We start from the raw sequence: 72,089 nt of genomic DNA, 5'->3' as shown, positions 1-72,089 counted from the left end.
AAACTTCACCTCTTTTCTCTGGTTTCCACTTGACTGCTCTCCCTAATACATTCTTCCCCTCAAAAATGCCTCCTGGCTATTTTTTCTTCTCACTCATCCTACTGGGTCATCTGTCTTTGTCTTCTGCTGTTTGCCATTTCGTTTCCCCCTTTGTATGGCTGACATACATTTTATTTTAATATTCTATAATACATTTTATAATACAATGGGTACCAAGTAATTGCCTCTGGCTAATTCGAAGTCACCAGCCATTGAAAAGAAAGAGACCCAAGAAAAGCGCTTTCTTAGATGCAATTCCATGACAGCCTGAGAGTTAATTCTCGACTTCTACAAAACAAACGAAGTCTTGGTTAAATACTATGCACAGTGGAAACAAGTCAAGTTGTTCTGAGTTAAAAAAAAAAAAAATACAGTATATTACTACACTTTTAAAGCCATAGCATATTAGCAGACAGTTTGGCCACAAAGCTTTTGTTTAAAAACACCTTGTTTTCACCTGAGTTTGATACTACTAAGTTCATTTGTTTGTCCATCCACCCATCCACCCATCTACCCATCCATCCAACCAATAAATATTTATTGAAAGGGCAGCCTTATCACTTAACCACTATACCACTAGGGCTCCAACTGAAAGGGGCAGAGAGTCTAAATGAATGGTGATAAAACAATATGTGTAGAGATAGTGAGAATGGTGACACATTGTGAAGTATGTAACCGATGCCACTAAGCTGTGCATGTAGAAATTATGAACAAATGTATGTTTGGTTGTGTATATTGTTACAAAAAAAAAAAATGTGTATATATCTAGAGAGAGAGAGTACCCACTCTGTTCCAGACCCTAAGATATGTGCTGGGATATAATAGTGAGAAAAAAAAAAAGACTGTTCCCTACTTCATGGGGCTCATTGCCTGATGTGGACACAGAGAAGTAAACAAAGAATTAAAATATAGTATGATAAGTGCTAAGATGGGGGAAGAAAAAAGGACATATACAATCTTGGAGGATCCTGTCCTGACCAAAAATTTTGGTGATGGACCTTGTATGATTTATGGAGGGCCAGATGTTAAATAGACAAGCAGCCTTTGGATAATCTAATTTCATCCTTTGAATGAAATAGGATTTTCCACAACAAATGAACAAACAGCTGAAACCTGGGGAGGCTGTCCTAGAGAAGACAGTCTACAGCAGGTATTTCTTCAGTTGCCACAATCACAGAACTGCCCTTGTGTGCAGGACTTGGCTACTCGAAAGTGTCTTCTATTAGAAACAGGCAATGCTTCCCCAGTCAAAGTGATCTGGCCTAGTTCTAGCCTGATATACTTCCTAAGTCAATTCTTGAACCATGACTAGGTCTTTTATGCTTTTGTCTTCGAATATCTGCTGGGAGTGGAAGGTTGGTTTAATGTTCCTGACTAAGAAGTTCTAATTTTCCAGTCCCATTTAGCCTTGTAATTTATACTTAGCTTCTAAAAAAGAGAAAACACTTGCACATTCAACACGGTTCTATGCATAGGTTAAATCACTTCCATTCCAGTCTGCTTGTTCAGAGACCAATCAAACGTTAAAGATATAAAACAGAATACTTGATCACAAATCCCACCTCCCTGAAATAGTGTAACCCTGACATCAATCAAATCTTTCTCATGTTTGAACCTTAAACCAAAAAAAAAAAAAAAAATACTGCAATTTCAAGCTATTTGTTTAAATCAAAGCAAAATCGTCATGCAATTCAACAGGATAATACATTTGCTAATTTAGTGATAATCAGTTTACAATTCAAAACACAAACCAATGGAATTACCCTAATTTTCTACTTCCCTATTTTTCGCTTAATTCTATTTTCTGCATGTCCTTCAGCCATCAGTGAGCAAGGAAGTGTTCTTCCTTTCCTCCTGATTAGACAGTAAACTTCTTGAGTGCAAGGATAATGTCTCAAGCCTCCTTTGTGTTCTATCTGGTTTCTATACAATCCTGGAACAGGCTAGATGGCAGGTAGTATAACAGAGGGGGAATGAAAGGCACTGACTTCGGAGTCAGACATGTTCAAATGGCAATTCTGTCACGTACTACCTTGTGACTTGGGGCAAATAACTTCACACCTCTGAGCTTCAGTTCCTCATTCATAAAATGGGTGTAATAATGACCTTGAGGGACTGCTATGAAGATTAACTGAGATAATATTCAGAGATGAGTTCAGGGTTGAGCAAATGGTAAATCTCCAGCAAAGTAGCAGCCACCACTATTTGTAAAGACTTACTTAGACTTATTTAGATACAGCCTGAGGGTATTTAATGCAGTGATTCCCAAGCCCAACTAGGGAGCATATTAAGCTATACCATTTCTTGAACCCTTGTCCTCAAACTACTGAATCACCCTAAGTGAGTCTCACATAACCAGTTCAGCAATGGCCTACAAGTCACCATTTTAGGGAAACTCAAATAATGCTATGCCTGCAAAGAATTAAAAATAAAATAAAAAGGCTTACATGAACTGAGAAATTAATATAATTTAAAAATTTCAGGGAAACTCCTGAGGTAGGGCCAAGATGGTGGAGTAGTCAGATGCTTCCTGTGGTCCCTCTAACAACAAAGACCCCCTCCGGGCAAAAAAACAAGTGAATTGATCATATATGTCAATCTAGGAGCCCTGAATGTCAAAGACAAAGTCAAGGAATTTGACTGAGCAGCAGAGGGAGGGAGAGATGGTTCAAAAGCAGCAAGGAGTTGTCAGACCTGACTTGGCTGGCACCAGCACCCTGCAGGCTGGATCGGCTGGCATGCATGGCGAGACAAGCAGTGGTGCTTGGGATGCATTTACTGCCTTGGGAGAGGCTGAGTGGCAGACAGTCTGCTCAAGTCTCCAGAACCAGAGAGAAACAGTGCTCAACTGGCAGAAGATAAGTACAAGCATCTAACCTACCAGGCAGATCAAAAAAAAAAAAAACCCTTTTTGGAAGTACCTCTCTCCCATTTACCTGCCCCTTCCCCACTGTGCTCTTGGTCCACGTCTGGCTTCAGTGATTGCTGTGCTCCCTGGGCCAAAAGTAGGGCCTTTGAGCACTCTGAGCCATTCTCCTGGCTTTGAAGAGGGAACAAATTACCAAACAGACAAAAATAATCTGCCAGCTCCCCTAAGCCGGGAACTCAGAGTGGGCACAGCCCCTTTACCTAGGTGCAGGTACAAGGGGTGCACAGACTTTGAATGCCTTTCACCCCTACATAGACCTGTGTGGGCCCATTTCAACAGCATAGGCCCTCATTAGCACTGTACAACAGCGTATATACCTGAAGCCTATTTTCATTTGTATCTACTATAAGGGGAAGTGGCAGATTTGTGACATTTGACACCACCCTGTCCGTTAAGCAGAGTCCTCACCTACCCACATCAGAGGCCTAAAGACTGGAGGCTCCACCTACTCTACTGAGCCACCTGCGACAGGGGTCCAAGAATAAGTGGTGACTTCCAGTCTTTACAGCCAACAGGACTGGGTGCCCATAGTCCGGCTGCAAAACCCACCTACCTACGCGTTCTAGGGAACAGGGACATGCCTTCCACCCAGACACTCAGGAGCAGCCTTGCTCAGTGCATGACCCCCTACTGCAGCCAGATACTGTGCCTACTCCAATCACCCCTACATGTCTAGGACTGTAGGCAAGAGCCTGCACCCCATATTTGGTGACTGACGACCTGGACACCACACAAGAGAAGTAAACAGGCTCCTGGGCTCACATACCTAGTAACAGCTCTAGCCAACTGAAGACAGGATGTGAGAGATCCAAACATGTCAATAATCAAACTAGATCACATGACCAACCTATTTGATCATATCAGAACAAAACAAGAAGCTAGGACACAGTAAGCAAACATAAAATAAATAAATATAATGACTTATTGATGGCTCGGAGACAACAGTCAATATCAAATCACATAAAGAGGCAGAACTTGATGGCTTCAGCAAGCCACCAAAACAAAGAATCAAGAAACCTTCTGGAGGAAGATAAGGTCTTGGAATTACCAGAGGTAGAATTCAAAAGACTAATATACAGAACTCTTCAAGAGATCAGGAAGGAGATCAGACAAAAAGCAGAACAAGCTAAGGAACACACAGACAAAGCAATCGTGGAATTTAAGAAGGTTATACAAGAGCATAATGACAAATTTAACATGCTGCAAGAATCCATAAGGAGACAACAAACAGAAATCCAAAAGATTAACAATGAAATTTCAGAATTAGACAACTCAATAGAAAGTCATCGGAGCAGAACTGGAGATGAAGAAGCTCAGATTTGGGCACAGAACTTGCTGAGGTCCCCTAGAAGTCAGAATTAGTGAAATTGAAGATAAAGCACATGACACCAACTTACTTGATGCAAAATCAGGTAAAAGAATTAAAAAAAAAATGAAGAAATCCTAAGAATTATGTGGGACACTATCAAGAGGAATAACCTACAAGTGATTGGAGTACCAGAATGGGGCGGGGGGAGGGGCTATCAGAGAATACAGAGAGAATTGTTGAAGGTTTGTTGGCAGAAAACTTCTCTGATATCGTGAAAGATGAGAAGATATCTATCCAAGAAGCTCATTGAGCCCCACACAAGGTAAATCCCAAAAGAAAATATTATAATCCCAAAAGAAATATAATCAAACTTGCCAAAACCAAAGATAAAGAGAGAATTTTAAGAGTGGCTAGGGATAAACAAAAAGTCACCTACAAAGAAGAGTCGATAAGACTAACCTCTGACTACTCAGCAGAAACCATGCAGGCAAGAAGGCAATGGGATGACATATATAAAGCCTTGAAGGAAAAAAATTGCCAGCCAAGAATTATAGATCCAAGAAAACTGTCTCTCAAATATGATGGTAAAATTAGGGCATTTCCAAACAAACAGAAGTTTAGGAAATTCATAAAAACCAAACCAAAATTACATGAAATACTAAAGGGAGTCCTCCAGTTAGAAAATCAACAACATCAAATAACAACCCAAGACTAGAACACAAGACAGGGCAACAAGGTATCAACTTAGATAGAAAAGTCACAAAAATAAATCAAAGCTGAAACACTGAAAATAGGTAGAGACATCAACATGTAAAAGATGACAAGATTAAAACAAAAAAGGGACTAAAAAATATAGTCATATATCTTTCACATAGAGAGGAAGTCAAGGTGATATAAAGAAAAGTTTACTCTTATAGTTTTCCTAAACATCCGACATAGGCAGCAACCTCAATGGATATTAACCAAGAACAAAATCAGTACCTCCTGACTGTCTTTCAAAGCCAACTGTTTATGTTTAACTTGAATATTCTCTTCATTGTTTGACCAACAGTTTAGCCAAACGGACCTTTAGAAGGACTATCATTATCCTGTAAAGAGCAGGACAGTATTGTCTTAACCGTTACCTAAGTTATATAGGATCTCAGTGGCTGGGAATTTTACATTTGTGGAGCCCTCACCAAATGGGAAAATTGGATCCACTCTAAGAGTATACAATCATTCTCCTCTAGGCATAGAAGGAGAGAGAAACAAACCCCCTTCAGCTCTGACTCTCGGTAACTTAAAGCGTTTACAAAGAGAAGGCTACTTTGGATGCAGTTGAAAAAGCTATTAAGATTCCAAGCACCTTACAGTTATACACGTACCTTGTATTTAGGTAGCACTTTTCCTTTCAAGAAGGCCCATGCACAGACAAACAGACATTTAGCTCATGACTCCACATGTGAAGTATCAAGGCCTGAGAGAATCATATCCTGGTTGGAGATGAAGAAGCTCAGATCTGGGCACAGAACTTGCTGAGGTCCCCTGGCATGTCATCAACTGAGGAGAAAGTAACCACCACCTCCCCTTAACCAATTCTGGCTTTACCCAGGCTCCCTGTAACACTGCTTATGAAGCCCTTTCTTCTAATTTTAAGTTGTTGTCCCCCGCCTCCGACCATCCCTTCTAGCACATTGTTAATTCAATCATTTCAAAGTTCCAAAGAGCGAGGCGTAAAAAGGAAAAAAAAGCCATTTTCAGAAAATCTATTGAAAAGTATAATTTGTACCTTCTGGCTGTCCCTGGAAACCAAGTGTTTCAGTTAATGGGATTGAGGGACTCCCGGATTAGTGGAAATTATTTTAATCAGAGAGGTAAATTTCGGAGGATTACTATTACCCAGCAAGATAGCAAGATGGTTTTGCTCTCACCATATCAGCCTGGGTGTGTAGAATCTAGATGGCTGGCAATTTTCAAAAGCTTAATTTGCCTCAAATTGCTCCAGTTTAAAATGCTTAGCCTGTCTGGACTGGGTTTCCTGTACCATGTCATTATTGATAGTCTAGGGAGATCAATAATTAGCATTAAATAGAGGGAAACATTAAGCAGAACATAAAATGGGACCAAAATCCTTTCCCAGAGCCTGTGAGTCTAATCGCTCCCTTTTCTGAAATTCCACAGTATTTTATCTATTCCTCTTTTAAAGCGCTTCACACATTGTAAGGTGACCTACAGTTGTATCAGTATACATCATCTTTACTAAAATTGTATGCTTCCTGAGGTTAGGGATGAAGTTTCAGTTATCTCATCATCTCACAGCATCAGCTTTTACATCATATACACGGTAGGCACTCAATAAATGTTTTCTGAATGCATAGGAGATACAATAGCTGCACTATCCATATATTATCACATTTATTCCTATAAGATAGTGTGATAGATTGCAAAAATGGCCACAATTCTCTACTTCTCCTTGTATCCACATCTTTTTGCAATGTAACTTCACAACTCCTCCTGTAAAGACATGGAGTCTAGTTCCCCACCTGTTGGATCTGGGCTTGTCCTGTGACTTGCTTTAGCTAACAGGAAAGTGCCTAGATCAGCCTGGTGCAGCCCAGACCAGAAGAACCATCCAGCCAACCCTTAACTCAGGAGCTAAACACGTGCTTGCTGTTCCAAACTACTAAGTTTGAGGGTGGTTTGTGATACAGCTTTATTTGTGAGTAACAGACACGCATTTACAGATGAGAACGCCAAGGCTTGATGAGGTTAGGAACAAGCCTATAAAGTCACAGAGCTTGTAAGTGACAAAGTCAGGATCTCAATCCAGTCTTTCTGATTCCAAAGCACAGTCTTTCCACTAAATAAACTGACCAGATTTCAAATATACTTGTGCACCCAAAATTAAGTTTGAAGGCACTAAAGGCAAAAGGCAAAGTCGGGGGCGGGGGGCGGGGACTCCTTTCATTGTTATGAGGCACTATGGGGAACTGTCTAGTAGAATGGTCATCCCAGACTGACAGGGCTGCATTTAGGTGGTTTATTTTATCAGATGTAAGAGACACCAAAGTACAGAACTTCTTTCAAACAGTATCTAGAAGGAATGATATCCCAGCATCCACAAATACAGAGCTGAACTAATGGCAATTATTATTCAAGCTTGGTGATTTTGGTCATTCCCTCATCCAAAAATACTTTTTTTTTTTTCCATTCTCTTATCAGAAAGAAAAATACTGTTCCATGTAATCAATTTTTTGTTTATTCCTTTCCTTTGGTCATCAATCTGCCAAGATGTCTTGGTTTTCCCATCTGATGGAAACAGTCTGAATTGGTTCTCAGGTGTCACCATCTGTATCTGAAATGTAGTCCCATCTGCAGCCTTTTAGTGGCCTTGGCAACTGTGGCGCTGCAGGCCTGGGAACTTTTCACAGCGACGCGAGACCCTGATTTGGATGTGCCAGGAAGCTGTTCCTCTGTGGAAAGGGAGGGTTCTTCCTCCTCCCAGAGCTGTCAAACAGCAGCATTTCAGAAGGTCTTTCCAGTCAGCTGCAGTGAACAGGAACGACCAGTGCTACTGTGCACATGATGGATGGGGCGGTCTGTTTGCTCATGTTGTCGTGTGTGTCCGGCCGATAAGAGAATGTTCTTAAGAGTTTCTTTGCTCAGAGAAGGTGTGTAACTTCCTCATATGGAATGTGGCCATTCATTTTCAGTCAGGGATGACCAAGGTATTCAGAATTTGTTGTGGCTGGTGGAACAGGTTGGGAGAAAGAAGGAACACAATGGGTTTTGTTTTGCTGCTTCTCTCTTCAGCTCACAGTTCTGGTCCCACACTGTGATATCATCTACTAGGAGGATCCCCAGCTTCGGTGGGCCCATTTCCACAAGTCTTTTCTGCGTCCCCCATTTTTGCTGACCTACTGCCTCAAGGTCCCTATCAAGCAAGTATACCTCCAGCACAAGGGAGAAAATTTAATAATCTTGCAGTGGGAAAAGCTTTTTGAAGTTTGGCACAAAAATCTAAAAGCTATAAAAAAAAAAGAAATATGATAATTTGACTACACAAAAAAAATTTACAATAAAATTTGAAGGCAAATAACCTGAGAAGAAAAAACAATTGCAACTCAAAATAGAAAGGGCTAGCTGTCTTAATACAGAAAGTAAAAGCTCTGCTAAATTAACAAGAAAAAATACGAAGAATGCAGCCAGTAAGTGGACAAAGGATAGGAACAGATAGTTTACAGAATATGAAATATATATTTTTCTTAAATAAACGAAAACATGCTAAGATCACTAACAATATGTTGCTGTTGTTGTTAGGTGCCGTCAAGTCAGTTCTGACTCATAGCGACCCTATGTACCACAGAATGAAACACTACCACAGAACGAAACACTGCCCGGTCCTGCGCCATCCTTACAATCATTGTTATGCTTGAGAAGATCACTAACAATATAAGAAGTGTAAATTAAAATTTCAGCGAGATGTCATATTTCCCTCAATCAGATTGGAAATATGAAGAACATTTGATAACTTACTGTATTTGCAGGAATATGAGGAAACAAGGACCTTCATATTGGTAGGAGTATAAATTGTTACATTTTGGCTAGATCTATGAAAATTTAAAATGCAAATCCCTTGTGAATAGAAATTCCATTTCTCCCAATTCATCCTACAAATGTCCTCAAATGTATCAAATGACATTTTTGTAAGGTTTTCATTGCAGTATTATTGTTTATAATAAAAAAAGATTGGAAACAAACAGGAGACTGCTTAAATAAATTACAATGGAATACAAATTTTACAGTGGAATACAATGCAGCTGTTAAAAGGAATAATTAACCTCTGTACACTGATTTGGAACAATCAACAAAACATTGGTAAGTTAAAAAGAAAAAGCAAAGTAGTGATAATATGTGTCTTAGTCATCTAGTGCTGCTGTAACAGAAATATCACAAGTAGATGGCTTTACCAAAGAGAAGTTTATTTTCTCACAGTAAAGTAGGCTGAAAGTCCAAATTCAGGGTGTCAGCTCCAGGGGAAGGCTTTTTCTCTCTGTCAGCCTTCTCATCAATCTTCCCCCAGACTAGGAGCTTCTCTGCGCAGGGATGCTGGGTCCAAAGGACACACTCTGCTCCTGGCACTGTTTTCTTGGTGGTATGAGGTCCATAACTCTGCTTGCTTCCTTTTCCTTTTTTATCTCTTGGGAGATAGAAGGTGGCACAGGCCACACCCCAGGGAAACTCCCCTTACATTGGAATCAGGGATGTGACCTGGGTAAGCGTATTACAATCCCACCCTAATCCTCTTTAACATAAAATTACAATCACAAAATGGAGGATAACCACACAATACTGGAATCATGGCCCAGCCAAATGGATACACACATTTTTGGGGGGACATAATTCAACCCATGACAATATGTGTAGGAAAATATAATTTTTATTCAAATAAAAGGGTTTTTTTTTCCCCTGCTGTATAGTGTCCTCTACTTAAATCATTATTAATTAAAGACTTTTACTAGGGTATGTGTACACACACACACACACTTATATATTTATAAAATATCTACAAAAGAAATATACAAAATTTGTAGCAGTGTCTACATCTGTGGGGAGGAAATGGCTAGCTGGCTGTGGGTCAGGAATAAGACGGAGACTTAGTTTTCATTGTATATCCTTTCCTACTTTTAAAATTTCATACCACCTACAAAATGAGGGAGGTTAAAAAAAAATGATCAATTATTCCTCTTTCATATGATGAGTACTCCTCTAGAGGTATGCCCAGAGTGTTATATGACCCCAGAGGAAGAGCGCCTCAACAGTGCTGGCAAGAGGGCAACAGGGCAACAGAAGTGATACTCAAAGGTTGCCGCTGAGGGATCTTGACCTTTGAGCTGAGTCCTGAAGGATAAATAGACATTAGCCAGGTAGACAAAAGGCTTCTCTGTCTCAGAAAGCCAGAAGAATTTGGGAACTGCCAACATTTCATTATATAATCCTTCATGCTTATGTTTGCTCACTCATCTTTATATCCTCCAGAGCCAGGTACTTATCAAGTACCTAATTTTTCCTGAATCTAACTGACTGGTAGCCAGAAAGGACATGGTTCAAGAGATGCAGGACTTGGCCTAATGGTTCAAGTATTAATAAGCAGCAGCTGTGATGACAATGACAAGACGTTAACTAGCAGAGCAATTGTACAGTAACATTTCATATGTCAATTATAGTCTGCAAAGCACATTCATACACGCTATCACAAAAATTTGGTGAAATGTTATTATCCCCATTCTACTGATGACAAACCAAGGATTAGAGAGTGATGGGCCAAAAGTCATTGCTAAATACTAGGCCAACAAACACTTAAATCCATAGTTCTTTCCTGTACAGTGGCCTCTATTTAAAACATCACTAAAGCCTCTGATGTGTGCAAATATTTCTTCTCACTAAACACAAATACCCTGAGCAGAAGTCTGCGTGACATAAATAATCTATAGCATGGCTCTTCGTTCCAACCTCTGGCATTTAATGTATCACATAGTACTTACGTTATAGAGACTGTTTGACATATACAAGGATTGTGTTTTTTAAAAAGTTCACAGAACAAAACAAAAAAAAGCATTGAAAGAAATTCTCCCAAAAATTATAATGGTAAAATACAAGGTCAAGGAATTTTAGTCACAATGGACAGACATGACTACTTTCATTCTTCTTTCCTAAGGTCATATCATGTTCTCCGTGGTGAAATGTAAAATGTGAAACATGAGTGGTGGAGTTGGTCAAGCAAGAAAAGCAATCAGAGGTGAGAAGGGTCATCACATGTTGTCACAACCAGGTTGGCAATGGTAGACTAGCTCCCCCAACACTGTTAAAGGTTGATAACTACTGATAATTCCTCTTAGGATGTTCCTTTTTTTGTTACAAAAACACACAAAGGCCTTACCTTCTTCACCTTAAAGAAACTCAAAGCATTAACTCCTGATGTCTGTGAACTTCCCCACATAACAGGTCTCAATGGATAGAGCAATTAAATCACAATTAATATAGTGAACGTGAAATCTGCCGCGAAGATATTTCAACCACAGTCCAAATTAGACATGAGAGACAATGGGGCCCACATGGGTGAAGAAGGGCTGCCTCTCTCTACTATTCACTGGTGATAGCTCGTTTCCTACACCACCAGGTAATACCTGTGCTGAATGCTTATCACCAGGCTCATTATTTCAGATGCACATATGGCAAACGGGCAAACTAAGAAGTGACCACATTGCCCTGATTTTGTACCATAAGACTTATCTCACTGCGTGGCACCAATATGACAACACCAAATATCTGGAAAAGGGCCGCAAACTTTGAAGAGCATTTTTAAAGAAATATTCTGAGTGGTTAAAGTAAAAAAAAATTTTTTTATTTCACAAAATCCATGCCACAGTATGCCAATCTGAAGTGAATCTAACAGTCCTTTGGAGTCCCTGAGTGGTGTAAATGGTTAACATCCTTTAAAAAAAAAAATATATATCCTTAGAGTGGTGTAAATGGTTAACATCTTCGGCTGCTAGCCAAAAGGTTGAAGGTTCAAGTCTACCCAGAGATGCCTCAAAAGAAAGGCTTGGCAATCTACTCTGAGAAACCAGCCACAGAAAGCCCTATAGGGCACGGTTTTACTTTACACATTCGGGGTTGCCATGAGTTAGAATCAATTTGATGGAAACTATTTTTTGTTTTGTTTTTTTAAACCAATCCTTTTCTAAAGACAGGGCTTTTAGTTTACACCAGGGCTTCAAACTGGTTTGAAATGAAACCGGAACAGACCCAATTTTTTACAGTTTGGGTAATCTGGAACAACACCCAGAACAGGAAAAATTACACGTTGAAGCCCTGGAATGGAGACTCAGAATAGGCGTAGTGAGCCCCTTCAGGAACCTGATCCGTGAGATTGGATTTTTGGCACAACTGTGGAGACTGACACATATTCAAAGCCGAATGGTAGGCTGCCATCTTTGAGTGGGGCACAACTGTTTCCAATTCTGCTCAAAATCATACGAGCAAGAGATTTGGTTCTATGCAACGTACTCACTCAGGGGCAGATTATCTAATAGGAAAGGTAAGCATTTTTTCACCACATCAAAGATTCTGCTTCTAGGTTCGGCTGGCATCTGTCTCTCTCCCAATCTCACAGCACCTTCCTATAGAATCAAAGCCTCTTTTGTATAAAGCCTGGGCTTATACAGGTAAGTAAGTAAGTAAGCACAAGTAAGCCCATGCTTAATTTGCTTACAGGGTCATCCACCCCTGCGTACACTGCCCTTGTTTTCTAAGAGGGAGACTAGGTTTCTAGCAGGGCTTTGACCCTGTAATTTTTCCCATTCTGGTTATTGTTCCAGTTCAACCAAATTTTAAAAATCCAGGTCTGTTCCAGTTTCACTTTCTCAGCCATGACTGAACCGGGGAGAACTGGTTCGAAGCCTTGGTTTACACATAGCTTTAACGTGCCTTTCAACTATAATAGTATATTATGTTAGAAGGATTCTGGGTACTCTATTAAAATGCCAGGAAAGTGACTTATCCCCTCCTTGCATATATATATATATTTTTTTTTTTTTAAAAGAAGAGAATTTGGCTTTTACCTTTCTTTGTGTAAACATAAGACTTCTGCTTGGGAGGATGATACATGAGGAACTAAGTTTTCAAACACACAGTTGAGCTGGGAGGGTTACCATTCAAATATTTTATCCTTGACAAAAATACAACTTCCCTTTTCAGGAAAGGAGGTTTGGGATTTTTAAGAGTAAAAAGGTTCATAATAAAACGGAAAAGTCTTCTTGGATGTCAAAAAGCTCATAAAGAAAAGATATTTAGATGAGTTTGGCACATAAATCAGAAAAATGAGAGATTCTTTTGGCTACTTGGAAACTTTCAGAAACAACATCAATACTTTCAAGGCACTCCATTCCCCCTCCTAAGGGCAAATTTGGAAACTTGCAATTTAGCTTGGTGTTGAAGAGTCAATGAATTACAGGACAGGGTGGTGTGAGGTGGGGTGAAGTAAGCCCTCCCTAGACTTTCATGTCTGAAGACCCAAATTCAAAGTGCTGCTTGGAGTTCTAGCCAAAATACCCCCCCACCTCAGCATTCTCCTCCTGGGCAAGTCTTTAAGTGTTCACATTAACAATGGAAAAGGCTGCTACTCCATCCAGCCAAAGCGCTCTGTCAAAAGACAGCTTCACGTCAAAGACACAGCTTCACCTCTAAGAGTGCAACTAAATTTTATTTCAAAAGCACAGCCCTGGTACATTTTGCAAGCTAGTGGGATCATGAGGAAGGTATATGAGAGCAGGAGATGAGAGCTAGGAGAGAAAAGACAGAGTAGAAAAATTTGAAATGCTACAAGATTGATCCTAAACTGAATAAAAGCAAGTGCTGGAGACATTAGGCATCCTGAGTGATGAGGAAGGAGAGAGGTTGGGAAGGAATGCGGAGTAGGAGCATGACAGAAAGCTCAGTCTGTTGAACTGATCCATCAACATCCACACATCCATCCTTCCATGCTGACATCACTGTAAAGCCAAAAGAGCGGGAGACATGGTGTAATTTCCAATCGCCATTTTCTACTGGACAAGATGAGGTCCAGGATCAATTGATTTACACAATGAGAGATCTAGAAACCACAACACTTGCGTAACAGTTGCAGGAAACCAGAATGTTTGGCCAAAGCAAGCGAAGGCTAGTGTGTGACTGATGGCTGCCTTCAAACATCAGAGGAGTGACACATGGAAGGGGGATTGGTCTCATCCTGTGAGGTTGCAAAGATCAGAGTTAGGACTAATGAAGAACACAATCTAACAGAGTACCTAGCCCCTAAACAGAATGAACTAATCAATAACCACCAAAAAACCAAGAGGAAATATTCATTGACAGCCCGCTATTTATTTTCAGACACTGAACTAACCATTTTTCACATGCATTTTCTTATTTTGTCCCCACAATTTCATAAGGTTATTATCATCTCCTTTATTAAGCACATTTTACAAAAGAATAAATTGAGGGTCAGAGAGATTAAATAATTTGTCCCAGTTCACATAGCTAGTATGTGGCTGACCCAGGTTTTAAAGCCGTATCTGTCTGACTCTGGAGTCCACAGGTATATACTTACATTATACTAATTAGTACAATTAATTATTTATTAGCAATTAATTACAATAGGAGTAGCTGCCCATAGCTGGCAGTGTTCAAGCAGAGATTTAGTGTCTATCTGGAAGAGATGCTGAGAAAGAGATTCTTCTGGGAACGGGCTGGATTAAATTAACTCTGAGGTCCCTTAAAACTCAGTGACAAGATAAGCACTTCATTAATTACAGAAGTAAAAAAAATTGTTTCATTTCACCATGAAAAATATAGACTCCCTTTATCCTACAGCTTCCCAGCATGGACCCTGAGAGAGCTGGGCCCTGGAACTGATTTACAATCAGATTCTCTCATTGTTTGTAAAGCACATTACCCGTAAACCATTCCCAGCTCCATTTTAATGAGGACCGATTTGTTATTTTTTTTGGAACCCCCTTATTTCCATTGTTACAGAAAAGATACAAGAAAAGAAAACCTGGGTCTTGCAGTTCAAGAATTAATGAAGGCCCTGAAACAATTATGCCTTAAATATACAGAGGTCTCGTTAATGTAAATAGACTGTATTTCACAGCAAATCCTCTTAGAACAAGGGGTCCGTTTCAGCATGACAGAGCGGGCAATGTAACAAGGCTATAGCCTGTACTCAATTTGCGATTTCACTTTGCTGATGTTGACTAATGTCAGAATAGCCTGGCTTACAGGCTCTGGGAAACACCAGGTCATAGTGTGAAATATATACTAATATAGTCCAATTTATATAGAAATATAAAAATAGAGTAATGTAAATAGCTAACTGAAGCCAGACGTTGTTGGTCCAGCCAAGTGGAGACTGAGGAACATTGATAATGCAAAGAGAATGCTGTTCTCCGTAAAACCTCTTGGAACACCGTTGTTGTTAGGTGCCATGGAGTTGGTTCTGACCCACAGCAACCCTATGTACAACAGAACGAAACACTGCAAGGTCCTGAGCCATCCTCACAATCATTGTTATGTTTGAGCCCATTGTTGCAGCCACTGTGCCAATCCATCTTGTTGAAGGTCTTCCTCTTTTACACTGCCTCTACTTTACCAAGCATGAAGTCCTTCTCCAGGGACTGGTCCGTCCTCATAATATGTCCAAAGTAAGTGAGACAAAGTCTTGCCATCCTCGCTTCTAAGGAACATTCTGGCTGTACTCCTTCCAAGATAGATTTCTTTGTTCTTCTGGCAGTTTGTGGTATATTCAATATTCTTCACCAACACCATAATTTAAAGACATCAATTCTTTGTTCTTCCTTATTCATCAACCAGCTTTCGCATGCATATGAGGCGATTGAAAATACCATGGCTTGAGTTAGATGCACCAAAGTGCTTTTTAACACTTTAAAGAGGTCTCTTGCAGCAGATTTGCCAATGCAAATACATCATTTGATTTCTTGACTGTTGCTCCGTGGGCTTTGATTGTGGATCCAAGTAAAATAAAATCCTTGACAACTTCAATATTTTCTCCATTTATAATGATGTTGCTTATTGGTCCAATTGTGAGGATTTTTGTTTTCTTTATATTAAGGTGTAAATCATACTGAAGACTGTAGTCTTTGATTTCCATCAGTAAGTGCTTCAAGTCCTCTTTGCTTTTAGCAAGCAAGGTTGTGTCATCTGCGTATCGTAGGCTGTCAATGAGTCTTCCTCTAATCCTGGTGCCTTGTTCTTCATGGGAACACTACCCTCAGGTTTTCTTTCAGGTTAAATACAATGATAAATTAAAATGGAATTTCTGTTGCTCTCTGAAAGCGTGTGTGTCTGCATTACTGATTAGAATGTGATGTGTTGAAACTATCTAAATTAAAAGTTAATATGATACAAAAAATTAACATTCCCAGTCCTCACAGATGAGGAGCCTGAGACAGAGTAGCAGGGACAAAGTGAGAGCACACGTACTGTGATGGTAAGATTGTGTGTCAACTTGGCTAGGCCATGATTCTCAGTGTTTTGGCAGCTGTATAATGTTGTGATCACTTCCCTATTGAAATCTGATGTGATCACCACCATGATGGGATCTGCTGTGAGTAGCCAGTCAGTTGAAAAGAAGTTTCCTTGGGCATGTGGTCTGCATCCAAATATAAGTGGATGTCTGGTAAGGCTCAGGGTCTTTTGCTCATTCTGGATCCTGCAGCTGGTTCCTGTTCATCTGATTTCCAGTTCTTGGGGCTTGAGCTAGCAGCTTATCTGTGGTCTTGCCTACCGATCTTGGGATTCGTCAGGCTTCACAGCCTGTCAGCAAGAGCCCTGCTCTCCAACCTGTCGATCTTGGGTTTGCCAGCCCCTGCAGCTACGTGACTCAGGAGAAGCCTCTATCCTGATCCACGGACTTGGGAAGCTCCAGCCTCTACAATCTTGTGGGCCATTTCCTTGCTATAAATCTCTCTCTATATATATTTATATGCTTTACTGGCTTTGATTCTCTAGAGAGCCCAGCCTAAGACACATACCTTGAATACAATTGGCAGGCAGCATGATAAGTAGGGAAAAAAAAGCATAGTTAAGGTTAAAAACAACTGCTGTATATTTAGTGCCCATGGGTCAGGCATAAGAATTTTACACTCATTATCTCATCTAATCCTCATGATGTAGGTTAAGAACCAGTACAACATGGGACATAGTTTTCACCATTAATAAATCACACTGAAATTATTAGTCCATTCCCAGAGTTGGGCGGCTTCTTATACCTCCTACAAGCTCTGAATTTTTGGATCTGTATAACAGCAGTCAAGGAAAAAGAAGAGCAAAATCAGAAACAAGAGAAAAGCCATCGATGCATTCTGGGTAATTAAAGCAGAAAACCCAAAACATAAAGGTTACAGGGGAAGTTGAAAATGACATATAATTTATTAGATTATGTGGCTTTGGTTCTCCTCTGCTGCTGTCTATCCTTCATGCCTACAATCTACCCACCATACGACCACATTTTTCTAAGAGCCACCTGGTTAGAACCTTCACTGGGCATCTTGTAAGATAAAGCCCTCAACAGAGCACAGGAAGCCCTTTACAATCTTCTCATCATCACTCCAGCCACACTAAATTATAGTTCACCATCCCAAACACACTCCACCCCCTCATCCTTGGTTCCCCTTACTGGTTTGTCCATTCTCATTCCTCTGTCCCTCCTCCCAATTTATTGCTTGATATCCCAAATAGGACAGAGATCGAGTCTTTTTCACTGCTGTCATATCAGTGCAAAGAAATACAGTTGGAACTGAATAAATATTTATTGAATGTAGGAATGAGAGAAATACAGAATAACAAAAATGAAATATTGAAGGGAGAGAAAGAGGAGAGGGAGGCAGCGATTTGCTTCCTTTTGAAATCTTCCCTCCTTCCAAGCAGGCATTGTTCCCCTTGTCTGAGATATACAGAGCCTAGTCACATACCCCTTTATAATGTTTTCCAAGTTTACCTATTTTCATATTTTTCTCCCCATCCAGATTAACAGCATCTCAAGTGCAGGGACTATGTATGTCTATACAGTGATGTTTAGCTCAGTGCCTGGGAGTATATACGAAATGCTTCAATGAATCTTTTTGAAGGCCTTATAAAATTCCACTTAAAGGAACCACATTAAGTAGTAGCAACTAGGAGGTCCCAATCAAACATTTGGGTTGAGTTCCTGTAACTCAAATTTGGCAGATGAGGTAAAAAAAAAAAAAAAAAAACATAAAACAGTGTCCAGGTAAGGACTATATAGTTTGTGAGCCAACCTAAATTAATGCACTGAAGTTGTTACACCTTAGACTCAAAAGGTCTTCACTCATAAGCTATTTATACACACTTTTCACAAGCTCAGTTATCAGATTTCCCAGTCTAGAGTTGACTAAAGCCACAACAAATTGAGAGCAGGAAAGGAGATGCAGGTAGATAAACTAGAAAATATTTTGAGGGGTGAAAGAGACCCAAAGACTCAAAAAGTTTAACAGCTTAGGACAATTTATCGATGGGGTTCAACAGATCCTGGGTATATACTACAGGGCAGCACCATACAATAATTCAAAATGATGACCACACATTATTCTGAAAAGGTACCCTAAGAAGACAGAGGTGTGTGGGCAACCCATTAAGAAGGGTTTCCATTAAACAGCAAGCCATGTGGCACTTAATGGGAAATGTTTCAGTTAGCTGAAAAATTCACTTTGGAGGAACAGCTAATGAGCTGACAATGCCAGATAAGTAATGTGCTACTATAGAAACCAAAGAGACTTCATATTGTGTATCTGTCCATTTTTAGCTATCCAACACATGGAAAAAGACCAAAAGAAACACCTGCATGAAAATACACATTAAGTCAGAGTCCTAAACGTAATTCTGGTAGAGGCTGCGCTCCCATGGATCCCCAAACTAACTTTTTCACATTGTGTCCACATTCTCTTTAATTGTGTTCTGGTTGTTCCCTTTCTAGTACTCTGGTTTCCCTGCCCCCTTATCTTCTCATCTTTGCTTTAGAGTAAATGTTGGCCTTTTGGTCTCATAGATGTTTTTTTAGTAGAGCACTATACTTATAGGTAACATCCTTTATTTTGTGTGCCATTTTGTTGTTTCGCTAAGAGGTGATCTCGGGGGATTTGGGTTCCAGTTTTAAAGAATGTCTTGGGGCCACAGTCTTAGGGAATTCTCTGGTCTCAATTGGTCTAGTTAGTCTGGCCTTTTTTAGGAATTTGAACTTTGTCCTACATTTTTCTCCCATTCTATTCAGGACCATCTACTGTGATCCCAGTTAGAATGGTTGGTAGTGGTAGCTGGGCATCATCTAGTTCTTCTGATCTCAGGGTAGATGAGGCCATGGCTTGTGTTAATAACGTTAACGTGGCCTCATCTTATGTTAATAACGTGGTAGACTTGTTCTCTGAGACTTTGGCTTCCTTCTTACTTTTTTGCTCCTGACAAGTAGAGACCAATAGTTGTATCATAGATGGCCACTCACAAACTTTTAAGACCCCAGACGCTACTCACTTCAGTAGGATGCAGAACAAGAACTTTGTGAAAGCTGCATGAGTCCTTACTTAAATGGCCCTCTGCACAGGAACTCTTTCTGAGAGCTTATATTTGATACAAAGAAAGTTAACATGAAGTTATCAGGAGAAGCTGCCTCCTGTACCCTTAATGATATTTATAGGACTACCATTCAATGTGCAGTTAGCCAGGGACAATTCTCTGTCTGGGCCACAAAGCAATCGCTATGCACTTAACTTAGTCCTGTTCCACGTGGCACCCTTTCAAGGATGAACAAACAGCAAGCTTTAAATGGGACTGGCTGAGGTGGCATTCTAGCTTCCTGGGGGTGGTGGTAGTGAATATTTAGTGAGGTGGGTGGGAGGCAGTATCCAAGCCCCAGAGATCTGTGTCTCAATTGCCGGACTCCTTTTCTACCTTGTCCCAGCCCCCTTTACGCTTATGAGTTTGAGGTTCCCAGGGAAGTCTGGGGTCTTCAGTAGAAAGCATTCCTATCAAGAAGCCCTAGGTGGCTTCTTCCACATTCATTCCACCTTTTTAAAAGCCCATTTTGTCCCAGGTATTGAGCTAGACAATTCCACACAGATGATCTCATTTATGCAGTAAAACCAAAAATAGCATGTTTCAATTTGGTGTTCATGAACTATAGGACATATAGGGAGAAAGTATATTAATATTAATTAGATTATTAATATTAATAGACTGAGGCCTGATTAGAAAGGATTATGTGGGCTTTAAAGGTCCCTGAGTGGCACAGTTTGCACAGGACTACTACCTGAAAGGTTGGTGGTTCAAACACATCTAAAAACACCACAGAAAAAAGGCCTGGCAATCAAAGATAGTTGTTGTTGTTGGGTGCCATCAAGTTGATTCCAACTCATAGCAACTCCATGTGACAGAACAGAACTGCCCCATACAGTTTTCTTAGCTATAATCTTTACAGAATCAGGTCTCCAGGTCTTTCTCCTGCAGAGCTGCTAGATGGGTTTGAACCACCAACCTTTTGATTAGCACCCAAGTACTTAATGACTGTGCCACCGGGGCTTCTTCTGTAAAGATTATAGCCATGAAAACCCTATGGAGCACAGTTCTACTCTGAAGCACATGGGGTCACCACGAGTCGGAATCAACTCAATGTTAACACATTTGGTTTTTGGTTTGATGTGTGCCTTGCTAAGAGAGGAAGGGAACTAACGTTTAGTAACTACTTACTTGATCCACACACTGTGTGGGATACTTTGCATCCATTGGCATCTTATTTGATCTTTATAACGACCTGGCACAGAAGCATTATTACTCCCATTTAATAAAAGAGGAAACAGTGGCTCTGAGAAATTAATCTCAGCTTAAAATTATGCAGCTAGTTGTTGATAGAGCCAGAATTCAGATCGAGGTCTGCTGGATTTAGGAAGCCAAACTTTCTCTACTCTACTGTGATATCAAAGAAGTAGGTCGTTTCCTTTCGGACAATGGAGAGCTAAATGAGGATCTAAGGTGTGGACTGATGTGATATCACCTCAAATCAAGCCAGTTGGAAATTGGACCATTCCTGAAGGATTGCAGGATACCAGCCCCACATTCTTGCCCTAACGAACATTCTAAAACCTTAAAAAGCAGCTTCAAAAACAGACCTAGTTGGAAAGAGTAACCACAGATTGGCTCCAGAACCATGAAAAGGTACAGAAAGGCCAGCCTCAACTTCTCAGCCACAGCTCATAGAGGGGCCTCCCGTTCCCTGGTTGCACTTCTCTCACAGTGTGCGCAGAGCTTAGGACACTAACTGGTCCTCCTCCCCACTATAAACATCAATCAGATTGGTAGACAGAGGACTTGCCACTAGCTGCCAGGCTTTGGCAATTTGGGGATATAGTAAAGGTGAAAGAAATCAGATTATCACACAGAGTCCTCTGGACCTCAGTTTCCATATCTGTAAAATTGGGGTTAATAAAATCTTCTGAGGGTTGTTATGGAGCATAGCACCTGGCTCATTGGAGGCCATGAATTATTACAGCTGAATTTAATATCTTTGACATGCTATTTTTGGGTTGCTCATGAATATTTTGTATACTTAATAAATTATAATAATAGTATGAGCTAACTTTTATTGGGAGTCCCTGGGTGGTGCAAACGGTTAACACGCTCAGCTGCTAACCAAAAAGTTGGAAGTTGGAGTCTACCCAGAGATGCCTCAGAAAAAAGGATCTACTTCTGAAAAACCAGCCATTGACAACCCTATAGAGCAAAGCTCTATTCTGACACACATCAGGTCACCATGAGTCAGAATCAACTCAGGAACTGGTTAACTTTTATTGAGTGCTAACTATGTGCCAAGCATTGTTCCAATTACTCAAGTAACTCTTATAAAATTTTCGTGGGGTTGTTGTTGTTGTTAGGTGTCGTTGTGTCGTTTCTGACTCATAGCAACCCTATGTACAACAGAACAAAACACTGCCCAGTCTTGCTCCATGCCCACAATCGTTGTTATGCTTGAGCCCACTGCTGCAGCCCCTGTGTCAATCCATCTTGTTGAGGGTCTTCCTCTCTTTCACTGACCTTGAACTTTACCAAGCATGATATCCTTCTCTAGGGATTGATCTCTCCTGACAACATGTCTAAAGTACGTAAGATGTAGTCTCACCGTCCTTGCTTCTAAGGAGCATTCTGGTTGTACTTCTTCCAAGACAGATTTGTTTGTTCTTTCAACGTCCACAGTATATTCGATATTCTTCGCCAATATCACAATTCAAAGGCATCAATTTTTCTTCTGTCTTCCTCATTCATTGTCCAGCTTTCGCATGCATATGATGCAATTGAAAATACCACGGCTTGGGTCGGTTGCACCTTAGTCTTCAAGGTGAAAAATTTGCTTTTCAACACTTTAAAGAGGTCTTTTGCAGCAGATTTGCCCAATGCGGTGCGTCTTTTGATTTCTTGACTGCTGCTTCCATGGGTGTTAACTGTGGATACAAGTAAAATGAAATCCTTGACAACTTCAACCTTTGCTCCATTTACCATGATGTTGCTTATTGGTCCAGTCGTGAGAGCTTTTGTTTTGTTGAGGTGCAATCCATACTGAAGGCTGTGGTCTTTGATCTTCATTAGTAAGTGCTTCAAGTCCTCTTTACTTTCAGCAAGCACGGTTGTGTCATCTGCATAATGAATGTTGTTAATGAGTCTTCCACCAATCCTGATGCCCCACTTCTCTTCGTATAGTCCAGCTTCTCGGATTATTTGCTCAACGTACAGATTGAATAGGTGTGGTGAAAGGATACAACCCTGACACACACCTTTCCTGACTTTAAACCATGCAGTATCCCCTTGTTCTGTCTGAACAAATGCCTCTTGATCTATGTACAGGTTCTTCATGAGCACAATTAAATGTTCTGGAATTCTCATTCTTTGCAAATTTATCCATAATTTGTTATGATCCACACTGTCGAATGCCTTTGCATAGTAAATAAAACACAGGTAAACGTCTTTCTGGTATTCTCTGCTTTCAGCCAGGATCCCTCTGACATCGGCAAAGATACCCCTGGTTCCATGTTCTTTTCTGAATCTGGCCTGAATTTCTGGCAGTTCCTTGTCGATATACTGCTGCAACCACTTTTGAATTATCTTCAGAAAAATTTGCTTGCGTGTGATATTAACGATATTGTTCAATAATTTCTGCATTCAGCTGGATCACCTTTCTTGGAAATAGGCAAAAATATGGACCTCTTCCAGTCGGTTGGCCAAGTAGCTGTCTTCCACATTTCTTGGCATAGATGAGTGATCACTTCCAGCACTATATCTGTTTGTCGAAACATCTCAGTTGATATTCTGCCAATTCCTGGAGCCTTGTATCTTGCCTATGCCGTCAGTGCAGCTTGGACTTCTTCCTTCAGTACCATTGGTTCCTGATCATATGCTACCTCTTGAAATGGTGGAACATTGACAAATTCTTTTTGGTATAATGACTCTGTGTATTCCTTCCATCTTCTTTTGATGCTTCCTGCATCATTTAATATTTTCCCCAAAGAATCCGTCCTTATTGCAACTAAAGGCTTGCAATTATTATTCCCATTTTACTAAAAAGAAAACTAAGACACCAAAAGATTAAATAATTTGCCCAGGTTATATATCTAGTTTAGTGGGGGAGCCAGGAGTCAAACGTAGGGCATCTGCTTGGAAAGCCAATACTCCTGACACTATGTTCCACTGATTATAATCACTGCAGTTATTATTTATTAGTATTGTTACAGTTGTCTTTAGTACCACAGGGATTCCCACACAACTCCTTGAAAGCAGTTCGTAGGCATACTCTAATTTATTAGAAGTAGTATGTATTTTAAATTTCCAGAGCTGTGAAAGGACATTTGATTTTCTGACACTTAATGTTGCCCCTTCAGTTTAACTTCCTAGCTATTTAAAGACTTCTTGAGATTGCTCCAAGTTTACTGAGCCTACCCAGAAAACAAAGCCTCACTAATGGCTTTGGTTTTGGGGACTTCGTAAACATTCTTAGAACGATAAAAGGATCACATGTGGTGTTATCTTATTGAATAATGGTCTGGTGTGTCCTCTCCTAAATGAAATGTTTGAGCAGTGTTTTTGCAGGCGAGTGATATATTAGAATAATACCATACATTTATATAGTGCTTTGCAATTTTCCAAGCGCTTTCCCAATTACTGTCTCATTTGATCCTCACCGCAGGCTTACAAAGCAAGCAGGGCAACTGTTATTACCATCCCCATCTTACAGGCAATGTGGTCAAGCAGAAAGTACCAAAGGCTTTGAAGGGAAACAGAATAGGGTGCTGTTCCCTGCCCCTCGATGTTCCAGCTGTGTGACCTTGAACTGATTTCTTAACCTTCCCAAGCTTCAGTTTCTTCATTTGCCAATTGGAGATAATAATTTACAGGGTCATGCAGAGGATCAAATGAGATCCACGTAAAGCAACCAGAACAGCACCTGTCACAGATAGATGCTTGGTAAATGGTAGCACCTATTATTATTTCCATTTTTAGTATTATTTGCTAGTAGGACAAAGCATCGTTACAAAGAGAAACAAGAGCAAAGTACTGAAAATGAAGCAGGCAAACCAGGCTTTATTCACTTTCAGACAAAGACTGCAAAAGAAAGGAGTGTGTGATTCCAACTGAGTAGATTGTGAAGAGACAATACCTGAGCACCAATGTAAGGGAAATGAATATAGACTCGCTTTCAGACAAAGATTGCAAAAGAAAAGAGTGTGGGATTCCAACTGGGTAGATCATGAAGAGAGAGTATCTGAGCACCAAAGTAAGGGAAATGAATACAGACTTGCTTTGACAGCCCAGGATCCGTCTCCCTGATGGTACTTTTTTGTTCCAGGGACCTTTGCTCCCTAGGAGCAAACGTGAACCCCTAGGCCAGGACCAGCCCCACCCTGCCTTGCATACTCCTTCCCACCAGGGTAGAACAGGCTGAGCCTCCCAGCTCAGCTAAAGGATTCCAGGATATCAGGCTCTCCAGGTATCAGGAAGGGGCCCTGCATCAGCCCAGTCTGGCAGGATCTATGCCCTGATGGCATAACTGGATGAGCTCCCTTCTTACCTGAGTGATCCTCTAAGAAGGCAACACAGGATCACTCTCCAGGTAAAGGAGAGGGAAAAACAACCCTAACAAAATAAACATCGACTGGGGACACAGAGAGGTTTCACTTAGCTCCATCTAGGAAGCTCCTAGAGTTCCTGGTTGGTGGTGCAAACAATTAATGTGCTCAGCTGCTAACCAAAAGATTAGAGGTCAAGTAGAACTGTGCTCTGTAAGGTTTTCGATGACTGGTTTTTCAGGAGTAGATCAGTGATCGTGTGTGTGTGGCGGGGGGGGTGTGGGTGTGTGTGTGTGCATTCTGGGCCTCCACCCCCAACCACCTCATCCCAGAACAGACTTTACTATTGGAACTAGGACACCAACAAGTCTAAGTTACAAAGGGACAAAACTTCTAAGGACAAAGAGCAGAGGCTAGGGAGGCTGTCAGCCCTGAGTCACCTTCTGGCTCCATCCTGGGCTGAGCAAGTTGCTTAAGCTTTTTGAGCTTGGTCTCCCTGTCAGTAAAAGGCATGGTTGTCATGAGAAAGGAGTGAGATTGTAGATGTCAACCTTCAGGGACCATGCCTTCTTTCTATAGAAAAACCCAAGGTGAAAAAACGGTGGTAGTGGGTTTTATTATTACTATTACTGCTGGTATTAAGTGCACCTAATGGATTCAGGTTTCTCTGGTCTTGCAGCAAGAGTGATTCAGACAAATGTGTATTTTTTCTTCTAATAATTCCCAGAATCAAAAGCCCTGTCTGTGTTCCTCACACAATCTGCTAACATGATCACTATAGCTTTTGTGGGGCCATTCTAGTAATTGCTGTCTCCTAAAAATATATCCTGGGGAGCTGTCCAATGGAGGGGGTTATATTTCTGGGTAGAGAGCAACATAACCTTGCACGCAAGTGCCCTTTGAGGGGCAAATGCTCCTTAGACCTCTCACACAGAGGCCCCATAGTGGCTTAGACCATCTCCACCTCCTTCCCTTCCAGAGACAGGCAGCTGAGGCCATCTATTCCTCTGGCTAAACCCAAACCCCATTTTCTAAGCTTAACATAAACCAAGTGAGGTGCCTGTTGACAGATGGAAAAGGGAAAGAGATTGAAAGTGACCTTCGAGATAACAGCTGAGCAATGTGTCTGCCTAGGCCCAACCTGACAATTACCTTGTCCAGAAAATGATGCCATTTATAGAAGTTTTAGGTAATGATAGGTATAAGACCAATGATGGTACTTTTCTAAAGTCTTCAGTTGCAGGCAGTGGGACCTTAGTATTTAGAGAAGCTCCTCCTTGGTCAAAAAGGAACAGCAATGCTCTGAGTTCTCAATGGTCTTTGATGACTGCATTGTGTGGATCAAATATCTCGACTAGGCTGGGCAAGGCAGCGTAATACAGAGAAGGATCTGCATCAGAGCATCCCTAGCCTCGTTTCCTCAAAGGATCTCCCCGCACCTGCATGAGCTTGAGCTGATTCCTCAAACACCTATGGGCCTTAGCTGTCTTATCTATATAACATAGAAATTAATTTAAAATATATGTATATACATATATGGAGCCCTGGTGGCACAGTGATTAAGTGCTTGGCTGCTAACCAAAAGGTCAGCAGTTCAAACCCACCAGCTGCTCCACAGGAGAAAGGTGTAGCAATCTGCTCCTGTAAAGATTACAGCCTTGGAAACCCTATGGGGCAGTTCTACTCTGTCCTATACGGTCATCATGAGCCAGAATCGACTCCATGGCAATGGGTTCTTTGGTGAATGTGTGCATGTGTGTGTGTGTGTGTGTACACACACGTCTTTTTATGTCGGAAGTTGGGTTAATCACTCTTCTCAATTCATTGTACATTATCATCACTGGTCCATGAACGTCCCTTTTCTTATTTATTTTCCTATTTATTCCCTTTAATCCACATTCTTTTTCCCTACATACTCAGGCATTTCACTGTGTTTGACATGTAGGCCTTTGTTCCTATAAACTCTTGCAAATGTGCACTGTCGTTTTCTGTGTGTGTATTTTTAATTTATGTAACCATAATTGTGTTTTAGATCTCTTTCTTCTTTCTTTTTTTAACCCAGCACTCTATTTTTAAGATGCCTCCATGTTGTTATGAGTATATCTACTCATTACTTCTAACTGGTGCATACTATTTATGCAGGTCATTTGTCCTTTGCCCTTCCTGAGGTGTTCCGTCATTCTGTGCCTCTCCCTCTGCCCCAGAGGCTGATCTTTACAGATACATCATCCAGAGCCTCTGTTGGTGTCAATGGGAAACACCAACAGAAGACTGAGGATAGGAAGAAAAGAGGTTGGCCTTAAAGGCCCCTACCCTGCCTCCTCCTGGCTTCCACTCTCTCACTACCGTACAAAGATTTTAGCAGTAGCTAGACTCAGTGGCACACAACAATAACAAAAAGATTCCTCTATAACCACAGCTCCTTGGGGATGCCCCTCTTCCATGGCTCCACTCTTACTGGGCTCCAATTATGTCATTATCTCTCCTTATCCTTCAGATCTAGTGGTGATAAGGACTTTCCAAGTTACCAGTCCCTAGGTGCCTTACTATTCCTTGTTGATTCCGTAACTCTGTCCATTGTCATAAGTAGTACTTCATCAAATTATCTTCAATTGAATTATTTTGAGCACATCATTTCTTTCCTGTTGGGACACTGATTAAGACATTACCCCAGGGTCTGCATCCATTAAATTTTTCCTAGCTAATCTCACAAGGATAGGCACCCAGATTATCTCTAATTCTCAATAACCACCAACAATGTTGTGATAAACATTCTTGCACATGTTCCCTTATGGACCTGTATGTGAATTTCTTTGGTTTACATACCCAGACCTGGAATTGCTGGGTCACAGATGTTACCAACTTTATTTATTAGAAAGCATAAATTTATATATAACAAATTTATACCACTTTATAAGTTTTTACAGAATATTTACCATGTTCCAGCCATTATTTTTGAAAGCTAGAGTCAGAATAATCTACAAAATAATTGTAGATTTATTTTGCTCACAATGAATTTTCAGAAGAAAAGTATGTAAATAGTCTGGCACATATTGGTACCTAATTATTGGTATGATTATCACTGAGACTGAAACCGTCTATACCATACAGCTTACTATCAACATTAATATGACTTTACGATTCTACTGTTTTCATCAAGGTAACTTTACTCTTCCAGAAAATTCTCACCCAGGAAGAAAAAAGGCTACAAATAACTTTCTGAAAAACCCATTTAATGAACATCAAACTGATGAGCTTTTCAATAGATAAGATGAAATTACGGTCACTTTTCAACATTTGTCAAAAATCTGGCCTCACTCAAAATCTTTACCTTGTTGTGCCCACAAATTCTAAACTATATACATAACTGCATTATAACCCAAACCCCCAAACCTCATAAATATCTTGGCTTTGCTCTCTTTCAAGGTAGTGTACTCTCCTATGGCGACAAGAATAAACACACCTTTGCCTTATCAATAGGTCATTTTGTTGGTATGTTCAGGAAGCCAGCATTCAACAAGCTCTATGAAACATGCCATGTACCTTCTTCTTCCTCTCCTTAGATGTTAAAGGAAAGAAGTGGTTTGGAATTAAAGTCAAGCTTCCTAGGTTTTAACTTATGTTACTAACCATATAGCCCCTGGAGTGCATCCATCATGGATGGAATAGCCTCTCCAGGCCTCAGGGATCTCATCCGTAAAATGAAGGGCTATTGTTGACGAGGTGGCATAGTGGTTAAGAGCTATGACTGCTAACCAAAAGGTCAGCAGTTAGAATCTACCAGATGCTCTCCGGAAACCCTATGGGGCAGTTCTACTCTGTCCTATAGGGTCTCTATGAGTTGGAATTGGCTCGACGGCAATGGGTTTGGTTTGTTTTTTAAAGCCACTTTAATGCTAAGTGGTATGAATATCTGTGCTGGCAATCATCAATAAATGAATTGAGAGTTTCTCAGGAAGTTGAAATTAAGCATTCTTCTTAAGATCTAAGCTATGGAAAAGAGAATATATTTTCCTTCTGTACAAGAGGTGAAGATTTTGGTACAGATGTGCATACCACAACTGTGAAGTATGACGAGAGCATGTGCCAGAAGCAGGGACCAGCAAAGCAAAACCACATGGAGATGATGATAGAGATGACGAAGCAGGAGAAGATAGCTGAGAATGCTATAGGCACTGTTCTAAGCTGTATGAACTCATTTGATTAGTACAACAACTCTACGAGGTCAGTACTGTTATCACCTGCATTTTGCTGACGAAGAAATTCAGGGAACACAGGCAATTTTCTAGAGACCCCTGAATGGCAGCCAACTTACTGATTTCATTTTTTTACACCCAATGAAGTTGTTAAGGAACAATAAAACCAAATGGTTTTCTAAGAAACAAGAAGACACTGAGAGACCAGGGATCTGGTTTCTCCCCAAGCCAGAAATTTCTCTCAGATGGTGAAAAGCTGATGATGGTTTTACAGTACCATGGAGCCCTGGTGGCACAGTGGTTAAGAACTTGGCTTTTAACCAAAAGTCAGCCGTTTGAATCTACCACTCTTTGGAAATGCTATGGGGCAGCTCTATTTTGTCCTATAGGGTTGCTACGAGTTGGAATCGACGCAACGGCGACAGAATTGGTTTGGTTTTACAGTACCACAGTCTGAAAATAGTGTATAAGTAGTTAATGACATGATGTTGGTATTGGACAAGAGAAATGTGTCTATCGCATTTATTAAGTCAAATTGTGTCTCTCTGGTACTATGTGTTTCCTGAAGTAGTATTGGAATTTTGATTTTTAAAGTAGGCTACCTTTCCCCCTCTGAGCACATACAGCTTTCTGAAATTACTGTTAAATATACAGAGGGACAGCCATGGCATAGCAGAAAGAAGAATGCAAAGGACATAAGGAGATTTGTAATTCCCCCCTTACTTGGCTACCTTCCCTCAGGTCAGTTTTATTTACCTCTCTGTGCTCCAGTTTTTTCACCAGGAACATAAGAAGGTTATATGTGTTTGTTGTTAGGTGCCATTGAGTCAATTCCAACTCATAGCGACCTCACGTACAACAGAGTGAAATGTAGCCTGTCCTGCATCATCCTCACAACCACTGCTGTTTGAGCCCATTGTTGCAGGCACTGTGAATCTTCTTTTTTTGCTGACCTTCTACTTTACCAAGCATGATGTCCATCTCCAGGGATTGGTCCCTCCTGAGAAGATGGCCAAAGTAAGCAAGACAAAGTCTTGCCATCCTCACTTCTAAGGAGCATTCTGGCTGTGCTTTTTCCAAGACAAACTTATTCTTTCTTATGACAGTCTCTGGTATATTCAATGTTCTTCGCCAACAACGTAATCCAAATGTGTCAGTTTTTCAATGTCCAGTTTTCACATGCATATGAGGTAACTGAAAATACTATGACTTGGGTCAAGTGCATCTTTGTCCTCAAAGTGACAGCTTTGCTTTTTAAGCACTTTAAAGAGGTCTTTTGCAGAAGATCTGCCCAGTGCAATACATTGTTTGATTTATTGACTGCTGCTTCCATGGATGTTGACTGTTGATCCAAGTAAAGTGAAATCCTTGACAACTTCAGTAGGATCTCTGTGTATCATGATGTTGCTTATTGGTTCAGTTATGAGGATCTTTGTTGTCTTTAGACCAGGTTACCCAATCAGAACTCACAGACTGTGACATTATCTTTTGTCAGCTTTTCCGATGGTACACTGCAGGTTACTTAGTTTTTGTGTTGTTATTTAACTTATAAATGCATGTCACGGCTCTCCAAATAGATTGTAAATTCCTTGAGGCAAAAGCCCTACCATAATCTTTGTTTTTGAAACCATATAAAAAAAGCTTTCTAATTCTCCACAGTGGATGACACAAAATACTTTCCAAATGAATGAATATACACTTGCCAGTTGTGATTTATATTTTAGCCAATTAAATGCTGCCTGTTTTTGCAATCCCCCAGCATGAATCTTGGAAGATGGCAGGACACTGGACACGGGCTGCAATGATGGGAACCCTGACCCCAATCACAGTTCCCTAATATATTACCCACCAAGGAAAGGCCTGATGGAGTACAGCCCTGGCAGATTACATAGCATCAACCTCAGACAGGATCGTGGGATCTCAAAGTCAGGGAGAAATTACATAACGCTCAGAAATTTGCTTTGGCACAGGGTAGGGACACCATGGCACCACTTCGTGTGTGTTCAGCAACTTAGCATCCCATGATTTTTCTGTTTTATACTTCCGGGCATGGGATGGAAAGATTTCTGTATAACTGCTTAACTGGAAGACAGCTGACCCGAAAGGAAAGCTGATTTCAGAGAGATCACCCAGGCAGCTAATTATGTCATCTTCGTTATTATTTCATTTTTTTAAAAAGACCAAAGGTCTTCCACTTTAAAAATTAAGATTCCATGCCTATTTCCAAGGCAGGAAGAAACAGACACAATTTAATTTATGGATCTTTCTCTAGTCCAACACAAGAACGGTTCCATTACTATATAAGATATACAGTGCTGTCAAAACACAATCAACTTTTATTTATTTGGGAGTTATTTCTAGCTTGAGGGAAATCCAGATTTCTTGCACCAGTGTCTTCTTTTTTCCCCTTCCTTCAGCCAACCATCTGGTTTTACTATTCATTAACACCTCCAAAGAATGTGAGAAAATGCAACAGTAAGTTGGGCCACTGTCGAGTTCTAGCAACTGCCTACTGGGCTAAAATGATATATAATCTATGCTCTGGCTGATCTCCATTTGTTACAGATAATAAATAGCTCCAATGCAAATAGAATGTTGGGGGTGGGAAAATTTTTGGAAGTTTTTTAGTACAAATCCACTTTACAGATTATAAAACTGAGGCACAGCAAGGAAAAATGTCTTGCCAGAGGTCACATAGATAGCCAGAGGCAGAGCTGGAACTAGAACCCAAATCTTCAGACTCCTAGTTCAGTGCTCTCTCCTTTACATTCTCCAATAGATGTGGTCAAGAGATAGCTTACAGAAAGACATGAGAAAATAACAGCTTATATTTCTAACATACATTTTTAGGAAGATTTAAGTAATGCCCATATTGAAGACTCATATTCAAGTAGTAGGTATTGAACACCTACTATGTACTATTTTATATTTGTTCTCTCATATATTTTTCACCACCGTTCAGCAAGGCTTTATTCTTTCCATTTTGGTGAGGATGGAGCTGAGGCTTAGAAAGGCAAAGGGATTTTGCCTAGTAAGAACCGAAATTCAGGTTTAAATCCAAGTCCTCTGGCTCAGCCCAGAGCTTTGCCGCTCATCTCAGTGTTTACCCAACTTCAATTATTCACATTTTACTTTCACAGTTTTTGTTAAGGAACTATTATTTACTTAATATTTCCCTTTAAATTGATTCAGTCTTTTAACTCAAATTTAACCGTCACTTAATCAATAATATCCATAAAATTATGAGTTTAATGTTGCTAAACACACAAGTTTGAAAATTAAAATAAAAAAAAAGTCCATCCATGTGACACCGAAAAATCTCAGTTGTACACAGGGGTATCCATTCCACTCTTTGACAGCAGGTACTGCATGGTATGTTGTCAGGAATAAACAGAGCACTTAGAACACTTAGGGCTTTGTGTTCATCGTCAGTATTATTATTAGTCAAAGATTTCTAATATTCACCGTGCATCAGAATCTCCTGAGATCCTTGTTAAAATGCATACTCCCAGGCCCCAGGTCTGGGATGAAGCCCAGAAACTGGTGTTTTTAACAAACATCCAGCAACTCTGCTGCTGACGCTCCTCAAATTGTATTTCAAGAAACCCTGGGCCACAAAATTGGAGCTTTGATGATTCAATTATTACAACTATTTCTATTAATATATTAAAGTAATGCTATGACTTTGTGGTCACCAAATCACAAAGCTGAAGAGACTCCATAGACCTCTTAGCTCAGACCCTGTTAATAAGCTGTGTTCTAGTCACAGAAAATTCCAAACAGGCTGTCACGAATTCTGTTTTCAGAAGTCTCCCTTTGGTAGCCCTTTACAAATCTCTATTTCTCCACTAAGACTGGGTAAAGGTATCCATGGGGTAGAAGTTCACTCTCCGCAGGCACCACATTATCGCGGGTGGAACTTCCCAAACAGGAGAAGTCATAAATATGCTCCGAGCAGCCCAGGGGGAGCGTTTGATCTTCTGCCCAGTGATTCCTGCTTGTCATCTGCTCAGGCTCATTCATCACAATAAAGACATGAAGCTAAATTAGAGAGCAAGATCCAGTGTCAGGGATCCCTGAGGAGGAGACAGAGCAGTCATCATCCTTGGCCAGCACAGAGAGAAACAGAGAGACGGGCAAAGAAAGCAGGGGTTGATGGGATGGAGTGGTTGCTGCAACGCCATGACAAACCTACAGGTGAGGGAGAGTAGGCATGAGAGCTGCCATGCAGGGTCAGGGGGATTAAAGAGGAAGCAGAAGCAAAGGTCTTTCCTCAAACTGACTCCCTGCCTTGGGAGCATGGCCACTGTGGGCTGCAGGGTCAGCTCCATCCTCAGCATTTCCAGGCTCTAACCAGCAGTGGTAAGTGGTAACCACCAGCCATATGGCATTTACTATTCAGTATTTTTTAAAAATAAAATTAATTGCCAACATTGAATATATGAAAATTGTATAAGTAAGTCTGGATTTGTCACTTTTCTTGCAAAAAAAAAAAGGAAAAATCCCATAAGACTAGGCCCACATTCCAATGTGGCAACAATTGGCTAGAGTTAAATACTGGTCACTTCCATTAGATAGTGCTGATGTCCTGTTAACATCACTTCTTGATGGATTACATCCAACCTCCTTCACTCATTTTTACCTTCTATCTTCCTTGACCAGCGTTTGAGATTGTGAACCCTACACAAGCCACCTTATTTAGTAAATAACTTCTCTGAGCCGTGGGCCCCTTATCGGGAAAATAAGGATAATAATAATACGTATCTCACAAGGTTGTTTTAAGGGTTAAACAAAAGAACGGATATGAAAAATATAAGTATTGGAGTGCCCAGTCTAGAGCAGAAATGCCCTACAAGTACACTAAAGTGAAAGTTTGTATAAAAGTGGTCTGCACGGTGCAAAGAAAATGCTACAGGAAGGAAATGACTTATACTGTGGATCTTGAGACACACACAGGGCCAGGTCTTACTGAGGTCTAGGTGACAAAATTCTAGGCAGGAGGAAGAGTAAGGGTGGAGGAGCACAGAGAATAATGGTAAGAATGTCAAGCTAAGGACCATGGACCAGATGACAGATAGTATACTGCTCTCCAAATGGTGGCCATGAGCAAGACTGAGGACAAGGCCTTTATCATCCATCTGCTGACTTCCTTTGAGCCTGAGCCAACTCCTCCTCCTCATACCCATCAGGTAGATAAAAAGCCATGATTCCAGTGGTCACACACACTCTACTAGGCAGACCGGTCCAGATCCTCCCTCTATAAACACCCCTATTAGAATGTTCGCACCGAAGGGCTTTAAACCAATCTAAGCAGCTATCTTTAAACTTGGACCAACTTTTACAAGATTTATGAAAACCTTTCATGTGAGGTTTTGCAGATGATTTATTTTTATCTTCCCGGGTAATATATTTTTTTAAAAGCCCATAATGACAGAAAGAACAGGTAGATTTCTCCAACTCAAATGGTAGTAGAGCTGCCCCGTATTAATCATCAAAACATGTTAATTCAGTTGTCTCAGCTTGAGTAAATATTAACAAGATTATTTTAAATTATGAAAATATGAACACAAATTTGTTGTTGTTGGGTGCTGTTGAGTTGATTCAGACTCACAGCAACCCCATGTGACAAAAGAGAACTGCCCCATAGGGTTTTCTAGGCTGTAACCTTTATGTGAGCAGGTCATCAAGTCTTTTCTCCCATGGAACCTCTGGGGGATCTGAACCACCAACCTTTCTGTTAGTAGCTAAGCACTTAATCGTTGTGCCACCACGGCTCCTTTAACACAAATCTAGTTAGTGCTTATTATGTGCCAAACCCTATTCTAAGTGTGTTACATGCCATTTACTTCTTTAACCCTCACAACAGCCCTATGGGGTATATATTATTAATATTATCCTCATTTTATAGATGAGGAAAGTGAAGCTTAGGGAGTTAAATAATTTTCCCAGGGTCACATACCTAATAAGTGCCAGAGCTGTGGTTTGAGCCCAGGTAGTTTGACTTCAGAGTGCATGTTTTAACCACCATACACTATACTGCCTCTCACGGAGAACGCAAACTATCTGTGCAGGAAGTGAGGAAGAAGTCACAGAGGGCTTTGAGAGAATGGACGACCCCATCAGGATAGTCTGTGTCCTACAGCAACCAGAATCGTGTTTGAGGGAGAGGCAGACACACAATACTTAATGCCTTATTGGCCATACTTTTAAGAGCCAGAGAAACACAGAAGGTCAGAGCTAAAGGTCCTTTTGAGCTCACCTAAAAAAAAAACTTTTCTTTCTTTTTTTTTTTTTTTTTAAGGAGGCAGTAAGTGTGGTGGCTAAGGGTATGGGCCCTGGAATCAGGCAGCCTGAGTTATTTCTACCACTCGCTGTTCTATGACCTGAGGCAGGTTACTTAACTTCTCTGGCTCTCAGTTTTCTCATCTGTATAATGGGGATAATTGTACTTACCTCACAGAGTTGTTGAGAGGATCAAAATAATTCATGTAAAGCAACAGAATGATAAGAAGCTATCAACAAATGTTAGCTATTATCCTTATTTTGGCATCCCTCCCTTTCTGATCAGAATGTTACACAGCAGTCCTGTGTATAGTTATTTTTATTCTAATTTTAAGTGTAGTTGACCTTAGGGTTCAGTCACATCTAGGCAGGGCCCATGAAATCAGCAATGGATCATCTGAGGCCAGTTTGTCAGGGAGGTTTCAGGACCTCCTTAGGGAAGACAGACTTAAGTCCCAGAGGTTGGTCCAAGGAAGGACCAAGAACACAAAAACAATTGTTTTGCTATTACTGTAACCTTATCTTTATGCCAGATGAATGTGATCTGGAGAAATAAAAAACTATTCTGTAATCATTATCTATTATGTACCTACAATGTACCTAGTATTGGGCTAGATGCTTGGGATTCAAAATGTGGGAAGAGCATCCTAGTAGTGATGATTAGGGAAGTAAGGCAGGTGGTAGGAACAGTTAGGAGTGCGCAGCCCAGATTTCCTGGAGGCAGTAACATCTGTCCCAAGATCTCAGGATGAAATGAGTAGGTCCAGATACATAAAGGAGGGGTAGAGGGAGGGGGATGCAAACAAGGACATTCTAGACAGAAGGAACAGCATGTATGAAGATCTAAATGTTAGAAGAAAAAGAGAGTATGATATAGAAAAAAAAAGTAATTTAGTATGACTGAAGCTTTAAGATTTAAGGGAAAAGGGGGCAGGCAATGAGACTGGAAAAGGTCAGCAGGCCATGTTAAAGTGATTATATTTTATTCTGAGGACAGTGGGACCCAGGCAGGGGGTGCTATGCAGAAGAATGATGTAATCAGTTATACTAGAGAAAGATTAATCTAGCTGGACTGTGAAGAAATGACTGGAGGGGGGCAAGACCAGTCACAGGGAAACCTGAAGAAGAGAAGCAGGAGTTAGGATAAAGAGGAGACTGAAATGAATGATAGCTACATAAGACAGAGAATCAGCAGAACTGGATGGTTCATTAAACATGGAGGGCAATAAGAAAATGAAGGAGTGCAGATTTTTGGCTCCACACTGGATGGACAATGGGGCTATTCACGGAGATAGGAAACGCAGGAGGAGAAGCAGCTTGGGGGGAAGGGTATTTGGCATGACACCAAATTCAATTTTGGACAAGCCATGTTTTAGGTGCTTGTTAGGCTCCCAAGGGGAGCTATCCAGCTGACAATTGGCTCTAAGAATCTGTAGCTCAGAAGAACAACTTCAGCTGGACACACAGATCGGATGTCATCACTCTGTAAGTATTACCTAGAGTGAAGGGAGGGAACGAAACTCTCAAGTGAGGTTATGGAATGTGAAAAAAGAGGTCTGGGAGCAAACCACAGGAACAGAGAACATCGGGGGGAGTAAAAACAAAAACCAGTTGCCGTTGAGTTGACTTCAACTCGTGGCAACTCCATGTGTGCCAGGGTCGAACTGTGCTCCATAGGGTTTTCAATGGCTGATTTGTTTTGGAGTAGATCAAGAGGCTTTTCTTCCCAGGTGCCTGTGTAGACTTGAACCTCCAACCTTTGGTTAGCAGCAGAGGGTGTTAATCGTTTGCATCATCCAGGAACGTCATATCAGAGAAAAGCAAAGACAACAGGAGTTTCAAAGAAGTGCTGTAGCCTGCCTGTAAGTCCCTCCACTTGCCTCAACACCCCGAAGCCATTAAACTCCATGGGAGCAGGTACTCTATCTTGTTCTATTCTAGCACCTGGCACAGAATCTGGCATGAAGCAGGAACTCAGTAAATATTTCCTGAGTGAATGAATAAATTGTCCCAGGTCACACAACCAGAAAATGACACAACCACAGTGGTCTGGATGCCTCCAAAACAGGATTTTTCCCCTCTGTGGGCTGGAAGGATCTGGGATTTGGAGTAAAGTGATATGGAAGGTCCCTCCCTGCTGGCTCTACTATTCTCATGTGCCAAGGAAGCCCCTGGTTAACACTCCCCATTATAAAACACTTAATGGAAAATAAAATTCATTCATTTTATTATTTCCCAGGTCTGCACCACCTTCTGTAAATACGGAACTCGGTGTTGACCAAATTCCTGCAGACTTAGATACACACTGGCTGTGCTGCCCTGGTCATTGACAGAACGGTTTACAGAGTGACCCTCTCTTTCCTCCTGTAACCACAAGGCGATGGACGTGGCTCCCAGCCAGGCAGCACGACCAATGCTACAGTTAGAACCTTTCAGAGAAAGTCCTGTTGCCAAGCATGGAACTAGTGGGCGTGTACAATAAACTTGGGGGCAGAATAGCTCAATTCATCTCACTCTTTTCTGGCATGGTATTTCTCACGCAGCAAAGAAATTGGCCTTGACATTTTTAGTGTTCATTATAGGATCATCTATATTTTAGATAAGGTATAAAATTTTAAACATTATTTTTCTCATAAGAAAACTAATACTCATTGTAAAAAGATTTTAGAAAGAGAAGTGCTAATAAGAGAATAAAAATATTTCATAAGCACTCCATCCAGAAATAACCATTATCATCTTGTGGGGTTATTTCCTCTCCTTTTATGTATACTGTTTTAAATAGCTGAGATAGAGCAAAATACCTTTGTACATTGCTTCTGTATATAATATTCTATATATATGACAAATTTGCTTAAACATTTCCTATTCCTGACCATTTATTTTGCATCCAGTTTTTCAGTACTGTAAATAAGATTTTACTAATAATTTTGTCCATAAATTGTTATCTATATTCTAGGTGATTTCTCTAGAACAGATTACTAAAAGTGACTTACTAGTCAGATACAATGTAGTTGTTGCTTAACCATCTTTGATCTGACAGAAGAAATTTTTACCAGCTACCCATAAATTACAGACAAATGCAGAAGTACACACATACACGCATATACCTCCCAACAGTTCTTAAGGGCCTAAAGGGTGCCAAATGTAACAAGAAATGTATTTATCAGTTGTAAGTGGAACCCTCTAAACAAATCTCTGCCTAATTTATTTTCCAGAATAAAAAACTTGTGCCATTCTTTATTTTCACATGAAACTCATAAAATGTTATAGCACACCACCAGTCAACAGGAACCCAAATGCCCCATGGGACCCTGGAGTATTAGAGCCAGGGGCACTCTGGAGATCCTAAGGTCCAAACTCCCTCTCCCAATCTATGAATGAGGAAGCTGAGGCCCAGAGAGAAAAACTGACTTCACTGAAGTCACACAAATAGTAAAGGGCAGAACTAGGTTTAGGGCATGTTAGGTCAGTTCAGGACCTACTGAACATCTTCCACATGCCAGGTACTGTATTAAGTTGTAGAAATATAAAGGTGAATACAATAGTCTCTGCCCTCAAGGAATTGGGAAGGGGATAGGTGATGACCTGTTTGTTCATAAACAGAGGATTTCAACTTGGATAAATGTTATCAGTATGAACTATTAATACACAAATCAGAAGCATTTGGCCCATTTTTACCCAAAATATCCAACTTAGTTGCTTCTTTCTCAGATTTAGCATTCTTGGCTGATGAGTATAAATAATTGGTGTTAGGTACAAAAAAGAAATATTTTCCACATACAAGGGTTGGGTTGATGATGGGGGTAGGGGATGGGAAGAGGAGAACCAGCAGGAGGAGTTGTTAAAGAGAACTGTACTAGGGCATTTATTTTCCTGTAGGATAATATCTTTAATATTTCACTTTCCATCTTGCACAGAGAATTTTTTTTTTCCTCAACCTGAGTTCTAATGATATTATTGCTTAAGAAGGAATGGACCCCGAGACTACTGCCCTGAGATACTCTTTAAACCTTGAACCAAAACTATCCTTTGAAGTCACATTTTAACTAAATAGCAGGTTAACACAAAAAGTTAAGGATGTCACCCTTGAGTGCTGCACTCTTTTAAAAAATTATCTATATGGGACCAAATGTACAACAGCTATTCTAAAACATAGGTGAGAAAGTTAGGGAGCAGTGAGAGTAAGTTAATGGGAATTGAACAACTAGAACGGAAATAGAGAATGTTGACACAATGTGAAGAATGTAACCAATGTCCCTGAACATTATGTGTAGAAATTGCTGAATGGGAACCTTTTTTGCTATGTATACTTTCACCAAAAATACAGTATTTTTTAAAAAGAGAATGTATATTTCTTATACTTATTCTCACGACTAGATAGAAGACGTAAATAATTATGTCCATCAGGTTTCATAGAATGGTGAAAAAAAAAATCACTAGAATTGTTAACATTAATTGAGGGCTTACTATGTGTCAAGCACTATTCTAAGCCCTTTACTTATAGTAATCATACAGGTTGAGTTTCTACTTAATCACAGAAAGTCTCCTTATTTATTTTCTTTGAGGAGTGAAGTAACACTTTAGAAAATTCCAAACTTGATGGGGCCAAATATCTAAATCTCTAGAGTTTAAAGGATCCAATCTGACAGTCAGCACCTAATCAAAGTAGAACTTAGCCACATAAGTGGGGAAAATAAAAGTCATTGAAAAACAAGAATGTGCAGAACTCCTGGAAAGGTGATATCATCTGGCAGAGTAAATTGATCTGAAGTAAGAACCATTCAATGCTTCATTCCGTTTTTGGTCATTCTCCAGTTAAGATTAATTTAACCTCACACTATGCAATGAATCCCTCAGTTGAAATGAAAACAAAAATTTGACTAATCTGAAACAATACTTTATTTCCCAATTGGGAGGTTTTCAGAAGCAATCAAACTACAAACAAAAAAGAAAAAGGAAATAATTAACAAAACAGTAGAGGCTCCAACTTAGGTCAGCTTGGTTGAGATAGGACAGAACTGTCATTTGACGGCAAGAGTGAAAGCTGAGGGTATGGGCTTTGGGCCTGAAACCATCAGAGACTCAGTCAGTCTTTCCTTAATCTCTTCCAATCTAAAAACTCATCTCTGACTATGTAACATTTTGAAGTCCTCAGATAGATCATACTTCTCATACCAGACTACCCATCAGGAAATTACACAGGCCTTGGCATCTGTTTATTCCTCTGCAAAACGCAGACTTCTGGGTAGACAAATTGTTCTCATTAAAAGCCACGGTAGTGACTGTGTCAACACACTGAGCTCGGGTGTGCCCTGAAGCAGGTGAAGAAGCTACATGTATGAGACCCAAGAGGCACAGACTTGGACATGCACAGCTGACACCCAATGAGGGGGATTCCAGCTGTCACTCTGACAGTTCTAGGTAATTGAACCAAGAGAGTGGTGTCTCCAATCGCTCAGTGTTTTATGCTTGTCTACTTGTTTGACAACTTTCAAAAGAGCTAACTGGTTTTAACCATATCTGAGGCGTTACATGATAGAACATGAAGATCATAATGATAACTGATCATGAGTGACATTTAGGCAGCATTTACCCTGTGTCAGACATTCCCCTCAAGCTTTATCTACATTATAGAATTTACTTCTTACAACAACCCTGTGAAGGGTTACTGCTGGTAACAGTCAGGTCTCCACTTAAAGAGGAGTAAATTGACGCTTACGGAAGTTTAGTGATTTGCCGAAGATCACAAAGTCGGTGAGTGAGGAGCTGGAATTAGAATTCAGGTCTACCTGACTCCAAAGCCCTTATGGCTTTCACTCCTAAAACCACTGCTTTCCAATAAGATCACCTCAACCTTAATTTGTCAACTAATCTGAAACGCAATAGTCTCCAAGAAGAACTATCCTCTTTAGTATGTAACTGATCCATCAAAACCGAGCCATAGAAACAAGTAGAACTCTGGGATTACACTGAGTGAGGTGATAACAACACAATAGCATAAGATGATCTCTCTAAGCACTTCTGCATCTCAGAGGCTGTGACATGAAACTATGCAAGTCCCTGGTGGAAAGAGTTCCGATAGTGCCTTTATGTGCTTTTGGAAACTCACGGTTTGGTTTTCCTTCTTTTAAAGAAAATATTACAAACTGTGGTCAGTTTGCTTAGAGAGGTTTAACAAGTTGGGTGCTTTCCTAAACAAATGTAATGTCTGGGAAAATGTTAAATGTAGAGCACTGTTACTGAAGTTTCCAATGACAACACTATTTATGATAATAACCAGCCAGTACTGGCCACGAGTGAGTACTAGGAAGCTAAGTGGTCATATCCTTCCCATCCAGCCTCACTGGGGAGGAAGTATAAGTACACACCATCTAAAGTTACAAAGGAGGCAAGAGTATTCAGGCGAAGAGCATGGCTTTGGAGTCATTAGACCTAGGTTTGAGCCCAGGCTCTGCCATTGGCTAGCTATGTTAACTTTGGGCAAATTTTACTTTCTCCAAACCTTAGTTATTCATCTAGAAAATACAGATAATGATAATTTCTCACAGAGTTGTTAGTATTAAATAATTGATATATAAAATTCATGGCATATTAGCAAGTACTTAGCAAACAGTTGCAATTAATACCAAATAACATTCTATTTCCTGACATCCATAGGGAAAGTTGAACACAAAGTTAACACCTAAGGGAGCCATTAATGGGCCCCTTGTCTAGGTTTTCAACTGCTGAGCCTCTTAAGGCTTAGCTTAGAACTCATCCTCAGTTTTCAAAGAGTTGCCCAAGTGTCAGCTTGTGTCTCTAGCCCACGCAGCCAGGTGCTCAGACACCCTAGGTGAAAGATACGGGGAGACATTCAGAAACCAAGAATCACAATCTAAATCAGACCACCATGAGTTAACATCACACAGGTGTACAAACAAAAGTGCTCCCTGCTGAGGGTGGGGCTTTCCTTTCTTTGAATAGCCCAACTTATTTCATAAAAACATGCAGTGGACAAACTGACTTACTATCATCTCAGAAAAGGAGGATCGGTCTTCCTTTAGAACCCTCAAAGATCTACTGTGAACTCTTTACGGTACAGGAAGTGTGATTTAATTGTTTTTGCTTCCCCTGCCCCTGGCACAGCACTAGACACACAATAAAACTTCATAAATATTTGCTGAAGAGCTGGTGGAATGAATACGTTAAATTCAGACTACTATGTCTATTCTTACATACATATGTATAAGCATGTGAATGTACATGTGTATAGATAGACAACAGATAGATTTTATTTATTCCAGGGAAGCCAACAGACCCTGAACTCTGACTATGAACCCTGCCCCAGTGTGGGTGTACAAAAACAGCCAGTTCAGATCAATTCAAGCTAGCAAGCATTTAGCATGCACCCCTTAAAGGAAATGTGGCACGGTAGAAAAGAGCTCTGAACTTTGTCAGAAGACTTAGTGGTTACCTAACATTAAGGAAATCAAATAATACCGCTGAGCCTCAGCTTTCTTATCTGTCAAATAAGGATGATGATAAGGTTGCTGTTAAGTGCCCCCGTTAAGACTCAGCTCAGTTACATACAGCCTATAAGTCAAAATCAAAATGACAGCAGCTTAAATAGAATACAAGTATGTTTCTTGTTCCTTTGAAGAAATCCAGGACTGATATGGTGGCTCTATCATCAGAAAAGTCCCTGATTCCTTCTATCTTACTGCTCCACCATCTTTAGAAAAATGGATGCTGGTGATTGAAGTACTGTATCTCCAGTCAAAACAGCAGAAAGGAAGAAGGGGAGAACAGAATGGGAGGGAGCACAGGTGCTTCTTCCTCTCATTAAAGAAGACTTCCTTGAAAATTCCAAATACCTCCATTTGTATCTCATTGGCTAGAACTTAGTCACATGGCCACACCTAGCTGTAAGGGAGATTGGGAAATGCAGTTTTTGTAGCTGGGGGGCAATGTACTCAGCTAAAATTTAGAGCTTTTTTCTAAAAGAGAGAGATATTGGGAAACAACTAGGAATCTTTGATACATATGGCATGTAATTTACTATAATTAAATGATTCATTAATTAAAGCACTCATTAAACAAATGTTAAAATTAAAACCTTACTGGGTACTAGGTACCACGCTAGGCATTAAAGGTATAAAGATAATAAATCAGTAACAGTTGCTGTTGAGTTGATTCTAACTCATAGTGACTCCGTGTGTGTCAGAGGAGAACTGTGCTCCACAGGGTTTTCATGGCTGTGACCTTTTGGAAGGAGATCACCAGGGCTTTCTTCCAAGGTTCCTCTTGGTAGGCTTGAACCACCAATTTTTTGCTTACTAGCCAAGCGCTTAACCATTTGCACTACCCAGGGACTCCATTTTCTTTAAGGGTATTAAGGATATAAAAATAATACATGGCATCTATTCTTGAGAAGGAGTCCTGGTACATTGCTAGCATTCATTCCTTCCTTCATTTATTCAAGAAAATCTCTATTAACAAGATAGATCCAGCTCCTACTCTCACAGACCTTATGATCTTACAGGCACCTGATAGGAGCTAAAAGGAAAGAAGGAAGGACAGAGGGAGGAAGCAGGGAAGCAAAGGTAAAAGGAGGAAGAAAGAAAAGAGAGGAATAACTTACTAGTTCAGTCCTCTGGAGCATCAAATTGGTTTATACCCATGACAATTCCTAGAATATTTCAAAGCTGCTGTCATATTCATGCTAATTCTTCTCTTTTCCTAATTTAAAAAGTATTTTTAGGCTCCCTTCCCCCACCCAACACATTCCCTAGCGCCACTTCTAAACTTACTCCGTTAATTTTGAAATTACCTCACTTTCCCAGCTTGGTTCTCCTAATAATAAACACTGTTCCTAGAAGATCTAATCCTTTTTTTGAATTTTTTAGAAAAAAATGAAACTTAAGACTATCAGTAATTGGCAATAAATGCAATGGCTGGGAGTTCAAAGGTTTAAACCAACCTTTTAAGGGGGCTCTATAACATAAAAAACATAGGACCCTTTTAAGGAACCTTGACAGAACGTTAAATTACTTAAGCAGAGTCATGCATGACACACACTTACACCCAGTGTCTGGTCAAACTTTAACAACAAGTGTAACTTGATGTCTCCGGCTCATCTTTCTGCTAAACAGAGCTCTGGGATTTGAACAGGATTAGCGCCATAGACCTGTTCCTATTAAAAAATAAACCATAACAGAAGACTCAGTATTTTATTCAAGTGGCCAAGGAGGTCTCATGAGCTCCTTCAGCTGCACAAACTAGGACTTTTTACCTTGACATTCTTGACCACAGAGCTGCTATTAGGAAGTTTAATATGGCAGCAAAATCCAGGCATGCTTTAGGCTTTGGTGAAGCAGGGAGATACCTTCATCATGATGTTTGTGTGAAAGGTCTCCCATCCCCAAAAATATCTCCCGTAAGGGAGATTCTCACTTACTCTGTGGATCAAAGTACTGAAAGTTGTCACTCATTCATTCACTCACTGACCCACTCATTCATCCATTAAACAAACAGTTTAACAGGGTTCTTTCAAAATATATGGGGCCTGGTGGTAAGTTCATGGGGCAGTTCTACTCTGCCCTATAGGGTCGCTATGAGTCAGAATCGACTCGATGGCAACGGGTTTAGTTTTTTTTTTTTTTGGTGGTAAGTTCAATTGTCCTGCCCTCAAGGAGCTCAACGTGATAAATACTGTGACACAAGTACATTTAAGGGGCTTTGTGACCTTGGAGGATAGAATATTAGTGCTATGGAAATAGGAAAGGCTTCTTGTGGAAGCTGATGCTTGCACTGGGTCATTTAAAAGGAGCAGAAATATGCTGGAGAGAGAATGGAGAAGGGATGAGAGGGTGGACAGGATACTCCAGGCAAAAGAGGCTGCTTGTGTAAATGCCCAGACTTACTGGAGGACACATGAGCCCAAGGAAGAGGATCCAGCGGCTGAAGGGTAAGAACTCGTAAGGCTACGGAGGGCAGTGGCAGATGGAGTTGAAACAGTGAACTCTGATTCCTAGCCCCTCAGCTCATACCGATTCAGTTACTGAACCAAAGATGGCATACTGAACAGGTAAGCTTTGAAGGGGAGGCTGGGGAAAAGAAACTTTGAGGGCGTGATATGTTTATACATTATGGCCAAGTGCGCTATTGGGTTTCCCTGATCACTTAAGAAGCAAGGAGACAGAAACCTAAATAACAGGAGAGGCAGAAGAGATAAGCTACTTCACACCTCTGCTCTGAGTAGCAACTACATGCCCCATACATAACAGCACTTGGTAAAATGAGAAATTCAAACCATGGATTAAACCACGAGATAGAGACTCCTAGGTGCCCTCCCAATATTGACTCTCCCCTTTTTTCTTATTAACAGACCTCTGTATTATTTAAGATAACACCATGCTCAGTCTTGCAGTAGGGATGGCCTTGTGACCAACTTTTGGCCAAGGAGATATAAAAAGAATTGTTATGTGGGATGACATGAAAGTGCCTTAAAAGGCAAACTGATAGCTGACACATGCCTCTTTTGCCCTTTGCCCTTCTACTTTTCCCTGCCTGAAATGCATGTGGATGTGATAGATGAAGCTCCAGAGGCCATCTTGTGATCCTGAGGCTGGAAACTACATGCTATGGATGATGGACCAGAAATGTAGGAGCAGCAGCCTGATGACTTCGTGGCACCACCATACAAGCCTTGGACTGACACCTACTTCCAGGCTTCTTTTACATGAGAAAATAAAACCCCAGTTTGTAGAAGCCACTATATTTAGGTCTATCTTAAGTGATCAACTACATAATTCTACTCTCCTTCCTTTCCTCTGGGCAAAGAAGGAAAAATCCCAATCCTTTCTGAAAATGCTGTTTGTCAGTTGGGACTCAGAACATGTACCTAAGGAAAAATGACCCTGGCAGTTTGAACACTCGTCTGTCATTGCTGCTGCTCCTTCCCCTGAATCCACGGCCCCATGTTTGTGCTGTCAAACTGTCAAGCAAAGGAATATAAGTGTCAGGGAGGAATGGGCAGAAGGTGGGGGACTCACAAGGAAGGAGAAGTTCTTAGAGTCATATGCCTGCTTATGCATGAGGTGACAAGGAGGTGGAAAGAACATATGAGCCGAGAGCATCAAGTTTTTTTTTTTCAGACACACTTGCATAACCATAAATAATCTGTCAATCCATAAGAAGATGAGAAATAAGAAATTTTGACTTATCGACGCAACAAATATCTGTACAGCTATGAAGAGAGATGATGTGCACTGATAAATGCTACAATGGAAATACCATTAAGAGGTCCAAAAAAGTGAAAAAGCAAGCTACAAAACACTGTGTAGATGAAAGTTAAATGAAAGAATGGCTAGATCCACAGGCAGATTCATGTAATGGGTCTAACGTTTTGAAAATACGCAACCAAAATGTGTTTTCCATTTCCTTCCCATCAGCCATTCCTCCTCAGGCAAGGTGAGAGGATAGGGCGGGCGGAGAGTAGGATATAAGGGGGAGCCCTGCCCTTCTGTCTTTGGGGAGTATGAGGAGAAAGAAGAGACATGCTTGCTGGTGTCATGGATCCTCATTCCCTACACTGGGCTGAAATTTCAGCAAGGTGAGGGGGACAGAGTGAAGTTTGTTAAGGAGAAAGCCAAAAGCAGCATGGAGCACCCACTCCACTTCTCAGTAGGGACTGTAATGATATGAAATTGCAACAGAGAAAACACTGGCAGTTGAGCATATTCAGACTGTAGGAGGGCATTCCAAGGCTGTTTCTGGCTCTCAGGATGATACAGAAACAGCCAATGGTGAGAGCAGATAATTTGTCACACGTGTCACTGCATATAACCTGGGTAAGTGTTCCATGAAGAGAACTGCCTACAAGTTCACCAGCCACAGACTTGTTCAATAGACCATTCTTGTGGGAGTTCAAATGTGTACTAAAGCCCAAGTCTGGCCCAACTTAGCTCAAAGCAGAGGATGCTGAGAGTCCAGAGGCCATGGCTTGAATCCAGGACTATTTTCCACCTCCATGGTCCCACCCCAACCAGGAAGGAGGTTCATGCTTGAGGGAATTTATTTAATAAAAAACAATTAAAGATGTTACATTTTCTTAACACGGCTGAGTGGTAGTGTTTCCAACTTTGGTATATCTGTATACGTATTTTTTAAAGTTCTGGAAGGATATACTCAAGAAAATGGTAACCATTTTGGCCTTTAAGAAATGAGACTGAGAATTAGGGGAGGCATGGAAGGGAGACTTTTACTTCTTACTTTATTCTTTGTCAGGTTGGAATTCTTTCACCACAGCATCTATTATATTTAAAATGTTCTGAAATGAATTTTCAGCTATGACATCTCCGACCAGCGCCTGATCTCTAAAATCTACATGATTCTGTCAAAACTCAACCACAAAAAGACAGACAACCCAATCAAGAAGTGGGCAAAGGATATGAACACACACTTCACTAAAGAAGATATTCAGGCAGCTAACAGATACAAGAGAAAATGCTCTCGATCATTAGGCATTAGAGAAATGCAAATTAAAACCGCGATGAGATTCCATCTCACTCCAACAAGGCTGGCATTAATCCAAAAAACACAAAATAATAAATGTTGGAGAGGCTGTGGAGAGATTGGAACTCTTATACACTGCTGGTGGGAATGTAAGATGGTACGACCACTTTGGAAATCTGTCTGGCGTTATCTTAAACAGTTAGAAATAGAACTTCCATACAACCCAGAAATCCCACTCCTCGGAACATACCCTAGAGAAATAAGAGCCTTCGCACAAACAGATATATGCACACCCGTGTTTATTGCAGCTCTGTTTACAATAGTAAAAAGCTGGAAGCAACCAAGGTGTCCATCAACGGATGAATGGCTAAATAAATTGTGGTATATTCACACAATGGAATACTACGCATCAATAAAGAACAGTGACGAATCTGTGAAACATTTCATAACATGGAGGAACCTGGAAGGCATTATGCTGAGCGAAATCAGTCAGAGGCAAAAGGACAAATATTGTATAAGACCACTATTATAAGATCTTGAGAAATAGTATAAACTGAGAAGAACACATACTTTCGTGGTTACGAGGGGGGGAAGGAGGGAGGGTGGGAGAGGGTTTTTTACTGATTAATTCGTAGATAAGAACTGCTTTAGGTGAAGGGAAGGACAACACTCAATACATGGAAGGTCAGCTCAATTGGACAGGACCAAAAGCAAAGAAGTTTCCGGGATAAAATGAATGCTTCAAAGGTCAGCGGAGCAAGGGCGGGGGTTTGGGGACCATGGTTTAAGGGGACTTCTAAGTCAATTGGCAAAATAATTCTATTATGAAAACATTCTGCATCCCACTTTGAAATGTGGCTTCTGGGGTCTTAAATGCTAACAAGTGGCCATCTAAGATGCATCAATTGGTCTCAACCCACCTGGATCAAAGGAGAATGAAGAACACCAAGGTCACACGACAACTAAGAGCCCAAGAGACAGAAAGGGCCACATGAACCAGAGACCTACATCATCCTGAGATCAGAACAACTAGTTGGTGCCCGGCCACAATTGATGACTGCCCTGACAGGGAGCACAACAGAGAACCCCTGAGGGAGCAGGAGATCAGTGGGATGCAGACCCCAAATTCTCATAAAAAGACCATACTTAATGATCTGACTGAGACTAGGGAATCCCGGCGGTCATGGTCCCCAAACCTTCTGTTGGCACAGGACAGGAACCATCCCCGAAGACAACTCATCAGACATGAAAGGGACTGGACAGTGGGTTGGAGAGAGATGCTGATGAAGAGTGAGCTAATTATATCAGGTGGACACTTGAGACTGTGTTGGCATCTCCTGTCTGGAGGGGGGATGGGAGGATAGAGAGAGTTGGAAGCTGGCAAAATTGTCACGAAAGGAGAGACTGGAAGGGCTGACTCATTAGGAGGAGAGCAAGTGGGAGTACGGAGTAAGATGTATATAAACTTATATGTGACAGTCTGGCTTGATTTGTAAACGTTCACTTGAAGCTCAATAAAAGTTAATAAAAAAAAAACAGAAAAAAAAAAGTTCTGAAATGAGTTTTAAGAACGTATTTCTCAACACAGTTGGTTTCACAAGGCAACAGGGTGTTTATGAGTGATTCACATAGCAAATAAATGACAGTCACATAGGACCCCTCAGATACACTGAATTAGAGGAAGTTACAGTAATTGGGGTGGAATTTGGGCCCATCTGATAATAATAACCAATGTTTATTCAATTCCTACTATGTGTTAAGTATTATGTTAAGCACATCATCATTTCTTCCACTTGCTTTAACTACTTTACGTTCAAGAGCAAGTTTCAGAGTATCTTCTGGCATGCATTTTGGTCTTTTCTTTCTTTTTAATGTCCTCTTGCTTTCTTCATGTATGATCTCCTCACAGGCATTAGTGAACTGAAATGGACTGATATTAGCCATTTTAGATTGGATAATCATATGGTTTACTATGCCAGGAATAACAAATTGAAGAGGAACAACGTTGCACTCATTGCCAAAAAGAACATTTCAATATCTATGCTGAAGTACAAGGCTGTCAGTGATTGGATAATATCCATATGCAAAAAAAAAAAAAAAAATTTTTTCTATAAGGAAGACCAGTTAATATGACTATTATTCAAGTTTATGCACCAACCACTACGGCTAAAGATGAAGAAATTGAAATTTTTACCAACTTCTACAGTCTGAAATTGATCAAACATGCAATCAAGATGCATTCATAATTACTGGTGATTGGAATTCAAAAGTTGGAAACAAAGAAGAAGGATCAGTAGTTGGAAAATATGGCCTTGGTGACAGAAACGCCACTGGAGAGTGCATGATAGAATTTTGCAAGACTAATGACCTATGTATTGGAAATATATTTTTTTCAACAACATAAATGGCAACTATATACGTGGACCTTGCTGGATGCAGTACACAGGAATCAAATCGACTACATTTGTGGAAAGAGAATATGGCTCAATATCATCAGTCAGAACAAGGCCAGGGGCCAATTATAGCAGAACAGACCATCAATTGCTCATATGCAAGTTCAAGTTGAAGCTGAAGAAAATTAAAACAAGTCTACAAGAGCTAAATTATGACTCAGGCAGTAATAGCTACTTATTATTATTAAGAATACATATGTCTGGCTTATCTCAGAGCTATAAATGTTAAACTGTTCATCTCAACCAGAAATGATGGTGGTATGGGGAGGAGGGGTAAAGGAAGAAGCATGAGAAGACCACACCATTCCTCACTTTACCCCAGGTCTGTGAAGGATGTGACCTGTGCTAAGTTCTCTTTGAGTCCTAAGGGAAAGACAGAATTTTGGCATTTTCAGTTTTCCTCCAAAAGAAGAAAAAGCAAGAAATACAAACACAGGAAGCCAGCTGAATTTATTTTTCCTACTTTGATTTACACTCCTTTTCAGGTCACAATCAATGTTTTTAAATTAATATTTTAACTGTCTCTCCCAAGAAAAAGAAGTGAAAACTTATCTGTTTTTAAAAATAAAATAAGTCCAAAGGGCAAAGAATCTGCCCACATTGAAATAATTCTTTTCAGAAAAGCTATAAACAAGATTTCTGATTTAAAATTGAGATAAGATTATCTGAGGGAGAAGGGGAAGTGGGGAAAAAAAACTGCCAAAAAAAAATTTACGCCCACATTAGCTAACCCCTCAAAAGGATTAGTTCCTTTCAGTTGAGGTTTTTTTTTTTTTTCTTTAAAAGCTTCTTTTCCAATTAAAAAAAAAAAAAAGGTAATATTAATATCTGTAGACTCTTTCAGACATGTGAACTTAATTTCACTTGGCCTGGCTGCTCTCTGGGGTTCCGCCCTCTTCCTAGGTCCTTCCGACTGCCAAAACTTTCCAGTGTGATACACGCCAACTAACTCCACTTGTCCACACCTTACCCTCTGCAGTCCAGCCTTTGCCCACCTCCACCACAGAACACTCTCCAATGGATTACTAATCACCAGATAATCCAATTCATGGATTTTTGCAGGCTTTGACACAGCTGGCCAGTGCTTCATCCTAACCTACATCAGCCTGCTTCACTTACTTGTCTATCCTCCATGTTTTTATTAATTTCTTAGCTTCCTCCATTCCATAACAGAGTCTTCCTCAGGTCCAGTTCATTACTCCCATCTCACATGTTTTCTCAGTCATCTCATCCATCCTCAGGTCCTTTGACTCAGCAGCAATGGGTTTGGTTTCGGGGTATCGGTGGTAAAGATTGATAACTGCCCCAACATCTATTCTCTCCTTCTTCCAAAATAATAGAATTGTAGTTAGGAATGTGGCCTCCCAGAATAAAGACTACATTTGCTACCCTCCCTAGCAGCTAGGTGTGATCATGTGACTAAGTCTAGCCAATGGAATGCGAGAGAAGTAGTGATCGTAATATCTAAATTGTTCCCTTGAATGGGGCATGCATGTCAACCCTTTAACCCATTTCCCCTTCCTTCTGGATGGAATGCAAGTATACTGGTAACCTATCTTGGCCCATGTGGATTAGGGCTACAAATAGTAAAGGTGGAGCAATAAGAGAGGAGTCGGGATCCCTAATACTGGAGAGTTGCCACATTGCCCCTGGATATCTTATATTTTTACTTTTCTCTTACATAAAAAAAAAAAAAAAAAATAAGCCCCTGTTATTTAGGGTCACTGTGATGATTATATGAAGCCCATCCGCTTAGCCCAGTCCTCTCCTCTGAGACCCGGAGTATCTCCAAAAATTATTTTTATTGCCTCCCCCTTAGTAACCCCAAACAGGATGCTATTCAAGTAAAACAGCATGCTTGCTAGCAAGGCACCTTCAGGGCAAGATCTCCAGTCTTTATCATCACCTCCCACTCCCACCAAAGTAAACATACAATCTAGATAAAAACATACAATCTAGGTAAAAACTTTTGCTTGCTAACTCTAAGAGAAATCCTCTGCCCCTCTACATCACCCCCACCACCAACCGGAAAGCTACCCCCACAATGCTCCCAGGCAAAAATTTTGGAGTCACCACTGTCCCACTTGTGGCACCCAGGAATTCACATTATAAATATCAAATCCCCCAGCCTGTCTTTAAGGATCTCCATTATTCAGGCAAAACTTACCTTTCCCACATAGAACTTCAGCTGCAGTCAGACCTGCCCACAGACAGGTTTCCTTCCTTCCTAGCTCCTTATCTGGGCTTCTGCTGTGGCTTCAGCTTGGCCTTCTTTCTATTCTGAGCTCTGACTACCCTACTGGATCCTTCAAGACCTGACCTGAAGTCATCTCTGAGCTCCTGACACCAAGTGCTCTCTCTTTTCCTAGATTTCCAGAGCGCTTGTTGTCCAAAGGCTGCCCATTGCTCTTAGAATGAAATTCCTTACCATGGGCTGCACGGTCCTCCATGACCAACCCCCACTTCTATGTCTAGGACTTTCCTCAAAAAGGCCTAATTTTGCTGTTCCACTGCCTGGAATACTCTCCCCGCCTCCCCATATGGTTCACTCCCTCACCTCCTCCAGGTTCAAATGTGATATTATGAAAGAGACCTTCCTTATCCACCCCTTATAAAACATTGAGAATCTTTACCCCACACACATACTCAAACACACTCTCTACCCCCCTGAGTCTGCTTTATTTCTCACTATCACCACTTGGCACTTTGTTTCCCTCCACTAGAATGGAAACTCCATGAGGACAAGGACTTTGTCCATTTTATTCACTGTCAGTGCCTACACTCAATAAATTAATGTCGAATGAATGAATTTAACATCATACTCCATCATGAGCACAAGCTCTACCCACACCAATTTTCTTTAGGTTTTTTGGATATGCCAAGCTCATCCCTACCTCAGAGCCTTTGTACTACCTCATGCTCCTGGGGACAGATCCAGGTTTTTGAGGGGCCTGACACTTATATAACTAGAGGAGGGTGGGAGAAAAGGATTCTTTAAGAAAAATCACAAATACAAAATAGCTAGGGGCCCTCCCATGTAAATTGCAGCAGAGAGTGTCACCTTCAGTAGCTCCTTGGGAAATCCTCCTCTACACATTCCCTTTGCCTGGAACACTTTCTCTCACATCTTCAGATGGTGTTTCCTTCCTATCCAGGCATAAGTTCAAATTTGTCCTCTCTTCAGAGATGAGTTCTCCCCAGTCCACCTCCATTACCCTGTTAGAGTTTCTTCACATCACTTACCATTAATTGATATCATCTTTATTAACATTTTGCTTACCTCTTTATTGTCCATCTTTATCCAAACAAAGTATGTCAGTTCATCAAGAGTTTTGTCTAGTTCAACAGTGTATATGAAGCCTAGAACAATGTTTGTCACATAGCCATGTTTTAAAATTTTTTGCTGCACATTAAAATGAGCCAGACAGTCACCTCTCACATTCTTTGAAACCCCAAATGTTAAATATGCATAAGGCAAGAAACCTGGTAAATTTAATACCCTATTTTACATTGCTTCTCTGTGACTTGGAGAGGGTGGACCATGATATTCAACTGTTAACAACTAAATACAATGAAGCATTTATTGGCTATCACTGGATTCCTTCAAATTCCAAGTCTAAAGTTCAACAAAGTCCCCAGAGAGAATTTCTTACCATAAAAGATGTAAAGCTTGAGGCTTTATTCCACATACTATCTTTGGAGATGCTAGGAATTTCTAGTAAATTTAGTAGGTTTACTGTTTGTTTGATGAAGGCTTTTGGTTGTATTTTCATCATCCTTTCCCATGAGGAGTGATGATCTCTTCCTCTTAGGTTCATAGCTTTGGAAATTTCAGTGCCATCTTACACTCCTTTCAGTGCGGTTTCAGAATACTTTTAACACTTGCAGGGCATCACTCACTATTTCCTTTGAAAGTTTGGGGTAGCCCAATGGCTCCCAAATTTGGCTGCCCTCAGATTCACCTGTGGTGCTTGCTAAAAACACACATTTTGAGGTCTTGCCCTAGATCTACTTAATCAGAACCTCCAGAGACTAGCAGGGCATTCTGCATGCTTAACAAAAGCCTCAGGTGTTTCTGTTGTGCAGCCAAGTTTGGAAACCACTGGGAGGATTCCAAGACATTCAGATAATAAAGAAAGAATCTCTAAGATATTGACAAGCAAAGTTCAAAACAACTAGACCAACTCAGGAAAAACAAATAACTTTACAAATGTTGACTAAGGAAAAATCAAAACATTTCCTTCCTCTCTTTCTCTCTGTCTCATATGCATGCTCTACTTCCCTTGATGTGTACAAGTTAGTGTACAGGGCTGGGCCGTTCAAGGGGGAGAACATTATTAAGATCCTTAAGTGCCTGGGTTACCCCCTTTGAGAAACTTAAGCTCTTATGGAAATGGCGTGAAATCTTTCAGTTCTGAGAGAACCAGAGAGGACTCTGAAGGAGTGAATCACTAAGCCCTTAGCTCTGAAAGAATTCTAGTACTAGCTAAGATTCTTCCAGCCATATCCTGAGAATGTTGTCCAGCCCATGGTGGTGTGTGGTGGAAGAAGAACAGCACCCCTAATCAGAAAACCCGCTCCATGATCTAAGGCAAGCTGCTTAACCACTCTAAGCCTCAGTTTCCTCATTTATAAAATGGGCATAAAACAAGGCTCCCTCATAGAATAAAACAAGTTCAGGCTGATACACTAAACACTATTCAAATGTGACTATTACCCTCCCCACTTATCCAAAGCCAGGCTCAAATCTTACCTCCTTGTTGGAACCTTCTCCCATTACCTCAGCTCAGACAAAACTCTTGCCTTCTCTGTGGGGATGGATCAGGTCAAAGGAAAGTAGCTCACCAGTGAGCAGGTAAAGAGCAACAAGCTATCAGTAAAAATCACTTCCTGAACAGAATTTGGGCCTGACTTCATTTATTTTCACTTTCCCCTCTCCCTTCTCCATGCTCCTAACTCATACTAACCCCTTTCCCTAACACAGGCCTCACTCTAGCCTATATTATATCAAAAGGTTCAGATGCTTGCTCAGGGATTGATGAAAGTTTTACTAAGCACAGTGAGCTATGCATTGTTAACGAATGGATAATGTCATTGATCATATCATGTAATGAAATATCATAACCTATCTCTTATATATGACCACCTATATTTCCAAACTTTATGTCCACCTACATGTGCCAAGCATTGGATTAGGTACTAGGAGTATAAAAAGTGAACAAATTAGACAAAAATCTCTGCCTTCAAGGAGCTTACACTCTCTTAAAGTATCAGGTTTCTCATAATATTATCAATATCAGCTACTCATCAGGAAAAGAAACCTTTTTCAATTGGACTTAGTAGTCAACTACAATGATATGGAAATTCATTTGATCCATGAGGGAAAAATATTTGAGCAGGAACCTCCATTATATGCATATTTATTTATAGCTTAAATGCAAGCAGCCCTTGTATTTAACAGTAGTTAAGCGCTCAGCTGCTAACCAAAAATCGGCAGTTCTAACCCACTAGCAGCTCCATGGGAGAAAGATGTGGCAGTCTGTTTCCACAAAGATTTATAGTCTGGAAACCCGATGAGGCAGTTCTACTTTGTCCTACAGGGCTGCTATCAGTCGGAATCCACTCAACAGCAATGGGTTTGGTTTAACGGATCTTTAACTTAAATACATGTAGTTCTACACTAATACAGTATTTATTTAAAAACACATACATGATATAGAAATGTGTAAAGGATAAGATTTTAAAAAGAATAAATATAAGTTCTAATATTTCCCCCTTTTTGTTAAGCCCCAGCGAATCATGTTGTTCTAGTCTAGAGTATGATTTTCAAATTCCAGGTCTTCTACTTACTACCTCTGGGACCTTGGGCAAGTTATCTGACCATTCTGTGCTTCCTGCAAAATGCGGATAATGTCAGTACCTGTCTTGCTGAGTTATTGAGAGGGTTAAAACAAGACAATTTAGGTAAAGTACTTATACCTGCATATTATAAAGACTATAATAATAGCAATTATTATCACTATATTATCCTTATATCTAAGAGGTATTTGCACACAAACACAATTTTAGAAGACAGACTGTGTGTCTCCTAATACAAGACCCTAAAGTATGGGCATGCTTCTTAGCCATTGGTGTCACGTATCAGGAGGGTCAAGGGTTCAAGACCCATCTGGAGATCATATTCTCCATTGTAACAGAAGCAGGTAGGACATTATAGTATATGATATCTGTTCCCATTGTAAATCTTCTTGTTTTAACCCCTAGGAGGGTTTTCTGGCTGATTCCAATTCACACAGATCTCAGCTGTCACCTCTTGCCTGCCGCCCCACCTCCTTCACAAGCAGCCCCCTAGGCCTCCCTGAGGTGGGGAGTCTGCAATGGAGCTGGCTGTTTCATGCATTACAGATTATTAGAGGGTATGGAAAAGTGCTCAGACCCCAATGCAAATCCAAGGGTAGTTTTCAAATGTCCCTGTTTGGATGGGAATGCTTCAAGACTCAAGTATGTTTTCCTTGGCAGAGGTACTCCCCATTAGATGCAATTTCTTCCTGACATTTCAAGAATTGTTTTATGTCTGTGTTCTCTATAAGGATTGTTCACGGAGGCCAGAATGGAAATTACAGTTCTAAGAATCCTCACATTAGCGTAGAGGGTAACTCACAAGTCCCAAGTTGAATACCTCCATCCTGGCCAGCCTGCCAGTGTGATGATTAACAAGTCGGGCTGCCACACAGGGGGTAGTATTGGGAGGGTGCCCTGGACTGCAGCTCCCCGGGCCAACATGGGCAACAACGTATGTTTAGTCTATCAGAGTATTTACTCAGGACGCCTATCACTGTGGAACCGAGACAGTCATCTGGGAGAGCACTCCCTGTAACCCCTGGAGGGCACGTGTGGGGAGAGATGAATCTATTTTTTCACAAGATTCCTTTCCCAGCCTGACTCAGCCTCCACTGCCAGGAAAGATTTGGTATCTTGATCAATTGTGGTAGCCTCAAGAAAGCCTAAGCCCCAAAGGTGTTAGAAAGGTCAGAGGCCTGGTAACCATTAACCACCTGCTTTAGGAGCCAGGAATGTGGCGGTATCCACCACCTCGACCCTTGCCAAGCTTTTCCTCGTATCAGGGCATCCTTCCTACCAAGGTCGTTTTCCTTCTTTCTGTCTCGAATCAAACATGCCATGGGGAAGCAAAGGCCACCTGTTACAGACATACAAAGTCCTGATGGGGCAGAAAGGGACCATGACTTAGAATTTAACAGCCTGAGCTCAAATCCCAGTCCCACCTCTGATATTTAATAGCCATAGAAGTCACACCATTGCTCTCAGCATCAGTTCTCTCTTCCACATAATGGAAATTATAACTTATAACATAAATTATAGTATCTTTCTTTGAGGGTTGCTTTAGAAATTAAGCAAGAATAACAAAAGTCAAGGTATATGCTCAATTAGTACATGTGGAAATTTGAATATATTTGACTTTGTGTCATTGTCAAAGAAAGTTAGAGGGAATGTAGCACAAATTAAGCAGCTCAAAATAAATGCTTAAACCTACAGGTAGGAAGAGAACTGGGGGAAAGCTTTTAGAGACAGTTATACCTGAAAGATAGTCTCTTTTCTGCCCAAACCCCCACCCCAACCCAAACCTTCTAGCCCCCATGGCAATAAAGCAGAAAGAAGGAATTGGTAGGAATCTAATTAGGTTGAATATTACGGAGTATGTCTTGGGAGAGAGCTATGGGTCTTGAGCACCTTCCCATAGCTACACAACAGCAAACGGAAGCAAAAAGCAAGTCAGAGCTATAGGAAGGTAATAGAGGATGGCTCTGGGCTATGTTCACTAAACGTTTAATGAGTTGCATAGAGAGAAAGGCTGAGAATTCTCTGTAGCTGATATAAAGAAGTATGTGAAGCAAAGAACATGAAATGCCAAGGAGGACCAGAAAACATGGGAAGATGAGGATGTGGGCAGAGCAAGTGGGAGGCAACTCCCTTTGCCACATCTGACCTAGGGGCGTCCCAGCTCTCTAGGCACCAGAATCATCACCAGCACCACACTGCAGCTAGAGCTATGTATTAGCTGGAATTTAGTGCATGACTGCTAAGGAAACTCTTTAATAACACTGCAGATAATTCAGTTGACAATGTGGGTTGAATTTGTTCTTTTTTTTCCATAAAATCTTGTGTGAGGTATAAAGTACAGGGTAAACCTGTTGCTGTTAAGTCGATTCTGACTTATAGGAACTGCTCCATAGAGTTTCCAAGGAGCAGCTGGTGGATTTGAACTGACATCTTTTTGGTTAGCAGCCAATCTCTTAACCACTGAGCCACCAGGACTCCTAAAGTACAAGGTATAAAGTCTACCATTTCAGGGATTAGAATGTGGCTAAGAAAGCAAGCTTCCCAGCCACCTAATTAAGGGCCAAATAAGTTTAGTACCAGAACAGTCTTGCTGGGTAAGCTTGATGCAGCAAGTAAAGGGATAGGCAGGTGGGAGAGTGGGGAAGTGAATCTTAGCAACAGTAGACCTGACATGGAACCAGAGGGAATAAGCACCAAAGAGTGGGTGCGCCTACTTCCCAGAAATATGCCAGCTCCTCAGCATTGTTTTTCAAACTACAGGTCAGAGTTCATTAGCAGATTATTAAATCAACTAAGTGGCTCTCTACTAGCATAAAAAGGAAAATTGAAATAGACTAGTCTAAAATGGAATAGAAAGAGAATAGAAAAGAAAGAAAAAATATTAGGGTGACTAGAAAATAAGAAAAAAGAGTGAATCACATGCAGAAATGTATTTGTGTGTGACTGAGTATATTTATGTGCTACTGAGTGTGTGTGCTGGGATGTGATGTAGTCTTGTTTTGTTTATTAAACTAAAAAGTTTGAAAGTCAGTGTCCTATAGGCCCTTAGCAGGTCTCCATATAACAACCATTTGAAAACGGCAGACCACCACTCTTATGTGGGTAGTTTTAATCTTTTCTCATGAGTTGCATTCTTAAGTCTTCCATATATTACCTCCTGGATTTTCAATGGTTTTCAACCCTGGCTCTACAACATAATCTCCTGGGATATAAAAAAAATGACCAATGCCCGCGTCCCTCACTCAGAAATTCTGAGTTAATTGATCCGGGTGGAGTCTAGTAAAAGGTTCTTTTTGCAAGCTTCCCAGCCAATTCTAAAATGCAGTCAAGGTTGAGAGCCACCGGATTAGGTCATTTTACTCTTACAGCATCCCTGTGGGAAGAGCAGAGATGATTATCCCTACTTTTCAGATGAGGAAATTGAGGTCCAAGACGATTAGGAGATTTAGCCAAGGCGTATCCATTAAGTCAGTGTTAGAGCTGGGTGAGAAGCCAGGTCTCCTGACTCTTCGTTCAGAATGCCGTCTCCCCAGTAAACCATACTCACCCCTTTATGCAATGCCTTTGTTCAGTTTAAAACAGGACTACCGATGAAAGCACTGACAAAATGGTTAGAATCTCAGCATTGCCTTGTCTGATAATTCTCGGAAATGCATCAACAAACACAAATCCTTTCATACTGAAATAACAAAACAGACTAAGTAAGTAAATCAAGCCATTTTATGGAGGCCAAGAGAGCTATTGATACTAGTTTGTCTGTCTCCAAGGAATAGAATACTGAAAGGCAACGGCTTAAAATGAATGAAAATGTATCCAATGCACAATCAAATGAAAATGTTGTGGGCCCATGGCCAGGGATTATCTGCCAATTGGATCTCTTTCAGCACCCTAAATTTAACCAGCTGGGATACTTTTTCCTCCACCCTTTTTGTAAGTATCATCTTTTTCAACCTTCTGAAAGGAAGAGATTTTCCTTTCAATGGGAAATCTGTATTTCATCATAAAGGTGGAACACAACATGCTTGGGTTAGCCAATCTCCTGGGAAGTAGGTTCTTTGTATATTATATGCTTGGCATGAAAGACACATTCCAGCAAGTTTATTTCAGTCATGATGGACTAAAAGCATTTATCTGTGGAACTTAAGGTATAACCTCACCTCCATTCCCAGCATATTAATAATACTTTGCATTTGCAATCACTAAATTCCTAAGCTCTTCCAAAATGCAATGAATAAAGGGGGTTAAGCTATGTGCTTATAGAGAGAGAGAGAGAAAGACAGACAGACCATGGGCAGTGCAAACAGAATCTGTAACCCAAAGGCTGGAGGTTTGAGGATATGCAGAAAAAGAGGCCTGGTGATCTACTTCCCAAAAATCAGCCACTGAAAATGCGATGGAGGACAGTTCTATTCTGCCACACATGGGGTGGCCATGAGTGGGAGTCAACTCGATGGCGGCTGGCAAAAGTGTGTGTGTGTATTTGTGTGTGTGTGTAATAGTTTGAAAGAGTATATGCAGATATTTACGGTTGTTATGTCTGAATGGGATTATAGGCATTCTTTTCGTTTATATTGTCACAGCTATTCTATAATAAATACTAATCGGCTTGCGATTTTAAAAGACAATTATTTCACCTGAAAAAGAATGATCATAAATCACAAGGGGAAAGTAGAAATGACTCTCCCTGTAATCAAATGGCAAGGTCAAGGCTCTCTTGGCAAACGAGACCAGCCAGGCTGGGCCTGTTTAATCACATGACTCAGACTCCAGCCTGAAGCGGCAGAAGCTCTCACCTGATAATGCCAGCAATTATCAAATGAACTTATTCTCCCTCCTGAGTGTGGGGAGAGTGGTTTCTCAGAGAGGAATTAGAGCCCATGCCAGCAGGGGAGGGCAGAAGCCCAGGGGCCTGCCATGAGCTACATCCATGCTGAGACCATCTGCTGTGGCCCGGGAGGGGCACTTTGGGATTGGGTGTTGGTGCCCTGGCCTGGGTTTGGACCTCCAGTGGGCTTCTGTTCTAGGACTGTTACAGAGGAGCAACCATGTCCACAGTTCGACTCAGAAGAACTTCAGGAAGGGAAAAAAATCACATGACAACATCATTAAATGTGAAAAACCTGACAAAGCAGCTAATGCCTGGGCTCTGGGGTTACAAACGAAGCAGCTGTGAGATCATTTATCTGACTACGTCATGGCACAAAAGGGGGTTGAGAGGGGGAAAGTACCCAGGAATCCCATCCATTCCGTCGTTCTTTCAGCAAACATGCCCTGAGCAGTTCATAGGCACGGCTGCCGCATACAGCTGTTTCGCTGGTAAAAGCTCTACTTGCCAAGCTGTGAATCCTGGCAGCGCTCTGTGTATGTTCAAGGAGAGGGTGCCATTTTCTTCACGCAAGGGTTTTGTCTGCTGACCAAGCTTTGTGCATGCAGAATCGAGCATCTTTTTCTAAATTTCACAAAAGCAATATATGGGTTAGCAATAGCCCTGCTCCTAGAGTCATACATTGTGCTGGGCCAAAGGATACAAAGATGAAATATAACACGGCTCTTGTGCTAAAGAAAATCACAGGTAGACACAAAGCAAGTAACTGCAATACGGCATCGTCACAATCACTATAAGAATAGGATGCAAGAATCATTATAGAAACAAAAGAGAAGGAATGCCTGGTTAAAAGTAACTCTATACAGAGGTGAAATGTTTAGGAAGAAGGGTGAGAAGAAAAAGACAAAAGGGAAGAAGGAAGAGGAGGTAAAGATGAATGGCAACCATTTTTTGAATGTCTCTTCTATGCTAAAGTTGTTCTTATCGAATGTGGGAACTGAGGTTGAGAAGTTGGGCGTAGCTAGTAAAAGGTGAACTGAAGGTTCTAAGTCTATTCCAGAGCATTTGCATTTTCGAAAACACTCTGGTCCCCACTATTCACTCCACAGACTTTTATCAGGTCTGTGCCAGGCTGTTCCATACAAGATGCTGGAGACAGAGGATGCAGATTTCAGAGGCAGTAGAGGTTTCTGGTTGAGAGCACAAACTGGGAGTAGGCTGCCTCGGTTTGAATCATAGCTGTTCCTCCACTCCTAAATAGAGATAATTACAGTACCTACCTGGAGTCCCTGGGTGGTACAAATGGTTAACATGTTAGCTACTAACTGAAAGGTTGGAGGTACCTTGGAAGAAAGGCCTGGTGATTCTACTTCCAAAAAACCAGCTGTTGAAAACCCTATGGATACAGTTCTACTCTGACACACAAGAGGTCGTCATAGACAGAATTGGCCTGGTAACAATTCATTATAGTACCTAACTATTATTGTTGTTTGGTGCCGTCAAGTCGATTCTGACTCATAGCAACACTCTGTGACAGAGCAGAACAGAACTGTTCCATAGGGTTGTTTTTTGTTTAATATTTTACTGTGTTTTAGGTGAAAGTTTACACAGCAAATTAGATTCCATTCAACAATTCATACAGAAATTGTTCCATGACATTGGTTACAATCCCCGCAACGTGTCAGCACTTTCACCACTTCCTCCCCACCTGTCTCATTTCCATCCGACCAGTTTCCTTGCTCCTCCTTGCCTTCCCATCTTTGCTTCTGGGTAAATGTTGGCCATTTGATCTCGTATAGTTGATTGTTTTAAAGGAGCACATTGCTCGTGGGTGTTACTGTTTATTTCATAGGCCAATCTATTATTTGGTTGAAAGGTGACCTCCAGGAGTAGCTTCAGTTCCAGGCTAAAAGGGTATCTTGGGGCGATAATCTCGGGGTTTCCTCTACTCTCTATCAGTCCAATCAGTCTGATCTTTTTTATGAATTTGGGTTTTGTTCTAAATTTTGCCTTATAGAGTTTTTTTGGCTGTAATCTTTATAGAAGCAGATCACTAGGTCTTTCTCCTATGGAGCCACTGGGTGGGTTCGAACTGCTAACCTTTCTGTTAGCAGCCGAGCACTTAACTCTTGTGCCACTAGAGCTCCTTGGTAAAAAGCAAAGACGTCACTTTGAAGACTAAGGTGCACCTGACACCCAAGCTATGGTGTTTTCAATTGCCTCATATGCATGCAAAAGCTGGACAAGGAAAAAGGAAGACTGAAGAAGAATTGATGCCTTTGAATTGTGGTATTGGTGAAGAATATTGAATATACCATGGACTGCTAAAAGAACGAACAAATCTGCTTTGGAAGAAGTACAACCAGAATGCTCCTTAGAAGCAAGGACGGTGGGATTACATCTCACGTACTTTGGACATGTTATCAGGAGAGACCAGTCCCTGGAGAAGGACATCAGGCTTGGTAAAGTAGAGGGTCAGTGAAAAAGAGGAAGACCCTCAATGAGATGCAATGACACAGTGGCTGCAACGATGGGCTTAAACATAGCAATGACTGTGAGGATGGTGCAGGACTGGGCAGTGTTTTGTTCTGTTGTACACAGGGTCACTATGAGTCGGAACCGACTCGACAGCACCTAACAAAAACAACAGGGTTTTTATAAAGATTAAATGAGTTAATACATGTAAAGTACTTGGAAAAGTACCTGGCACACAGAAAGCGCTATAATAGGTATAGAGTACTAAGTGTTAGATGTGATTATCATTAATGGCAGCAGTAGTAGTAGTATCATTATCTCATTGTCTTATGGCAGGATGGGGGGAGTAAGTTATAACTACAAGTAACTGGTGTATGAGATAGAAGTGACCAATGCCTCAAAATCCATACAAAATCCTGGAGGTGAGGAAGTATCTAGATACAAATGTCACTAAATATGTCTACCGCTCTGTATAGTTAGAAAGCCTGTCATATACCAATCCTCACCACAACCCTATAAAGCATAAAGGACTGGTATTATGTCACACCCATTTGAAAGGTGAGGAAACAGGATCAGCCACATTAAATGACTTTCTGAAGCCAGTGAGGCTGGATGAATCCTTGAAACTACTTCCCTGCGATGATCTTTAAATCTTAAGTCTGAAACGAAAAATAACCCCTGAAGTCTTCTTTAAACCAATGTTGTTGTTGGCTCTTGTAGGCCATCCGGTGAATTCTGACTTACAGCAACCCTATGTACGGTAAGTTTAGCTTAATTTATAAAGAATGTCTGCCTTAAGCATTGTGCTCTTTTAAAGAACTATCTCTATGGGATCAAATTGACAACAGCAATTCAAAAGATTAGACAGGAAGCTTAGAGGGCAGTGAGTTTATGTTAATGGCGGAGGGACAATTTGGAAAAGAAGGGTGAGAATGGTTGCACAACTTGAAGAGCATAATCAATGTCACTGAATTGTACATGTAGAAATTGTTGAATTGGTATATGTTCTGTTGTGTTTATTTTCAACAACAACAAAATAAATAATTTTTAAAACAGTCTTGTCCAAAGTAAGCTAAGCAATGGCAGATTACTAGGCTCTACTTACATATTACATCACAATACTTTTCAAAAACTTTGTATTTTGAAATTATTTCAAATTTACAAAATAGTTGCAAGAATAATCCAGGAACTCTCTATGCCCTTTATTTACCCAAATTTGTCAGTTTTCAACATTCACCACAAATACTGTATCCTTCTGTGTGTGTACTTATTTTTTCTGAGCTATTGAAAAGTAAGTTGCATACATCATGTCCCTTCACCCCTCAATACTTCAGGATGTATTTTTTAAGAATGAGAATATTCCACAATAAATTATCAAATTCAGAAAATTTAATATTGATATCTACTTTAATCTACCAGTCACATTCCAATTTTGTCAATTTTCCCAACAATGTCCTTTATAGAATATTTTCCCTCCAGAACAAAATGCAGTCCAGCGTCACTTACTACATTGAATTGCCATGTTTCTTTATATTCCTTTAATCTGAAAAGTTTCTCATCCTTAGTCTTTGATGACATTGGCCCACAAAGAACACAGGCTAGATATTTTATGGAGTGTCCTTGCTTCCGTTTGTCTGATATCCTCATGATTGGAATGAGGTTACTCATTCCTGGTGATAATACGACATTTGTGGTGTTGGGCACTTCTTAGGAAACACACACCTGGATCTGGACACCTGGATGTCTCACAATGTCTGTCTGTTCCTCATTGGTGTTATTGATCTGATCACCTGACCAAGGTGTTGAACAGTTTCTCCACTCTATAGTTACCATTTTCCCACTTGCAAACAATAAGCAATATTTATGGAGATACTTCAAGATCATTCAAATATCTGGTTCTCCAGAATTTCAAGTTTTTATAGAATTCAGACTTACTGGTTCTACTGAGACTGGAGGAACCCCCAAATTTATCGTTCTGAGAAAATCTTAAGCCATGAACCGCAAGTATCCTCTGAAGTTATCTTTAAACAACTGTTTAGGTAAACTAGTAAAAAACATTTACCAGAAGAATTGTGCTTTTTAAAAAAAACTATATGAAAGTAAATTGTCAATAATTACCCTAAAGCAGAGATGAGAAGTTTCTAAGTAAATGGCGGGGAAACAATATGGGTAGAGATAGTGAGAATAGTGACACAATGTGAAGAATGTAATCAATGTTACTGAATTGTAAGTGCAGAGATTAATGAATGTTCTGCCGTGTATATTTTCACCAAAATTAAAAAAAAAAAAAACTTGGTTCCTCATCAAAACTTACCCTACACATACTCCATATATCCCTAAATTTCAGATCCATTGATGATTCTCGCCCGAACTAGAGTGGCAAAAAGGTGACTTTAGAAATCCACCACTTCAGAAAGAAGTGTGTATATTTTAAGAGTATTTAAAAACAGCAACTTGAAAGGTTAGGTAGTGAGCTATCCAGGACTACCTGACTCCAAAGCATATGCTCATTACGTAGAGATTTTTCTTCCTTTTGTATCTTTTACTTTTAACCCCGGGCCAGTGGTGGTTCAGTGGTAGAATTCTTACCTTCCATGTGGGAGACCTGGGTTCAAGTCCAGGCTAACGCATTACATTTATCAGTTGACATTACACTGTATGGAAAAGCCCCCCATCCCCCACTTATCTACCTACCTATATATCTATTTATCTTTCTGTATGTCTGTTACAGAATGGACTCATGAATTCCTATTTTATACAATGGGTTATAAGCCATTACCGTTCTTATTTATCACTGAAATTGTCCCAGACTTGGCCAGCAGAAACCCCTTCAAGTTGGTTACTGTATCCTCTTGACATGGCCCATCATGTTTGCTTACTTTCTGGCACAACAAAATGTTCCAGATTTATCTTGCGCCTTCCCTGCCCATACTAGGAAATCAACCTTTTTCCCAAGGATCCCTGTTTTGTTTGTTTGTTTGTTTTTTTAAGTGGGGAATTATATAACCTGATACTTTTATTCTTAGTCTGGCATGTAGTTGCTGAATGACTGACTGAATGAATGAATGAAAACCTCCCTTCCCTGTGGGGGTTAATGAATTACTATTGAGCCAGAAAATTGTCATCTTACTCTTCTGGAATGAGGGATATGTCAGAACAGTGCCTTTAACCCTCTCATGTCTGCAGGGCACCCAAGTTCATCTTGTTTCCTTCCCACTCATGTTTTCACCCTTCACAATAAAACAATCAGTGTAAAACTCCACTGAAATGTCCTTGGTAGTTCAGAAAGCACTTGAGGAAGTTAATCTATGTAAACCTCAGCAATCCCAGCAGCAGGGCTCTATCTGGTGACACGTTTGGGAAAGGGAGCCAGTACTAATTCAAAACATACAGGAAAGGGAAATGGGGCCAACATGTAGTTCTAGATCCTCCAAGGACATTATTTCTAATCTTTACGACAACCTTCCGTGGCAGGTATTTTCACCCCTATTTTTTGCATATGAAGCTCACAGAGGTAAAATGTTCCCTGTTCAAGGTCACACAGCTGGTAAGTTGTAGAATCAGAATCCAAATTCAGGATCACCTGACTCCAAAGCATATGCCCAGTAGGTAGAGACTTTTCTTCCCTTTTTATCTTTTACTTTTAACCTGGGCCCGTGGTGGTTCAGTGGCAGAATTCTCACCTTCCATGTGGGAGACCTGGATTCAGTTCCTAGCCAATGTACCCCACGCACAGCCGCCACCCATCCACCCGTCAGTGGAGGCTTGGATGTTGCTATGACGCTGAATAGAATTCAGTGGCGCTTCTAGACTAAGATGGACTAAGAACAAAAGCTTGGTGATCTACTTCTGAAAATTAGTCACTGGAAACCCCGTGAATCACAAGTCTGAGCCACAACTGATCATGGCGATGGCACAGAAACATGCAGTGTTTAATTCTGTTGTCCACGAGGTCGCCACGAGTTGGGGGCCAACTCAACAGCAGCGAAACAACACTTTTAACTTGTGTTGTTTTTCTGAATAATAGTTTGTTTTTTTTTTTTATATTCTGAAAGACAACTTTATGTCAGGACAGTTTCTCTTGCATTAAAATAGGATTCAGAATGTGTTTCTCCAAATTCAATTTATTTGAACTTTGTTTCTCTGGATTCCAAAAGGAGAAAAATAAAGTTTGTCTTCTTTCAGTTGCTATATGCCTGATACACCGCCTGGGATGGGGGGTGGGGAGGAGGGATCCATACATTATCAGTAGCTCCCTAGCTTTGCTACACGTTTGGATCACCTGGGATCTTTCAAAAATACTGATGCCCAGATCCTGCCCCCAAATTTTATTAGTTTGGGGCTGACCTGTGCAAATAGCTTCACAGATGATTCTAATATGGAGCAAAATTAGGGAAACACTGCCAGACATAATGAAAATCAGATGAGAAAAGCAATCACTTCTCAATTCTTTGAGGAGTGATCACTCTGGAAATCAACCTGACCCTTTTCTCCTTCAGACAACGACCCGGTGCATTCTAGGAAATGAAATTCAATCAGAAATCTGCTCCCTAGTAAAATTCTAAATTTTAAAAACAGAACAAGAATAAAAAATGAAAATCTAAGGCCTGCTTAATGAGAGATGGGATTAAAATTATAGGCTAAATGAGATTTCCTTTAACAACAATCCAATCAGCACTTAGGAAGCAACTTTGGCCAGGCATTGTGCGAGGCGCTGGGATAACAGTGGGCAGCATGTCGACACACTTGGGGCCTCAAGGAGCCTTGAGAAAAAAAGGCAACGACCACAAACGGTGGTCAGTGCTAGGAAAAGCTGCTAAGGGGAGGTGCAGGGGGCTTTGAGAGCACCCAACAGGGTGTGAAACCCAGCCCTGGGGGTAGCACAGAAGGTACCAAGGAGGTAAAATCTCAGCTGAGCCTGGGGGCAGGGAGTGGGGTGGGTGGAAGATGGGAAGACATGCTGGTGGTTGGTATTCAGGCAGAAAAGCAGTTTGGTAGAAAAACTGTGAGACTTCTGAATGTTTCATCCATACTACACTCATTTAATGAAATCCCTGGGTGGTGCAAACCAAAAGGTTAGGGGTTTGAGTTCACCCAGAGGCACCTCAGAAGAAAGGTCTGGTGATCTACTTCTGAAAATCAGCCATTGAAAACCTTATAAGCAGGAAGGTCAGCTCAACTGGACTGGACCAAAAGCAGAGAAGTTTCCAGGATAAAATGAATGCTTCAAAGGTCAGGGGAACAAGGGCGGCGGTTTGGGGACTATGGCTTAAGGGCACTTCTAAGTCAATTGGCAAAATAATTCTATTATGAAAACATTCTGCATCCCACTTTGAAATGTGGCTTCTGGGGTCTTAAATGCTAACAAGCGGCCATCTAAGATGCATCAATTGGTCTCAACCCACCTGGAGCAAAGGAGAATGAAGAACACCAAGGTCACACAACAACTAAGAGCCCAAGAGACAGAAAGGGCCACATGAACCAGAGACCTACATCATCCTGAGACCAGAAGAACTAGATGGTGCCCGGCCACAATCGACGACTGCCCTGACGGAGCACAACAGAGAACCCCTGAGGGAGCAGGAGATCAGTGGGGTGCAGACCCCAAATTCTCATAAAAAGACCATACTTAATGGTCTGACTGAGACTAGAGGAATCCCGGCGGTCATGGTCCCCAAACCTTCTGTTGGCACAGGACAGGAACCATTCCCGAAGACAACTCATCAGACATGAAAGGGACTGGACAGTGGGTTGGAGAGAGATGCTGATGAAGAGTGAGCTAATTATATCAGGTGGACACTTGAGACTGTGTTGGCATCTCCTGTCTGGAGGGGTGATGGGAGGATAGAGAGAGTTGGAAGCTGGCAAAATTGTCACGAAAGGAGAGACTGGAAGGGCTGACTCATTAGGGGGAGAGCAAGTGGGAGTACGGAGTAAGGTGTATATAAACTTACATGTGACTGACTTGATTTGTAAACGTTCACTTGAAGCTCAATAAAAGTTAATAAAAAAAAAAAAAACCTTATAAGCACAGTTCTACTCTGACACACATGGGATTGCCAAGAGTCAGAGTCAACTCAACAGTGACTGGTATGCCTATCTAAATGGACACAAAGTCAACACGAACACATAAACACAAGAATAAGCATTGTGTCAAAATTCACTGATTTAGCAGGCCCCTTCTTTGTAATCCGTCATGGGCACTGAAAAACATGCCTACAGAACACAGATTTCCTCCTCTGTCATAATCCTTGCCTCTAGGCTTAGATATCCCCCCATTTTCTAAGGGCACCTTGAGACTCCAATTTACACTCTACTGCCAATGTGGCTTTGCCTTTTCTCTATTCAGAGTTAGAATGACTCTCTTCTCTGAGCCTGCCATATCCAAGACGGCTATCAGGAGCAGCTTGTACTAGACCATGAGAAGTAGTCTACTAAATGTGTGACTAAATGATTCAACTGTATAATGCTTTTTTCAAATCTCTGAAGTTAGAATGGTGACTGGGCTTTTGAGTGAGCAATTAGAGATTACGTGATAAACACATGGCAGATGGTGAAAAGGTTCACCTAGCACAGCGTTGGCACACTGTAGGGCATTTCTAGAGGTGGAAGAAGGGCAAACCTGCCAAAGCTCCACGCTATCTTCAAATCTCAATCCAGAACAGCAAGTGGGAACAGGTCCGGAATGGCAGAGGAGGGATGGCCCAGGTCCACTCAAAGTTTCAGCACGTACATATTTCTTGTACACTGACAAATACAAAACACTGTTCTAAGCCTTAGCAGCTAAGAGACAGAAATGTGAATATGAGACAACCCCTGCTCTCAAACAGTATATATTCAATCAAAGCAGAAAATTAGCAACAACTTGGCCCATTTACTGGCCAGTTATCAGGCGTCTCCTAACTGAGAAGGTCGCTGGGTGTCACCAACAGTTTGTACTCGACTACTAACCTAAAAGTTGGAGGTCTGAACCTACCCAGTGGCATCACGGAAGAAAGTCCTGGCAATCTGCTTCCATAAAGATTACAGCCAAGAAAATCTTATGAAGCATATCTACTTTGTAACACATAGGGTCACCGTGAGTCGGGATCAACTTGACAGAAACAGGTTTGGTTTTCTTTTTTTCCTAACTGAGAGACCACATCATTTGTTCATAGCTCTTAAAGCTATCAACCAAAAGGACTGAACAGGAAATACAATGAATGAGTGCATAATAAAAACTATGCCTTTAATGAGATAAAGTTGCCTAATGGCTGACTGCCTCATTTATTCAGCAAATGGCCCTGTGCTTGGCACTGGGGAGATAAAAGGGTATAGGACAGACATAATTCCTGCCCTCCCGGAGTTTATATTCACAGCTTTACATTTGCTTGTTACTTTATTTATGTTCAGAGAACTCCCAGTATACGGAGCACTTCATTTGATCCTGATGGCATCCTTATACGGAGCTAATGTAGGTGCTCATCGGTTAGATAAGCACGTTCAGAAGGGTCACATCACTTGCCCCAGGTCTCCAGCAGAAGTGGCATTGGCAGGATGTGTTACTTAAAGGCCAATTCTCGTATCACTACATCCCATTGTGTTGGTTAAACAGCACACTAGCAGGCAAAGAAAGAAAGAAGGAAGAAGAGTGTGATGCCAAGTACAATTTATTTCTCCATAATTTATACTTTTCCAGCAGCCAGACACAACTCCTTGAAAAACAGGTCTTAACTTAGTCATCCTAGAGAATTCTTAACTGTCCAGCATTTAAGGTAACGACGTTTCAAAAATAATCACTGTTCCCCACCCCCCACCCCCAAGGTGTATACTTCATTGTTGAATAAAACAACCATTTCTCTGTAGGGAGAGGAAAAAAAAAAAAAATTCAGAAGCAGCTGAATCTGAAGTGTCCACTTTTTCACTTCAGAGTATCCCTTTCTTTCTTAGCTTTGATAAATCCAAGGCAGGAAACTAATAGATGATAATTGCTTTGTGATAATGTCTTTGGAACCAATTGATCTTTTTTACTTGTTTCTGGATTTTTTTTTTTTTTTTCTGGATAATACCAGATCAGCTGGAAAACACCAGCAGAGTTTTCCATAGCAACTCATGACACAAAAGACAACCAATCAGAAGGCTGAAGACATTAATCCTTTCTCCATGATGGTCACTTACATTTCTTTGGACCGTCAACTTTCAATCAGCAGGTAATGCCACTGGGAATTCCAGGCACTGCTTAAACGAACTTTCCCATTTTCTTCCCAGCTAATCTCACTTTTACTCTCTTAGAAATGCCAGCAATATCCAACTGGGACTTGTTACCAAAGCCTTCATAATTTACAGGACTTTTATTTTTTCTTTTACATTTAAAAGCACAGCTACCTCATAAATAATTCCTTTTATCACAAGCACGGATGTTCCTGTAAGGCTACCTGCAACATGTCAAACGTTTCAAAAGTTATCTAATGCACTAGACAGAAACTGCCTCTGACCTCTGGGTTAACCAAAGTCAACCAACAAATCTGACTGCTTTAAAGGCCCCCTCCCGCTCCAGCTGCTGCTTCAAGCTATAAATTACTACCCACTCA

Source organism: Loxodonta africana, chromosome 3, assembly GCF_030014295.1.
Source record: "Loxodonta africana isolate mLoxAfr1 chromosome 3, mLoxAfr1.hap2, whole genome shotgun sequence".
Taxonomy (NCBI): Eukaryota; Metazoa; Chordata; class Mammalia; order Proboscidea; family Elephantidae; genus Loxodonta; species Loxodonta africana.
Note: the sequence above shows the minus strand (reverse complement) of the source record.